This window comes from Neolamprologus brichardi, chromosome 1, assembly GCF_056152115.1.
Source record: "Neolamprologus brichardi isolate AB-2024 chromosome 1, ASM5615211v1, whole genome shotgun sequence".
NCBI lineage: Eukaryota > Metazoa > Chordata > Actinopteri > Cichliformes > Cichlidae > Neolamprologus > Neolamprologus brichardi.
Genome location: NC_142104.1, coordinates 7,669,066 through 7,722,503, shown reverse-complemented (window position 1 = coordinate 7,722,503; position 53,438 = coordinate 7,669,066). Strand labels below are relative to the sequence as shown.

At 39.3% G+C, this 53,438-nt stretch overlaps 2 protein-coding genes across 5 annotated transcripts; both read right to left on the bottom strand.

Annotated features, from left to right (window-relative positions):
* Positions 1–1,364: 1,364 nt before the first annotated feature.
* LOC102791828 (synaptosomal-associated protein 25-B) lies at positions 1,365–40,971 on the bottom strand. Of its 2 annotated transcripts, none has more exons than XM_006779734.2 (8): positions 40,859–40,971; positions 22,580–22,686; positions 20,511–20,552; positions 14,208–14,256; positions 8,028–8,145; positions 4,589–4,708; positions 3,309–3,453; positions 1,365–2,758 (listed from the first exon to the last, which is right to left on the bottom strand). In XM_006779734.2, exons 2-8 carry the CDS (start codon positions 22,649–22,651, stop codon positions 2,690–2,692), a joined length of 615 nt encoding a protein of 204 aa, XP_006779797.1. In that variant the 5' UTR covers positions 22,652–22,686; positions 40,859–40,971; the 3' UTR covers positions 1,365–2,689. The 2 variants fall into 2 exon arrangements, with proteins under 2 accessions (XP_006779797.1, XP_006779796.1); XM_006779733.3 differs by lacking the exon at positions 8,028–8,145 and adding an exon at positions 7,670–7,787 and having other exon boundaries at positions 40,859–40,969.
* A 7,597-nt stretch (positions 40,972–48,568) lies between these two features.
* On the bottom strand, positions 48,569–53,135 carry lrrc28 (leucine rich repeat containing 28). Of its 3 annotated transcripts, none has more exons than XM_087846254.1 (10): positions 53,113–53,135; positions 52,428–52,668; positions 52,291–52,331; positions 52,026–52,063; positions 51,806–51,943; positions 49,866–50,072; positions 49,671–49,773; positions 49,091–49,275; positions 48,827–48,986; positions 48,569–48,741 (listed from the first exon to the last, which is right to left on the bottom strand). In XM_087846254.1, the coding sequence occupies exons 2-10, from the start codon at positions 52,593–52,595 to the stop codon at positions 48,672–48,674; spliced, it is 1,110 nt and encodes a 369-aa protein (XP_087702380.1). In that variant the 5' UTR covers positions 52,596–52,668; positions 53,113–53,135; the 3' UTR covers positions 48,569–48,671. The 3 variants fall into 3 exon arrangements, with proteins under 3 accessions (XP_087702380.1, XP_087702313.1, XP_087702343.1); XM_087846187.1 differs by having other exon boundaries at positions 52,958–53,123; XM_087846217.1 differs by lacking the exon at positions 53,113–53,135 and adding an exon at positions 53,091–53,111.
* Positions 53,136–53,438: the final 303 nt, after the last annotated feature.

Here is a 53,438-nt window from a genome sequence, read left to right as displayed (position 1 = left end):
CTCCATGGTCTTCCTCCTTTCCTCCTGTCTGGCAGTTCCATCTTCGAAATCATTTGTCCGTCCCATAATTACATCAATTAAGCAGAAGTTTGGCTAGCAAACTAGTTTGGCTTCATAAGCTAAATTAGTTTAATAGTTTTATATATTAGACTAGTAAACTAATTTAATAGTGTAGTAGACTAGTAAATTACTAAACTAAAATTCATATTTCAAGTTGGTACAGTGTAACACCACTGGTAATGGCCTATAACACCAGCAGAGGGAGCTGTTGGTTTTAAAATATATTCTTTAGCCCTCTGGTTGTAACAGCACGAGTAATTTTCTAGTGTGGCAGCAGGTGCAGCCCAAGTCAAAGAAGTGGAAGATGTCAATGCAAAACACAACTGATCAAATACTTTAGAGTTTTTAAATACTGATTTATGTGGGGGTTGTCTGTAGTCACATGACAGGCCTTTGCTGTGGATGTAACTAAGGTACAGTGGATTACTCTGTCATGTGTTGATTCAAGTTTGTGTGTGTGTGTGTGTGTGCGTGTGTGTGTGTGTGTTCTTAGTGACTCGGTGAACTGTAATCCCCCCTAAGCCCAGAGCACCACAGTAGATGTCCATTAGTGTAATGTGTTGCTGCACATCTTTCCTTCTCTGTATCTGCCTGTCTCTTTCTATCATTCTCTATCCGAGTCAGGCCTGTTGTCTTCTTTTCTCTGTAAATATCCATGTTGACGTTGTATGTTTAGGCATTTAGCCTCAAGTTCAGAATTCCTTTAAACATGTAATTAGATAAGCTCCCTGACCTCTGACCTCACCATGGAACAGCAGCAGAAAAAACACATTTTCTTCAATTGGATTTACACAGAACATTCATGTTCCCATATGAGCTTGAAATGATATTAGACTCACTTTACAATTTAAGTTACTGTTCTTATGCAAAGTCATCTGGAATAAGAATAGAAATTCAAAAATTCACCATAAAGTGAAAAATGAGATGATACAGATATCATGAAACCTCAAAATGTTTCCAAGAAGCCAAAACTTCTGAGTTCATTTATTCTCTTAAGCCTATCTCTTTAGCCTACCCCAGCTCATAGGGCAAGGGGTGGAATACACTGTTCAACTGTTCCAGATAAAATCCATACATGTTAATTACACCGTGGATCTGATTCCTTGCATAACAATTATTGTACTTTATTCTGAAGAAAGGCATAAAAAATACAGAATCTGAAAATGCTACTACAATTGTGAACCAACTCACACACTTGTGTGTAGTGTAACACTGCAGACATTTAACGCCATTACTCAAACTGTTTTCTCACCACGTCCACTCTGTCCAGCATTGTTCCAAAAAAGGAAGAAAACTCAGTATGATTCTACAGTTATGATAGTTTTATTGGCATTTTCCAAGGTTTTATTTTACAGTGATGGTCACAGTTTGGAAAGGTAAAGAGACATGAAACAAAGAGTGGCACCATTGCAGATAAATACGGGTCCCTCCTCTGTGTGGCCAACATAGTAGCATGCGGTTTCCATGTTAGGGTATATTTGCTTGTTTAACTGAATTAATTTGTGCTTTCTAGCAGCAGATGGACATGCATAATACGTTTAATGCACTACTTTATATTGCTAGGGTTGGATCATGAATAAATTGTAGCATGGTACGTGAATAAGTTGTTGGATTAATTGCTTGACCTCTGACCTCCATCAAAGCCTCACATCCTTGTACATTCACTGTGATTAATGCTAATATTTGTCTAAACTGCATCAATGATGCTATTCAGACCATAAGCAACTGCAGTTGTTCACCTACACACCAAATGGTGGCTTTTATAGATTTCAATGCATTAAACAAACATTTTGCTTTTGTTTTTAAATGGTCAGATTTTGCTCCCTGAGGAAAAATACTTGTTCTATACAGTTTAAATGGCCTTATATTCTTTTAAGACTGCTCTGTTAATTGAGTTGATAAAATACCAGTGTATAGTCTTGACCAGAAAGCCACATCTTCATCCAAATGGCTCAGACACTTGGTCAACTATGGCCATTAAATGTATTTAAACAGTAGCCTTGGTAATAAACAGTAAAGGCTGCGTGTTCATTTGGTAGTTTCAAATCACTGCGGCCTTATTGGTACTGTAGCATCACAACATCTTAACTGTTGAATACACTGTGTGACAACACCAGAATACTGATATGAGTGAAGGACATTTTGAAACGGGGGGTACATACAACTTATCTTACACATATACTTTTTTAAAAAAAGAAAGAATGATGAAGAAAACAGGACACGTGATCTAAATCACTGAAACCATTAAAGAAACACTATGTACAGCATGGAAAGAGTTTGACTGGTGGTTGTGTAACTATTTTTTTTAAACAAAATTAGATGAGCAACATCACAGAACAACACTGACAACAAGGACTGGAAGTGATGCAGGAGTTGGAGGGGCGAGCAGAGCAACGTGTGATATGTGCATGTGTGCAAAACTCTATCAGTATCACAATAAAAGCATAATTTTGCAGTGCCTGCTACTAAGCAAAGGAAGAGGGCGCCAGGTGTCGATGTTAAGGGCAGGGATAGGTTTGGTTGAGGGTTTCTCTTTTTGTTTGTTTGTTTTTTTGGGGGTTTTTTGGGGGGGGGGGGGGGGGTTAGGGTGACAAGGATTAAATAGGGTGAAAGCACTTTTCGCTGTAGTTTAGCCACTGCCCAACATCTTTGTGGCACGCTGGTTGGCCTCATCAATCCTGGTCTTGTTGGAATCAGCCTGAAAGAAAGAAGCACCAACTGTTATAGAGCTCAGGTAGGAAAATGTGGTCAAACCAGTGCTAAAGAGTGGAGAGGGGCAAATTAAATGAAGATACTGAATGGATGGTTAAGTATGCAATGGCACGTGAATCAGGAATTCCCCATTAGTGTGTGAAATTGGGGCTAAATCTGATCAAAGTCAGTTTATATCTGCTGTTATATACCCTGATGCCAAACCTGTAATCCATTAGCCAACTTCTGTTTTTTCTATACAGTTATATTTTGCACATATTTTTGTGTTTTATTTGCATTACATAAAATTCCAGCATTGGAACGGTACAACTACACCTTCTGATTTTAATTCCTTTTTTCGATTTCTGTCTTCTTTTTTTTTATGTTTTGAGAAATTATAACCTAATGCATCAGTCTAGATATATTTCAAAGCGTCATTGACTTGTTTCCATCAAACATCATATATATTTATTATACAGCTATAAAACACCATCCCATATCAAATAAGCTGAATACTGTTCATGGTAGTGGCATAAAAAGCTCTAACTGTACACTACCTTGTCCATGATCCTGTCAATCTGGCGGTTCTGCGTGTCGATCTCCTGACCCATGTCCAGGGCCATGTGACGCAGGTTGCCAATGATGCCGCCCACCTGCTCCAGGTTCTCATCCATCTCATTCTCCCGAGCATCATTTGTTACCCTGAAAAATTCACAAGGTTGAAGGGAGAGTGCTTATTGGCTTAGTGCTTATTGGATTGTGCTGGAGAGCATTTTAATGGAGTTAAATTGCTTCCTAAAAACACATAATATTAATTTTAAAAAGCCCTTATCCAATCCTTATTCCTTACTAAAAGGTCTTATTCATGCAGCCCCTCAGTTTATCCATTGTCTGTGAGTCATTGTAACTCATTTGCCTCTACAGGAGGGTTTCTTTAAGTCTGGTGTGTTCTGTTTGACTGCCTCTTGCAAACCAAAGGTTTAAATAAAAGGCGGTCAGGTTTCTCCCTGTGAGGAATTTCTGCTCTCACTGAAATTATATAGAAAGAAAAGTAGAAAAGCCTGCCCTACTGGCACAAAGGAAATACCTGTACATGTTCTAACTTAAAATATTAGCATTATTGGTGACCATTTTCTACTGTGAAGTACGTGCACAACAGAAAATAGGTTAACACATAACACATCTACTTTAAGATGGAAACACTAACTACTACAGTGTTTTTGTCTCTAGTGAGAATGAAGGGTTAGAAACATCACGTTTAAAAGTACAAATGTTCACCTTTCAGACAGCAAATTACATAACTAGGTATTACTGAGTGACTTTCAACATGAGGGCTGAGATCCCTCTGGAGAGCCAAAGATAAGTTTCAGGTATTTAAGCTGCGATACATAAATAAAAATAAGTTTTTGCTTTAAATGGTTAAACGCTGATATAGGTTCAAAATGTTGTCGTGGGAACTATTATTGTGTTTATATAAATATCAAATTAATGCATAATTAAAGAGATATTGCTGCAGACTGAAATGTCTCCACAGTTCGTCAGTATTTACATCTTTAAACATTAAACTGATATACAATTTGATCTGTTCCTGAGGCGAAACTCAGTTGAGAGATTACCAGTCACATTGTGCATAAGGAAAGAAAACAGTTACTTAAAGAGTCACATGAACAGTCGGCTCCAGGATATGCCTCCAGTCGTTACATAATTACATACATAAACACTACCACATATCTCATTTTGCACAACAACCAAACCTGAGCATTTATGCACAGAGTCAGACACAAACAAGTAAGCTTGGGGCGCACACAAACCAACACCTACACACATGAATGGTTACCTGCGGATGAAGCCCCCACTGATGGCCATCTGTTCGCGTTCGTCCACCACTCGTGCCCCCGGCTGGCTGTTCACCACTCCATCCTGGTTCCCTCCCCAGGCCTGGCCCCCGCCCTTAATCCTACCACACATACAGTTCAGTCAGAGTCAGTGTAGCTTTTTATTCTGTGTGTGTATGTTTATGTGTGTGCATGTATATGCATGTTTGTTAATGACTGAATGGTTGTGTATGTGTGTATTTGTGGGCTGGTTTGTGTATCTGAGTAAACATGTAAGGCAGCCAGTGAGTGTGAATGTGAGTAAGCAGCTTTACCCATGTGGATTTATTTCTTGCTATTTACTATCAAAACATATATATATGAATATATGTTTAGAAGACACTGCAGATGGTTTTAAGACAATTAGCTACCTAAAAGCAACATGCCAGCCACGTATGATAAGGTTACATACATGCATTTGCAGTCTGTTAGCAAATAATTGATCTAACATGCAGATCAATTGAATCCAACACAGTAAGCTTCAATGTGGCTTATGCAAGAAAGGAATTAAAAGTTTAAAAACAAAACTTCTCCCACAAGCACATACAGAAAAGCACAAACACTGAACACAACAAGCAGTCTCCAGACAGAAGACACACAAACACAGAGATGTAAACATGCAGTGAGGAGACATGCAAGGCAGAAACATGATATTTGACATGAAAAAGGGGAAATGTAAAAAAGGCAAAGGATCCGATACATGCTCTAAAAGAAAGCCGTTAGATCCAATGTGATTAAAAAAAAAAAAAAAGCATATTAATTTAAAAAAATAATCCCTAAACATACAATGTGATCATTTTGCATGGAAGACTTGCTAAAACCAGCCCTTCATTTCATCTGGATGGATAGATCAGTAGGAGGATTCACTGCATACAGTCAAATAAGCAAATGTAATTCTTAACATTTGTTTTATAATGCTTGGAATATCTGGTAGGTGAAGATTTCCACTTAGGAAAAAGCTATAAACAATACTTAGGTAACTTAAGAAAAATAATTTTCTTTGGTTTTCAGCCAATTACAGCCCATTTGAGGCAACACAAATTCACCCACCAGGTATTCTAGACATGCTAGAATTCTTTTTCTCATGCTATTTGACCCAGGGTTGCCATACAAACAGTCTCAATCAAATGAAACATATGACGTAACCACAGGATTACATAACTACTGGTTTACAAAAGGGAGGACCAAAGAGCCATAGAATAGACAAGCTCTGAACCCAAAAACCAAATCTTCTGGAAGCAGAATAAAGATGGATTTTTAAATACACCCAAATATTAAATATTCTCCAAATGGGAAAAACAGACTTTACTCATACATAATGACTGATGTGTTGAAGTAAAGGATAGTGCTAATGTCAATGTCACTGTGTTGGACAACAATTATCTGTTGTTCAAATGTAATGTCATTTCCAGATTAGATCTAAAAATTGTTGCTTTACACACTAAAGGCAAACAAAAATGCTAAAAAAAAAAAAAAATACCAGTTAAGTAATACAGGAATAAAATCAGATATAACACAAAAATAATTTGTTTGGTTCTGCGTAATCCTTTCCTCAAAAACAAAAGAGCAAGTTTTACCCAACTCCCCATATTCATGGTTTGTACCTTTGTACATATAATGTGCATATTGTTAATCATTAAGACTTCACTTTATTCACTCCCAGGCAAATATCTGAGAAACACTTTGGGTGTAAACCAAATGAAAATAAAAATACAATTTACTTATATATACTTTTGGTTTGTAAGCCACTTGTATTTTCTATAGCTCTGAAATAGTATAAACATATCCAGCAAATGTATTTGTCCCAGCGTGTAGTATGCTCAGACATGACTCAGCGGCCATAGTTTGGCTGCTAAAAGGGTAGAGAACAGATCACACAGGAGTTTGGCAAAACTGACATTAGCAATCCAACTTAACTTTAAAAAGTAAATATACAGATTTAAGAACTTTAATACTGAAACAGTGGTCAGAAAAAAGAAAACAAGTTTGCCTAACTCATGCATGAGACTGTAATGTGCAGGGCAATGTTGAGGGAAGAGAGGTAGGATACAATCTATAATCAGAGGTAAGGTTATATATTGTCCCAGCTTTCACTTCCTTAAACATATATATGTGTTTATAAGTGATACCATAAGACCTTTAGTTACACTCTACAGAAGCATAGAGTCCTCCCTACTGTCACCAAATTCATAATTTCCTCCAAACAAATTCCTGGATCACTGGGGGTTGCTCTCTAATATTGTAGGATCTTGAACTGACATGGATAGAGTATTTAAAAATGCAGATTTTCACCATTGTCTGCAAAAAGGCAAATAAACACATTTTCAAAAGGCTAAATGTGAAATATAAAACTTTAAACTATGTCTCTGAACTGGAGGACCCATCAGACTGCCTGGCTGTGACTATCAAGTAACTGTGTAATCCAGGATAAGCTTCTTTTTTTTTAACTTGATAACAATAACAACCAGTAAAACAAAGTTACTTTTTTTCTTCATAGAGTCCTATTGTTATAAAAAAAGAAAAAATAGAAAAAAGCTTGGATTCATTTGAATGCACTGAGGCATAACCAATTATATATCTTTATGTAAGGAGACAACTAACTGATTTGTTTCTTGGTTGGACTTTTACACAGCATGATGCATCATGCTGCAGGACGTTAGGGTGGGAGTTTGGGTAGGGTTTGGAGTGTTTCTGTGGCCGAGATCCTTGCAGATGCTGCTCCCTGCTGGAAGAGAATCTCTCATCCAATGTGGAATGAAGGGCTTTTGACAGCTGCTGAGGCTGGACAGAAAATACAGTGGCATCCGTATGTTGTTCATGCATGCACACATTCTCTCCCTGCAGAGTCTTAATTGAAATAATCTGTCTCACACTCGTGCATGCAATGCTGGTGCCTGTTCAGAGAGCGTGCTGTTGTGGCTGTAGGCCTGACTGCTCACACCACAGTTCACCATGCTCTACACACCAGAAGCAGGCAGATGGATAAAGAGGCAGGTAGGCAGGCACTGAAACACATGCAGTCAGGCGACATAGGCAGCACCTACTTGTTACAGGGACATGAACATAGACCACAGAACTGTCCTAGATTGTTCAAATTCTTTTCTGCATCCTTCATGTCCTTATTGATTTGGTCCATCCCCTCCTCGATGCGCTCCAGTTGTTCTGATTACCAACACATTGTCATTTATCCCAGCAAAAGAACGTAAGCACATGAGAAGAGAAGAGAGGAAGAAATTGCAGGGTGGAAGGAAGGGGATGGGAGTAGAGAAGGGGGACAAAGGAGAGAAGACAAAAAAAGACATTGACTGTGACAAGAGAGACATCAGACATCACCATCACCACCACCACCACCATCACCAGCACTGGACAGGCAAGAGCGCACGACTCCTGGCCGGTACCTACTTTTTAATACATGGGCATATCAGACCACAGCATTGTCCTATATCTTTTAAATCTTTCTCGGCCTCCTTCAGGTCTGCGTTCACCTTGTTCATGCCCTCTTCCACACGATCAAGTTGTTCTGGTGAGGACAAAGGCATGAGAGTGTTGAAATAAAGTTGACTGGTTTGTATCGAGGGCTGGCGCTCTACGCTAGATTGCAAGAGGCAGACTGTTTTTTGCTAGATGCAGAAGGCAAAGCGGGCAAAAAGCATTAAAAGTATCAAATGAACTTCTTCATCTGGAGCTTTCCATGTGACTTTTAATTGCATGCATTTCTTGTGATAGCCTTTTTTTCCCTACCTCCATGGGATCATCTTTTCTCAGTAAGTATTTGATCTGAGTGGTGCTGAGAATCAGTAGCAGTATGCTTCATCCAATTCTGCAAGTGTACACAAGGACATTTATTCTGCCACCTTAACTGCTTAAATATTACTGCATGTCAGTGAGAATAGAAATAGATGACAAAGAGAGTGAAAGACAGAAATTCATGGCTTAGGTGGCTGAGAAGCCTGAGATCCAAAAGGAAGGAAAAGAAGAAAAAAGGATCAGAAGAGGCAGAAAGGGCCAAAAATATTTAAAAGGTCTCAAAATATGATAGGTTAAGTACAAATATGGATGGATTATTGTTGAAATGAATAAATAAATCTTCCATAAAGATAGTTCAGATCATGAAAGTTACTTAGTTAGTTAAACTATTACTGTGCCTGTGTAAAGGCACATCGGAGGGTTTAACAACAAAATGCTGCATTCAAAGCATTAAACAGGCTTCAGTATTAATGCCACAGAAAGAGAAGGTAATTCCATCTATAGGTGCCACCATAGTAGTTACTCTGGTCATTCAAACTGATTGAATAATCCAGTCATGGCGCCTGCACATTTTAATAAAATCCACCAGTGAATTATTAAGACAAAAGGAAACAATGTATCGATTTTTCCGTCTCAAGCCTGGCTGTAACTGCGTGATGTAGATAGAAATGAAAGCGGTCTGACACTGCATACCTCAGCCAGGGCTTAGAATTCACTCTACCCCATTCATGAACTGAATCCCTGGATAAGGAGGAATATCTGGATCCAGATTAGTCTTATGATATTTAACTGAGAACACCAAGAAAATGTCTTTTTCTTACATCAGTGTGATACTATTTTTGTAAAGCTACAAAATGTCTACTTAAAAATAATTCTTCAAAGTGTCTTCAGATCCAGATCAATTCCAAGAGTTAATCACGTCAAAGTTAGCCCAAGTTCCACCTCTAGAAAAATTTCCTTGCAAATGAATTCATAACCTTTTAAATAATCCTGCTAATAAAATGACAGACAGAGAGACTTAGACATATTGCTAAGCAGAAACCAATATTAGTTAAGAAAATGGAAAGGATAAACTTCAACTCTTTATTAATAAACTAGTTATTCTGAACATCAATCATGACAAAATCGTTATGCATGTTCAGCCTGCAGGGACCACATTTATAAAACAGACTGACCTTGATTTAAATAGAAAACTACTTCATTATTTATATATAAAACCTTTTGCAAAGTCTAGACTTATGTAAGTGATTTTCTTGCTTATGTATTGCAATTTTCGACACATATCCAAGCCTGTGAAAAGGCTGCTTGCTGAACGCAGCAGTGACACTCCCAAGTTACATGTTTAGCTTTGTTTGCTAACTCAATGTTTAGTAGACTTTATCTTCTCTATTAGTGGCCATCGTCTGTCTTCACAGAAGGTTTAGTCTTGATTTTTTGAACACTTAGCTTCTTTAATGAATTAAAAATAACTAAATTATTTTTGTGATCTTAAAATTAAGTTCATGGATAAACACAAAGACATTTTGTTTTAAATGACAACCCCAGATGGAAGACGTGATCGACAAAGTTTAGTGCTGTTTGCAAAAATGTCACAATTAAAAACTCATCCAATCAGAGTTGTGTATAATCCATCAGCCTTGAGTCTGGTTGAATTTAGGTCACACAGCATGTAACAGCCAAGTAGGGAGGGGCTCATTAGCTGCAGTAAGACCTCCATCACAGGTGAGACATCTCTGCAAGAAATGACAAATCTCCTCCGGTGTGACCTGTGCATGAGTGTGCGTGTAAAGTGCAAAGAGGGATTAGTCACCGCCCAGTTTACACCTCAACAAGAGTGTACTAATTACTACAGGCATGACCAGCCCAGTGATGTTCTTTAACAGAAATATAGGAGGTAATTCTTATATCTATGTGTGAAGGAGACACAAATAAATTACCATCAGTAACCAAGAGAGAAGGATAGACAGAAAAGAGAGAAGAGAAAGGCAGTGCAAGCAAGAGAGATGTAGGGTCAGGTACAGAGGACATTAGCTTAGAGGCAGAGGTAATTTAAATCTCTGCATTGATTGTTGTCCTGTTATTACAGCAGTGAGCTGTGTGCTGTGGCAAGAGTTACTCAGGGGGAAAGTAGATGTGAGGAAAGAGAGAAGAAGAAAATAGGCTATCTGTTCTTTTGACAGGCCAATTACTGTAGGCTGCTCTCTCATGCATAGAACTGCCTGCTTAAGATACAGACATATTTCCTATATGGAGGACCAGAAATAAATAACAAAATGTGATTTCACTATAAATAAAATTGAATGTGCCACGAATAACATAGTAAGATGTGACAGAACATGGTATTTTATAGTTTGCTTTGTAAATGTTTATCTGATGTTTGTCTTCTATGAGATAAATATGGTAAATGTAAAACCATTAAAAAATAATATTCACAAATAAATTCATAATTCATAAATATAAAGGGAGATGAATTAAAATGGGAGCGAAATTAAAGCACAGAAGGATTAATATAAAGCTAAATAAATACATTAGCAAAAATAAAAGTAAAACATAAACCGATGTCACCTTTTATATACAGTGGTGTGAAAAAGTGTTTGCCCCCTTCCTGATTTCCTAATGTTTTGCATATTTGTCACGCTTCAGATCATCAAACAAATTTTAATATTAGATATTTAATATTTATGAAATGATGATTTCATTGATTAAGGGAGAGAAGTTATCCAAATGTACCTGGTCATGTGTGAAAAAGTAATTGCACCTCTTCTTAAATCATGAATTAACTATGATTAACCACATTTTTTGGAAAGCTGAGTTCATTTTCACTAAACACACTTAGGCCTAATTACTGGCAGACCTCTTTAACCAAGAAATCACTGAAATAGAAGATGTCTGACAAAGTGAAGCAGACTAAGAGATATCAAAAAGCAGCACATTATACCACAATCTAAAGAAACACCTGAGAAACAAAGTCACTGACACCTATGAGTCTGTAAACGGTTCAAAGCCATACATAAGGATGTAAGGCTTTGGCACTCCAATGAACCACAGTGTGACACATTGTGCACAAATGGAGAAAACTCAAAACAGTGGTCAACCTTCCCAGGAGTGACCGACCTTCTAAAATTACTCCAAGACCACATCGCTGACTCATCCAGGAGATCACAAAAGAACCCAGAACAAGGTTAAAGAACTGCAGGCTTCACATGTCTCAGTTAAGGTCAGAGTTCATTATTCAACAATAAGAAAGAGAGACCACAAAGGCTTGTCTCACAATTGCCTTAAAATAATACTGATGATCCCCCGAGACTTTTGGGAAAATATTCTGTGGACTGACAAGACAAAAGGTGTAAGTTTGAAATTTTGAAAGTTTGAGTTTCGTTACATCTGCCATGAAACTAACACAGCATTTGAGAAAAGGAACGTCATAACAACTGTCAAACATGGTGGTTGTAGTGTGATGGTCTCGGGCTGTTTTGCTGCCTCACGACTTGGAAGACTGCATTTTGTGTTTACTTGTGTTATTGTTGTGTAATATTTGACCTGAAACATTTAAGTGTGACACATACAAAAAATACGAAATCAGGACGGGGGCAAGCACTTTTTCACACTTTTTCAGCAAATGACTAAATGTTTAGATATATTTACTGGATATTAACTGTATATATTTACTGAGACCTTTCTTTCTTCCTCCTTTGTTTGTTATTATAGCATTTCTGGCTGCCTGTATTTTTACTTATGAGCTATCGCTAAAAACTCTTTTACGCATAATCCATGAGCCTGTGTCTCTCCATGCATCCACGAACCACCAGACTTTGTGGTTATTAAAGGCAGAAAAGTAGTCTTCAAAGATTATTATGAAGGTTGTAAAAACATACAAATTCAGTCAGTTTCAGTATGTTATTAATTTTAACTTCTGTGGGACTCAAACCACTGACCTCTGACTGGTAGTGCTGGTAGTAGCCTTCACTGAACTTCATTTTCTTCACACACTCTAATGCGTGCATCACAGAGTTTGTGCAAAAAACCTTTCCATAGTTCTAGCACACTTTTTAAAAATAGTGAGGACTCTCTGCAAACATGGAGACTTTTTCAGAGACGATAGTGTTCATACACTTTAAAAAAAATTGTGGAAAAAACTCAGAACTAACATAACCATTGATGTTAAACAGTAAGAGGTCTTATTTCTATCTATAAGCAAAGTGTTTCATTCATGCAGCCAAGCTAACATGCTAACTGTGTCCATTTAAAGCTAAAGCCACACACACAATGTTTTGCTGTTGTAACGTTTAGCTCTTTAATTTCAGCTCTACTCAGTTTACACTTTTTTTTTTAAGTGAATCTCAATAAATTGTCACATGGACTGTTTCATTTACTGTATTCTTCATTCTAAACAGGTTTTGCAAAGCTAGTGCTTAGAGCTTCCAGTTAAGCTAGCTAGTTGAGCCACACATGATGGTTACTGGGTGCCTGCACAACTGGCACAACAACATGTATTAAATCATGCATAAAATCTCCAGTTACACTTATAACTAGGTTATGTTTGAGTGTGAAAACAGCTGGAGTTACTACGCTCTGACAGTCCGCATGTGTTAATTAATACTTCAGAGTGATGTACATGTGTGTAGTTTGCGGACAAACGGTGAAGGGATTTATAATCCCTACTTTGAGGGTAAACATCCACGATTTCCATTAATCTAAGTGGTTTTCAAAAGTAATGGTAATCCACCCAGAGTTATGTACCAAGTATTAAGAAATAAAAATACTATACTATATTACACAGAAATACTTTTTTTCCCTCTAAATTTGACTTTGTTGTGAAGTGCGTTCAGCAGTTTTGCTCACTGAAAATCTTAAAATGAAGAATCTCCACAGAAAATCATTATTTGTTTGACTTGCTCCCAAGTTACGTAGACAAAAACAGACCTGAAAAGGCTCTTCTTGAGTCATAGAGTAAATCTCCCAAAAAGGACTTTGGTAAGACACATTATCTGTCACTGACTGACCTCTGAACATTTAGACCTGACAATCAGGTGAACCGCAAACATGTTAGCTTGGTTTAACAGAGCAAAGTAAAACATGTACTTAACATACAGCTAAGAAAGAATCCAAATTTTAATTCATAAGGTGTAGGGCTGCAATGATTGTGAAATGTGGGCTAACATCAATGTGTAGTGTTAAACCGACTAACAGCTGATACCTGTTTATGTTGTTATCAACCACTGCCTTCGACAAATCTCATGATATCTGAAGTGGATGGTGAACAACGAGGGGAATATCAGCCTGCATCAAAGCTCAGCTGATGAATTGGTGCATCCATAAACATGTGACTGAGAAAAGGCCATGAAAGTGTAATACAGGGAGGCAAAGCAGAAGGCAAGCTCAGCAGCACATTCCAGTATATTCCATTAATCAAAGGTAACTTTTTCTTACAATTGTGGCTTCCGCCACTGATAAAAAAGTGTTGTGCTGCAGTCAGTTTTACAGTGATTCTGTTGTTTTGGTTTGTATTTTTAAAAAGTCTTAATCAATGTTTAGTTCAGCCTGAAATTATGGAAAGAGAAAGCCAAGAAGAAGAAGCCAAGGTTGATCTAGAAGAAGTAAAAGTTGCAAAGGGTCTCCGTATATGAACCTGTGGAAACCCCTTCATTTCACTTTTCCCTGTGCAGGTCTGCTGTAAGACCATAAATGTCATTATTTTTCCTTAAACTTGGTCTGAGAATCTAAAGTGTTATACTGGATGTACTGAAGACGGCTCTTTGATTGTACACCGTGAAACTGCAGCAAGAGAGAATCAGGAGCAGAGCAGATAAAAGTGATCTCTCCCTGTCAACTTACCTCCCTGCTCATCCAACATGACGAGAGTCCTGATGCCAGCATCTTTACTCTAACAGACAGACAGAAGGAGAGGTGAGAAGACGACAGCAGAGAAGAGAAGTGAAAGGAAGAAGAGAAATAAAGTTGACAGATGAGTGAAGGTCAGCAGAGCAGAACAGAGCAAAGCTATCAGGGCAGCAGCAAAAGTGGGTCAAATTGCAATCGGAAATCACATTTTTGAAATTGATCCTGTGAGGCACCGCAGAAAACAGCAGGGACATTTGGACAGCTTCTTGCTTTACAAAACTGCTCCTATGTCTGTGTGCTAAATATAAAGATTAAAGCAGAGCTAGTCTGCTCCGTCCAAAGGTGACAAAAAAGCACCTCTGAAAGAAAACCTGATATTTTTATCTTTTAAAATGGGATAAAAGATATTTAAGCAACTTTCAAATGGGTTCGGGGTACAGCTGTCTCACCCAAAAGAGTAGAGCACCCCACTGAACTGCACAAAAAAGGGCAGGGATAGTTCAGTAAGTGGTCGGCCCGTGATTGGAAGGTCAAGGGTTTGAATCCACTGAACAGCTACCCTGAGGTACCCCTGAGCAGGTCCCTACACACTGCTCCCCAGGCACTGGATTGGTGGCTGTACACTGCTTCAATTAGTGAATGGGTTAAATGCAGAGAGTAATTTCCCTACAAGGGATTAATAAAGTATACATTAAAATGTTTTGTGCTTTTTTTAGTTGTAGCTTGAGAAATATGGTAAAGGAACTGATCGGACTTCCAAATGTCCAAAATACAAAACTAATTGTGCCTAACGTTGTGTAAAAAGCAAGAATCATGAAGGATCTGCTACAAACATCCTACTGTCAGGCACCACAGGACGCCCCCAGAGGTCCCACAACAATGTGTGAACAGGCCAGGAAGCAAAACAAAACCCATTACAATGTTTTGGCTGTTTGCTGTGCTGATATGTCTGTACAAAGTATCCATCTTTTGTGTATTTAGTTACATATGTTAAAAAGTTTACACATTTAGAATAAATCAGTCACAAATCAGTCGTATCACTGAAATTGATCCACATCTATATCAATGCCGAAAAAGACTGAGTCTGCATGGGTCTGTATGAGTAAAGTTAAACTGTGGATGAGGAAATTTTTCTCAGTATAAATAACATTAAAAGACAAAAGAAAACTGATAATTCTTAGCATCGCATTCAGCTGTGCCAATGTTTGCAGATACACTTGCATAAACCCTATGGGAGGGCGGCTTGTTTCCCCAAGAGGGCTCATGGGAAATCATGCGAGGGCAGCCATGGCCTCAGAACTACAGGACAGGATATCTGACCTCGCCAACTGGCAGAGTCAAGCGGTGACATCACTTCTTTCTGCACGGCTAGTTAAGGACACACATGCTCACAGACTATCAGGACTTTTTCACACTTCACTGTGAGTCATAAAGTCACAGGATACTGTCCCCCACCCACCCAAAAAATTTCTACCCAATGAACAGATAAGGCGCTTTCTTTCTTTGCACTTTGTTTTGATGTTAACCATTTGTAAATATGTGAAGCAGACCTCTTTTGATATATTTCTAAGCATATAAAGTCAACTCCTGAAGTAGGAAGAATAAAAATAATGATATCTTAAAGGTGAACTGATTTTAAGCTTCTTAGAGGCTCAGTGCTGCATCTGTATCAGTTACAGTCCTTCAGATAAACACAGCTGGTATTGATCTTTCATTCACATTTGCACTTTGCTGTCTGGCTTACCGGTGTGTTTAAATGTGATGCTAAAGGGTCCTTATGTTGGAATCCACACAAAGTAAGGACAGATCCAGGTACAAAGACACGGGAAACACACAGCAACCTGCATGGCATTTTTTTCTAAATTAATTTGGTTACATTAGGCGCTAAAACTACTTGGCTAGAGTTGAGAAAAAACATGATTTGCTTCCAACTCACATGGCACATAAAGGTACCTCGATACTAGTCTGGTCTAATCTAGCCTAACTAACAAAGGTCATAATTAAAAAGCTTCATCAAACTAGCTATGGGATTGTTTTCTGCCCCTCACAAAACCGCTGATGCATTTCAAGTATTTGCCTTATGATTCAATAACGATACCACGATAACAGCTGAAAACATGGGTTGTTAGTTTGTGAGTTGAAGTGAGTGTACCTCATTGGTAAAACTATAAATTATACCTCTATTTAGGCTTAGATTATAATTTACAATAATTTACAATTCATATCACTTCACTAATAAAAACAACTTGTATGAATACAAAATAGCATGTTCATCTTGTGTAGTTTATTTTCCGACTTAAGGCCTGACACCGCTCATCAAATCGGATCTCTTGTGTTATTATCTGCTTCACAGAGACACTGAATTCCAATTTTATGTCCTTCACAGATTTCTTTATATCGTTTATCGTTCACATTTCCCCTTGTCTGATCTACTCGTGTTCATCTCCGTCTTTCATTCTTTTACTTCATTTCCACCGCTCTCATCTGCTTTGTTCACGTATCACAAACCAAGAAGCAGTTTTTCATTTCTCTTCCTACAGGCCTGACATGAAGATAACATCTTTCATAAAGAGTTTAATAATCTGCGGGTCCTCGTTTATGAAACCTTTTCAAGTTGCTGCACGAGTTTATTCTTCTCTCTACATCGCTCTGCTGCTGCTACAGGATTGTTATTGTTGTTATTTAGATGATACATTTACCACTTCGCTGTTAATCAGTGAATTTAAAAATCATAGAAAAGTTAAATTTTAAGAGTTTAGCAGAAAACAAACAGCTTGTTCAGCTTTTTTTAAACCACAAAGTCTAATAGCTTTCAGTTATTTAAAGAGCATTTGCAGATGATTTCCACATCACCTACCAGCGTCATGTTATATCACACTACATGACGTAATGTTTTCCTGTCAGTGACTACCAGGCACAGTGAAATCTTCTACAATGTCCAACATGAGTTGTTCAATACACATTAGAGGTTTCTTACTACACTCTGCTATGACATTGTGTAATGTGATGTGTTTGCACCAAGATAATGGTACAGGTCTGGGTTTATTTCTGTCCTTCACATTAGCAGTGGCCTATTTAAGCTACAAACCGCGCTTCTGTCTGCCTGGCTGGCCCTTCTGAGCCAAGCTCTCCTTACACACTTTCACTCAGTTTGTGGGTTCGCATGGAGGGCCAGCCACATTAAGAGCTCTTTCCAACCAACTAGACTTAATTGAAGTGGCTTAAAACCCCTCCAAGTCTGCACTAATGCAGGTTTACTAACCACACTTTTACATCTGATATGGAGGAAACTGTGCACTTACAAGTATTAATTCAGTTTGGTTATTTACTGTCTCAGCGATAAAAATAGCCTTCATCAAAAGTGGAGTTTTGTTTTTGTGTTTCTAAATGCCAATATTAAAGAAAAAGGAAGACGAAAAATAATGACGCAGGATCGTTTTGAAAATCATGTTAACACCTGAATTCAGAGTAGATGCTGAAAAGCCACATGCTTCAAATGTGGCTGCATAATTATATAACAGCGGTGCAGAGGTTTGTCTTCTGCTTCCCTTTGTACAAACAGTCATTTTATTGTGTCTGTCTCGCTCATTTATCAGCCATTAAAACAAGACAGCGCTCATGTCGCTCATTGCTCCTGTCCAATTTGCACGAGACAACAACATATTACATCACCGACTGTAAGTGGCAGAAAATTAATGGCTCAAGAATAATAATGATGAATTGACAGGAAAATTTTACAACTGGAAATTAAACATCTGAGCATAAAAGGGAAAAAGCAGCCTAAGATTTTATTCTGGGATCTTGAAGATGGATGCAAGTTTAATTTAATTATATACTTTCCTGACTATTAGCTTCTCTCATTTTATATCTTCTCCGCTCTCCTCATCTATCCTGTTTTTGGTCTTTGGTTTGAATATATCATGACTTTCAATATGCATGTGGCTCATACCGAAGATAGAAATAAATTATCTGAGCTAAAACTACACATACGTCAGTGACTGTGACTAATCTGTAGGATGGTGCCAGAAAAAAGTGAATGTTCGGATTTATTATACAAGGTTGTTTTTTAATCTGTCAGTTTCTGTTGTTTTAATACTAAAGAAAATAATTATTTTAATAAGTAGGATTACTTCAATAAATGGGATTATCCTTCAAAATGCATCATTTTTCAAATCATAGCTACCGTACAAACAACACTTAATCTTTACAGAAGAAGCACACACTGTAGACCCAAATTAAAACAGTATCAGCATGCTAACCCTTCAGGGACACATATTTAATTTCTTTAAAGAATGATTTGTTACAGAGTTAGATCTGTTTAAACCAGAACAAGCAGATCTAAGACACGCCCTTGGACAAAGAGTGGTTCGACTCTGACTGCACTTCAACTTATTCCATTGGTGTTAGCTTCACTATAAGCTCTTGGAGTCCAGAGGTCAGCACGTGCTTACAATTTCCTGTAGGTGCACTGTGAGGTCAGAGAGAGAAACCTCACTTTGACCTCCAAATACTGTGAAACATTTAGTGAATTAGTTTGTGTTTCACTAAATGGGGTTCCTTTATAGATAATACTCGGGCCATAAACCCAAATAAAATCAAAGATTATTTAATGATATTTGCTGCATTATCTAAGAAATCTCCAGAGAGCAGTTCTCTGGAGATATGCTAGGTGAGAGTAATAAAGAGTATAGCCAGACAGAAGCGCCACACAGTGTATGCTTGTCTCTATAGTTATTTCCTTTGCTCTCAAGTGGAGACCATAGTCTGGGATGATCGCAAGAAAACACAACCTGTGCTTCAACTCAGAAACAGTTGAAACACGTAAATAGCATTTTTAATTTTTTTTGTTATCTTCAAAAGCCAAAAAAAGGAAAAGAAATTCTTTCGATGTGAATGAAAAGCTTGGTATGTAGAGTAGGTCTCCCAAAGGACTTCCATTTGTCACTCATGGCTTTCTCCCATTAGACATGGTAATTTGTCCAGGGGTTAGTGTGAGGCCATGTCTCCATTTCTGCAGCCAGTGTGAACACACCGATAACTAAAGGACATATGAACAGCTGTTTATTGCTTTCATCTTGGTAGCACTTAAAGCTAGAATATCCTTCTGACATGTAAGCTAACAGTAAAAACAACAATATCTTGGTTTTTTCCTGGCTCGATCGAATGACAAGTACTTTAGGCATCGTAGGTAATTCAAATGATACTGTACCATAAGAGAGAATAATATATATATATATATATATATATATATATATATATATATATATATATATATATATATATATATATATATATATATATATATATATATAATACTTTTTTTTTCAGCAACAAGAAGAACAAGGATTCTTTCAAACTGATCTCAACATCTTGGGGTCAGTCTGGATCACACAAAAGCACAGAAAACACTGGTGCAGCTTAAATTCACTGTGACAAACTGCAGAGTTCTCCAAATATTGACCCCCTGTTTAAGTTAGTGTACTTCAGCAAGTGTCCAGCGCTTGGCATCCTGTTATTTTTAGATCCCTCTGTGGAAAGTCTTGTTCTGACCACTTGTGCATTTGTGAAACTTAATCCATCAAACTCATCTAACTTGTCTGTTGAGGATCATCTGTTATGATAAATGTTGATCCACAGGCTAAGCAGCAGTCGTCATTGAAACAATCAATGGGTTCAAAGCCTCAGAATCAGGTCAGTAGTGCAAACAGGAGCACGGTTATCGTTCTTCCAGACTTACAAGCCTGATGGAGTACATTTATTGCAAGCCATTTTAACTGTGAGGTGTGCCATAGCTATCACACAGCACGTTGAAAACTCACACATTTTCTGGCCACACTAGCACACCTTGTGTTCATCACTGTCCTACTCAAGCAAATCTTTTGTCCTTTGCTCAGAATTGCTTAAGGATTGCTTTTGTGACACAGTGGAGGAGCTCTACCATGCACTGGACATGCACAAGTGCAAGTCCTCAAAAGAAGAAGAGGAGGGCCATCAGGTATTTAAGGACAGGGTCAAAGAATACTACTTTGTGGAAGTTATAGAAAGTTTAGTAAGCCAAGTGTAGATCTTTTGGGACTGACTAACCAAGTAAATTCATGTGAAAACTCAACCTTAGACATTAAGCAGAAGCACAGGGGAGGGGCATGTACAAGAACAAGAAGATCTCACAGTTCTGGTAAATGTCAACAAATGCAAATACCAAGGCATGCCATTCTTCTCAGCACACGTTTTTCTCTCTCTCTCTCATGTCTTTTGTATCTGTTAATGTGATGTGTGTCATTGAATCACTGGACTCACCTCCTCCACAAGAGCCAGCATGCGCCGAGTACTCTCCAGAGACTGCAGGGGGAGAGAGAAAGATTAGCAAAGGATTAACTTAGAGTCCAAAGGAGAGCAAACACAGACACACGGTGTGGCACCTGTAACAAATTTCTCAACAACATCTCAGTGTGTTAACGTAGAAAATGTGTTAAAAACATAAGTCAGCAGGTGGAAAGGGAGAACGGAGGACCACTAATATGGTAAGACGAATGAGCGTCACTCAGTAATATAGTTACACCTAAATGTTCCTCTCCTCTTGTCTGATTCCATGATTCCTACTGTTATTTGCTTTGCCTCCTGTCGCTCTATCAATCTAACGTTCCACCCATTTCTCCTCTTTTCCTTTCCTCTATTCCCATCACTGGCCCTACATTATCTCTTCATGAATGTTTAATAATGCCATTTGAGCTGATCCATTATTCTGCAGCATGGAATTATCTGCTCTTCCTGAGCTCCTCTCATCTCATTAAAAAAGGGCAGAGTTCTTCCTTATCCAAAAAAAGCACTTTCTCGATGAAAGATTGTTAGAGCTCCAAATGCTGAAACGAGCTGAGGTCACTTTAGAGCAGCTGTATCTGTCAGCTTGCAGGCTTTGGAGATACATTTGTGTCCTTGTGAGAACGGTCCATGTTCAAATGTCAAATTATAATTGGAAAGTCACAGAAAAATCAGTTTTTACTGGAGATTTCAGTTTTTATGCTTGTTCCCTGTTTATGTGGCAACTTTGCCAGTGAGCTACATTATCATTAGTTAAAACTTGGCGCTATTGCCTGAAAGATTCTCTGCATGTTTGTAGCTGATGTAAGTGATTAATTACAAAGTAAATTTTTAAACAACAGCTGATAGATTTCATAAATAGCAGAATGATTTGGAATCGCAGTTTTTACTTTGTATTTAAAGATGCAGAGGGCACAGGCTTGTTCTCGTAAATAAATCATTCATGATAAAATTTACAGTTATTGTAAATAATATTCATCATCCTGTGAATGGACTACAGATCCACCATCTTAGATACAGTTGGCAACAGTAGTCCTTATTCCTCGATTAGCTTCAACATAGCAGCACATGAAATACACTAGGTTCATAATTTATCGGACAAAGACACAGGTTTTATGGTTTTTCCTGAATACCAGGTGAGTTTAAATCAAATGACCATGGTGTGATTAAAGTGCAGTCTTTGAGTCTGCACAACAAAAAGAAAAAGAACGACGTCTTTCAGTCTGCACTGTTTGATTTAAAATCCAACTGTGTCTTTGTTCTACAAATTATGGACCTAACTGCATAAAAGAGGCAGTGCTACTGTTGCCAGTTGTTGTCTGGACGGTGGAGTTGGAGTCTGACCACTAACAGTTCAATCTATCTGGACCACAGAGAAACACTAGATAGAAAGTGACAGCGTCAGCCAATAATGGGCTAAATTGAATGGATCTTCATTTCACACTGACAGAAAAATAGAAAATAGATTGTAATAAATATTCAGGCAGCTGTCAATATTGCAGGAAAGCGGTAATTTATATCTATGAGAAATATTACAGTGTAACTGTCACATATTGTAAATTAAAGATAAAAAAAATATACTCTATTATACTACTACTATATATTTTCAACCTTATAGGAAATATTTTTTCTGTAAACCCCATCTCTTTAAAGTGGATTTATTCTGCTCATTTCCACTTATGTAGTTTTATTCTTTTAGAGTAGCTTTGGATTTGATTCTCAATTGCATCTAATCCTCAGTTTTAGCTCCAGTCTCTTCAAAGCCATGCTCCAGCTTTCTTCTGATTGGCTATCCTGTGTTTATAAATGGTTTAAACAGCAGGTGGGTGGGGCTTATGCAGAGGAGAGGAGAACACCTAATATATACATATTAAGGATATTGCTTTTCACTGGCATGATACGGAGCCACAAATATGAAAAAAACTGTCTGATCATGAGCTTTTAGAGGAGTCTTAATAAAAAACAATTTGTAGAACAGAAATGAAAAACACTTTAACAACAACAACAACAACAAAAAACCTCTAAAAAACATGTTTCTCTTACTGTACCTCATCAGCTATCTGGTCTGCACGTGTCTGCAGATCGGCCAGCTCATTGCGCATGTCCGATTCGTCTGCCATGACGACTGTTGTACTTTGACGTCAAAGAAGAAAAACTAGAAAAATAGAGAGAAGAAGAAGGGGAGAAGCAGGGTTAGTGCACCAACAACACAACAAAATCTATTGGACAAAAGATGCTTCGAACAGCAGACAAATCACAGGGAAGAATCTGATTTCTGAAAGTAAGCTGTTGTTCAAATTAAAAAACAAACCAAAACAAAGAGACACATGATGCTGTCATTAGTGGGAGTGTTTTTGCTTCAGGAGTCAGCCCAAGTTTGAGTGACCCCTGAGTTGGAAGGATTATCTAACATAGGATTTAACGTTTGAGTAAAAGTATGACTGCAAACTAAAATCCAGCACCATGTTACAAGGCTTTTACCACAATCACCTTCAACCTGCTGAATACAATTCTTACTGCCAATCAAATACAATAAAAATTACTTAGCACTTAGCTCTCTATCCAAAAAGCAGTTCTGGAGAACCATCCTGGCAGTGCCAAGGCAGACTTAAATTCATTTGATCCAATTCAAATTAAAGCAAGATATCCCATTTACATTTAGTGTTACCATGCAACATATAAAGAGAAAACCCATCTGCACTGAGAAAACAGCTGAATTCACGATTTAAATATACCGAGATGACGCACGTGGAGGTGTACATGTTAGAACTGAGTGTGAATCTCAGCCACACACACAGACTGACCACGCTTTGTAAAAAAAAAAAGTGTCTCACAAGCTGAAAGGTCACCTAATTCTGCTTCTGTCTCCAAACTAAAGTAAGCCAGACAAAGGCACAGGTGCTAGCAGTAATCTTTAATCTCTGCATTGAAAAAAAGAATACAGCCAGCAGCACTGCTTCCCTTGTCCTCGGATGTACCTAGATCCGATCAAACTATGTGCACAATCAAGATGAGTGGAAACTTTTTAATTCCAGAGATCCAAGGATTATATTTCAGTGTCCACATAGGAATCATGAGAGAACAAAACCTTGGTCTCTCTCTGATACAGGTGCTTTTTACTGACTTTCAGAATTCTGAAGTTAAAGCTTGGCAAAATTAACATTCACCACCTGCACTATAATCCAATTTTAGGGGCAGAAAACAACATATGTGACCTGCTATAACCAGAAAAGTATCATGGAAACACTGCTGTGACGGATGCCGTGAGTTCAAGCCACTACCCTGCTAACCCCGATCTTCTTCCTCTGGAACCAGTGATCATTTAAGATGAACGAGGGAGGAGTGCCATTATGATTCTAGTTAGAAGAAAGAGTCAGGACAGGAGACAGGGGTCTATTTTTGTTGCTCTGATGCACTGCCAGGCAGTTTTTCATACAGCCACACACAGTAGAGCCGGAAGTATGGTTCATGAAAAATATATGTGGCTGTTACTCCGCAGTCTGACAGAGTAAGTCTGCTGCTGGTTGGGACGGCACTGATGAGGGGCTGAGGAGACAAAAGAAACCAGCTCAGACTCTTTTGTTTCCTTCACTCAATTATGCTGCAATGAGGCAAATAATCAGGTCTGAGCAGATGTCATTTATAAGTGTAATGAATTTTTGTTTCTACTGCACAAATCACATTGAAGAGATTTTGCTGTGATGAGGCTTGTTGCTGATATATATTTAACCACCCAGCAGCTTTCAATTCAGGATCATTAAAGCTTTATGTAAGCTAATCTACTGCAGCGTAAAGTATAGCAAAGGGACCAACAGACCATTGTTTTCTGCACTCTATAAAGCTTTGTGGTGGAGGATTTTTATTAGAATACCACCGCAAAATAGCATGTATGTTCATGATTAAAAGTGGAAGTTTCTACATTAATTGTAAGTCACCATCATTTTCATGTAAAACTCTGAATTTCTCATAAATTACACAAACGACCAGTTTTCGAGACATTCAAATGAGGTTTTCTGCCATCCATCAAGCATGGTCAGCTAGTGCCACAGCTGGATGTTTGATAAAATATTGCCTATTTTTGCCCCTCCTTCTGTCTGTCTGCCTCTGACTCCATCCCAATGGAGTCGTCACAGCCGTTAATAATTGAACATGTGCCGGGAAAAAACGATGGAACGGAAAGAGAAAAATGAGTCCTTTTCCTCGTTCGTGCTCTGTGCGCGCGCACATGTGTGTGTTGTGTCTGCTCAGCCTTCTATGTAATTTTGCTTTAAAATATTTATGTTGACATTTTACATTTTAGCCATGTGACTAATGCTATCATGGAGAGCTGCTGACACTGAGTGCAACAGCAGAATGAGTTAGTTTACAGATCAACAGCATTACGGGTTATATACATCTTTCAGATTATGAAAAAACCTTGTTGAAGGACTTGTAAGTCACCTTTTATGTGTATTTTTTCTAACAGAAATTAGAAAGCCTGCAGTTCTTCTAGGTGCCATTTGAGGCCAAGTCTGAGAGAAACTTTATTGCATTAAAAATCATATTAACAGGCTGGTGACAAACAAATAGTTTACCCCGTATTGTTAATTTCCCCTTCATAACAGCTGTGAGTGGGGTGGCAGCTGTCCCAGTCAGTATCTGCTGGGTGTCATCCATTACACTGAGCCAATAAACTGGGCTTCTTTGCTGTTCGTGTACTATCGATGTCTTTTTTAATTGATTATCTGACTAAAATTAGGTCTTGCTGTGCATCCCAATGTGTGTGTTTGTTTTTTTAATGTTCCTCGACACAAATTTCCCAGTTTTATTCATATCCCTCAAGACATTTTTCATCACTCTGTGCTCACATGTAGCCTACTGATTTGGATTTGGAGTGGTGGGGGAATAAGTTCTCTTGACATTCATGCCAAATACAATGATACAGGGGCTGCCACTTCTTTCAAAACGTTATATTCCTGGCTGCCATGGTGACATCTCCCCACTGTCACTACCAATGACTGTAGAAAACTGTTGTCTACAGTCATTGGTCACTACAAAAACATATTAAGTCTATCTATAAAATCTATTTCCTACTGAAATGCATTACTTATAAATTCCTGTTCACTAACAATAAAAAAAACTGACACTGTAAAAAACATTATAATGTCACAGTCCTGGCTCTTTGACTAGAGTTTTGACTTTAACTTTGAATGTTGTATATGTGTACATCACATATTATATGAGAAGTGTCATATAAATAAAGCCTTTTGTCTTGGCTCCCGTTTTGGCCCTTCCCATTATCTAATACAACACCATTAATCGTCATACTCTGAAGTGAAACATGTCTGAGTGTATTCACAAACCCTTTGACCAGCAGCAGTACCTGAATTAAACAGTATTATAAGTCGTGTCAGGCCTGTACTCTCACATGTACTCTCAAACATGCTCTATGTTTTCTGTTCCTACTACTCTTCAACACATCTACCCCAGTGTAATGTCCACTGTGTTATTGATCAGCCGTTGATTGCTTATCTCTTTGCAGTGGCAGAGCTTCCTGTTTACTCACACATTGTACAGCCTCTTCTACTTCTTTCCTATGCTGACTGAGGCTTTTCTCACCCTCCTTCTCAAGCCATTGAAACTTTATAAATTTAAAAACACCTTGTTAATAAATTTTTAATGTTAAAGCACATTTTTATTTAAATACAGTTCAATCATATCGTATTTTTGATACTGAAGTGAATAAACAGTGTACTGCATGTCCAGCATACTATTCATTTTCTAAATCAAAAGGCCGCTGGTAAGCTGGACTTTCTTTTTCTTTTTTTCAACCTTGCTTTTTTCTATTTCCTATGATGGGTGAAGATGACCTGCTCCCATAAAATCTTATTGTGAGTTATTACTCATTTATATATATCAAATAAAATATGAAAAATAATAAACCAACTTGTATTTTTACTGCTGACTCAAAAGGACAGCAACACTCAATCGTTTAGTTCATTCTAGTTCACACAATAGCGACGTTTTTAAAAATGGCAAACCTAGCCAGCTACTTTTGAAGTTTCTTAAACATCATCATTATCACCCCTGTGTATGTGCTCAATACAAAAACAAGTCGCCATTCACAGACTAGCGTTAGATATGAATTTGTAGAATCACATCACCAGCATCTATTGAGACTTGCAGCCAGTCACTTCAGCATCAACAGCGTGAAAACATTCACCCAGTCAACAGAGATGTACACACCGACTCCAAAGAGTAACAGACGCTCAGCACTTATGTGTACATTGCACAGTGCTGTGGCTACAGAATAGGGACACAGTCAGTGTTTAGACTAAAAGGGGAAATTGTTGTTTAGCGGTGGCAGGCCATTGACATTCGTAGGCAGCTACGGGCTACCCATAAACCTGCAGAGAACCTCTGTTGTCAGATGGGGCCGTGATCAACAATCAAACGACCAACCACGAGCAAGCATCCAGCCATCTGCTGCGACAAGTCAGAGATCATCGGCAGCCTGCAAAAATTATGCAAAATTCTTTAGGTCCTTTTGTTTTTATTTTGGAATTTTTAGAAATGTGGAACTGAGATTGTTTTGAATTCACTGCTTGAGCTGTTCATGCTGTTGATAAATACGGTTTCATAATCATTTCAAGAAAGTAAGGAGCAGCACTCAACTGTAAAAAAAAAAAAAAGAAAAGAAAAATCAATAATGGATGTTGGTGAAACAGCTTCAAGAACATGTTTGGAAAGCATGAAATAGTAATAATGTGCTTGGGAATATGCTAAGATTAAACAATAGCAGCTTTCTTTCTCTTTTTTGCCAGAACACTAAAATAATTTGCATTAAAACTTTTTAAGCGTCTATTATCATGCCAGATGACAGGATAAACGCCCAATTACATAACAAGTATGACTTAAAGTATATAAGCCTGTGGTGGCAGATACATTGAGACAAAGGTCCAGTGTTTCTGACCAGTTTTACTGGGACAAGGGGGACCAGAATTAGCCAGGTGATTTTAATTTTGTACAGAACTAATGCAAGTACATAGCATGGATAGGAGAATAAACCAGCCTTCACGGAGTAGGCATGATTCTTCTGAAACAAAATCCAGTGTCAAGGAGCAAAAACTAATCGGACATATACAGTAAGCAGTGCTAGCTTGGCAAGCTCAGCTAAATGTTTTGTTTATTTGACAGTAACCCACATTTAGAAAGAATTGTTTAATTGTAGCATGAAAAATGACCCTCCCACTATGACAGTCGCTTGCTCTTTAACAGCGGTCCCCAACCCCCGGGCCTCGGACCGGTACCGGTCCATGAGTCGTTTGATACCGGGCCACGAGAGTTGAGGCTCAGGTCTGAAATGTATAGTTTTCAGGGTTTTTATCGGTTTTCAGCGTTATTTTGTTATCGTTTTTATCGTTTACTCGGCTTTCCTTGGTCTTTTCACGTGTGTTATGAATAAATTTTATTTTTTTCGGTACCGGTACTAGTTTTATTTTGTTATATTTATCCACGACACCTTAACGGCCGGTCCATGAAAATATTGTCGGGCATAAACCGGTCCGTGGCGCAAAAAAGGTTGGAGGCTGCTCTTTAACATGCCTACTGTATTTCAAAGACACACACACACACCTACAGTTGTCATGACACACGTTCCGGTCATTCCCATCCCCCCTCCCAACCTACGGCCTTGCTGCCTGTCACTCGTCTTGACTGACAGCTGCTGTAAGGCCTGAACTGCCAGGCTCAGCCCATGGAGAGATTACAGTCAGGGGGGAAAGAGGATTTAGTCTCCACTGTTTTCTCTGCTCTCTCTCTCACACACACACACTCGCCTCTCAGTTTGCCGGTAGCTTTCTTTGTTTTGCTTCCTCTTCTTTCAACGCCCTCTGGATGTTTACAGTGTTTGTCCAGGAAAGAGGAAGCATATTTTATAAAAACTTTATAGTATTTACCGTCGTATCTGTAGCTGAATGATGTAATACCTGAACATTTGGTATAATTTACTACACAGGAAAAAGGACGGGATCTTTAGCAGAATGAGCATCAAAACTAAATGTAATGGGTGAACATAAAGTTCACTGAAGACACTGAAAGGTCACCGATGAATAATTGATTGATAATATTAATAGCATTAATCCTGAAAGCTGTTGAAGGTGGATGTGGAAACAGGATGAGAGAAGGTTTGAAAAGAACAAGGACATGACCTCGATGAGAGAGAGTGTTGATGTTGTGTTTCAGAACCAGACATTTCACAATTTTTCATTATAAATATGCAGATGGTCCAAAGAAAAGAGCAGCAACAAAGCTCCAGAAGGAGAATGGATTAGGACTGTCACGATTAACACGCCACTGTGGAGCTCCAGTTGTGGAAGAATCTAGCGACAAATTATTTTAATCAAAAACAAAGAAAAACAGTTAAAGGACACAAACACAAATCCCACTTTGAAAACCCGGCTTTAAAAGCATCTACCTCTATGAAAAATAAAATGTATTTACTTTGGAAAAATAAACATTTTCGTCTAATAAAAACTAGATATGACTAGCAAACTGAAGTCCATTCACATGATGAATCATATATTTTCAGTGAGTTATTGTTTTAATATAATGTGTTTCTCACACGGTGTACGTGAATCACCTTCAAATCATCTCCTCGGGAGTAAAGTGGAGCACATTTTCATATCTTGCTGATATTAAAACACAAAATGTTGCTGGAGCAAATTACAAACAGGCACCTAAGACACACACCAGTGATTATTTATATATTTGCTGAGGTGTGCGCAGGTGAGGCAGAGCAAATGAGTGTTCGTTCATGTGAGAGCTTACGAAATATGAAATCATTTGTGATCATTTTGTTTTTAAACATCCGTATCTGCAATCAGATGAAGGTCGGGTCAACCTTTACACGGACAAGCAATCGGTGATAACATAGACGACTAAATGATCAGTAGGCACAAAACCACTTATATATTTTAATGGTGCACTTTCAATTATGATTATTGAGTGGCCTTCAGTAACTACTAAAGAGGGCTGAATTTTTGTTTTGTCACTTTTACTATCACTCCGCTTAAGGAGAGCAAAATAAAAACCTCTGGCTTCAGCTCGGCAAAAAGATTAGCCAGCTTCCTGCTGTGTAGGTGTCAAGTAATGCAGCACTGAATCTGAGAGCCAGGGACAATGAGCTGTAACACTCGGATTTAAGGCTGTTCTCTCAGTTGCTGTACAATATGCATGATATACAGAACACACTGGCGTGCACAGAGGTGCAGGAACGTTTTGTGTTTCCTTTCACTGATGCTAGCGTGCTTGAGCATTTGTTGTGTTCTAACTATAAACAGTATAAATGTTGGATGTAGGCAGCGTCACATCAACCGTTGCTTTGACACCGTTATAAAGCCTAAATTAGTATTTTCATTCTCACCAATGTTGTGCTTTGAAATTCCTTCTTTGTGACAAATGATGTGTGGGTCTAACTTTAAAGCCACAGGCTTAAAGGAGGATAATCCTCCTTTCTGACTCTTAGAATGACCAAAATTGACTTTATACTTCTTTGTATCACTTGAAATAAGCAACTGAGTCCAGAAACTCATGAGAAAATGTTTTCAGAGGTTAAAGCTGAGGGCCATTCCACTTAAACCTCTATAGAATGAGAAGTCTTTTTGAACATCAGAGAGAAGGAAAGTTCTCATTTGGCTTCACTTTTCAGACTCAGAAGCTACGTCCATGTTTTATACTCTCTGAGGATCATACATGGGTGACAGCAGTTCCCCAATCACACATGAGTAACATCCATCCATCCATCCATCCATCTTCATCCGCTTTATCCGGGACCGGGTCGCGGGGGCAGCAGCCTAAGCAAAGAGGCCCAGACCTCCCTCTCCCCAGCCACCTCCTCCAGCTCATCCGGGGGAACACCAAGGCGTTCCCAGGCCAGCCGAGAGATATAATCTCTCCAGCGTGTCCTGGGTCTGCCCCGGGGCCTCCTCCCGGTGGGACATGCCTGGAACACCTCACCCAGGAGGCGCCCAGGGGGCATCCTTGTCAGATGCCCAAACCACCTCAGCTGGCTCCTTTCGATGTGGAGCAGCAGCGGCTCTACTCTGAGCCCCTCCCCGATGGCCGAACTTCTCACCCTATCTCTAAGGGAGAGGCCAGCCACCCTTCTGAGGAAGCTCATTTCCGCCGCTTGTATCCGCGATCTCGTCCTTTCGGTCACTACCCACAGCTCGTGGCCATAGGTAAGGGTAGGGACGTAGATCGACCGGTAAATTGAGAGCTTCGCTTTTACACTCAGCTCCCTCTTCACCACGACGGACCGGTGCAGCGTCTGCATTACTGCAGCCGCAGCCCCAATCCGTCTGTCGATCTCCGGCTCCCTTCTCCCATCACTCGCGAACAAGACCCCGAGATACTTGAACTCCTCCATTTGGGGCAGGACCTCATCCCCGACCCGGAGTGGGCACTCCACCCTTTTCCGGCTGAGAACCATGGCCTCAGATTTGGAGGTGCTGATCCTCATTCCCGCTGCTTCACACTCGGCTGCGAACCGCTCCAGTGCGAGCTGGAGGCCCTCACCCGATGGGACACATGAGTAACATATAAAATAAAAATAATGAACTCAATCAACCCTGATAGCTAACGTATCTGTCTAAATTGTTGCTACAAAAAAAAAAAAACCTCACACAGTGACCAAGCACAGTTAGCATCCCCCAAGTTGCACCCAAGTTTGCTGACATGATCCACTGGCATGTGAGTCGGGGATCCTGTCAACATGTCACTGGAGGAGATGAAAAATGCTGAGGTCAGCTTAACACTGATTCGTCACTCACCATGCTCATCACACAGCAAGAAAAATCATCATGTGCTGGCTTGTTTCATATCATATCGTAGCTTCACATCAAAGGCTTCCAAACAAACAATGACTGAGTCACATCTAACAAACACCAACATATAACCGCAAAGAATTTTTTTAGAAGATGTTAGCACTAGTCTGCAGTAAAGGAACACATTTGGACAGTGCCGTTCATCCAGCCTGTCTGAAGGATAAATTGTACAGTGTACAGTTACACTCTATGCAACATTAACACAGGACAGAATCAGGATTTAAAAAGTGAAGAGGCTCATGTTTAGCATCCAGCAGACTGTCAGTCTGTTGTGACAAACGGCCTCCGTTAGACCGAGTAGACCGCCATCAATCAAGTGCCGTGTTCATTGGAGATAAACAATGTTTGTGAAGAAAATAGGACATCAGGACGCCGTGGCAGCACTGAATCTGAGAGTTAAGAGAAACGAGGTCAGCCTGTCAGTTTGTTGGCTGTATGTTTCTCACAGGCTTATAGAAGCACTAACCTAAACCTGAGATTTAATGTTTATTTATTGTATTTTTTTAGGATAGCTGCTGCACTTTTCCTTCTCTTTCATATGGGGGATTTTTCAGGTTACTTAGGTTGCTAGTGAGAATTAGCACTTCTGTTCCTATAATCTTCCTTTCTTTGCATAATTGCAATAAAATCTGGATGTGCAGAACTTAATGGCACTGAAATGAAGACTGTGGAGTCACTGGGTTTGTGGAAAGGTTGCAGTTCCGCTCAGCAAGAAAAGATTTCTCACACCTTTTGTTCTCATTACTGCAGAAATCACTGGTAGTGCACCAGAAGCGCTGAGGGTACCAGAGGTGATATTAGTAATTATGAATAAAGGCAGAAAAAAATCTCTACTGGGATGACATTTAACATCCTCCTGTTCACTCACTCCCTCCTCTATTTGAACCAAACCTGACTTTTTGTATTGTTTCACTTCAGTGCCTCTGGAGCTTCTGCACAGCAGTAGATAAATGAGATTGCAACAAAAAGCTTCATAACATAACATATTATGACAAATGTCAGTTTTTACAAAACAGGCATGCGACCAGTTTTTCCTTGTCATTTTCTGTCCAAATAATAATTTGCAGAAACACATCACACAAAAGAAAATGTGTGGGAGAAGGTTAACATTTCTCTAGACCGAGAACCCAAGAAACTGAAAAAAAAAACCCCACATGTGATGAACAGGACCAAGGACAAGAAGGCGAGCAGCAGTGGAGCAGATACTGCTGCGTTTGTGTGTTAAGGGTGGGACGAAGCAACATCCACCACTTCAAAGCATAACTATGTTTCATTATTTATTGGATGGAGCCAGGTCAATAATGCAACAGCAGTGTGGTACACACAGATACTGTGTGTTTACAGGTGCTTTTGCTCTCTTTTCCAATCCTAGCCTGCTGACACATCATATGTGCTACCCCCATGTAAACATCTGGATAAGAAACAAAAGCTGCAGAAACACTCGTGTAAATACTACTTTTGATTTTAAGCCAAACAAACCTAACGAAGGAGGGACTGAAAAGTTCATCTCCTGATTGCCACTTTGCTGGTTTACACCTCTTACCTGCTGAAACTCAAATGCAGGTATGTCTTTGCAGCAAACAACATTATAATGTATATGCTTTAATGATAGGCATTGGCAGTTAATGTGTTATATCATTTAATTTTTATAATGTGTGAAATTCTTTGACTACATTATGCCAAGTCATCCCTGACTTGAAAGATCCTGGAGGTAAAGTAAATAAATACTGTTTACATATGCAGGTGAGCTATTTTTTAGTCAATAAAATATTAGTTAATAACGTTTTTATTGTTGTGCATTGCAAAGCCGTGACATCAGAACCATGCAGTGGAGGTTTCTCTCCCTCTTCATATAGCTGACTTATTTTTTGTGCATTCCTGAGATGTGACTTCTCTCCAGTTCCTGCCAGTTCCTTTGTTCACATACCTGACATCATCAACTGATCACCAACGGGCAGTATATGAACCCCAGCTCTTCAACCCTGGACAGTGTTTAGGGAATAAGCTCCTCTCTAGGCTTGCAGTTCTTGTTGTGACCTCTGATGCCCTCAACTCTGTTCTCCAGATTTTCCACCTGCACCTTTCGTGTCTGTTATAGATCCCAGAGGCAAACTACTTGCCCCGCTTCCTCTCTAGTTCAATAAATCAGTGGTTTTTAAAGTTTTTTTTTCTCACATGCCCAATATAAAAATCCCAAAAAGCTTGTCTCATTTAAAAAAATACATTTTTAACAAAGATCTAGTTTTACATCTCGTCTGCTGTTGCTCAGCGCAACACTGCAGTACAACGTTTAACCTTGACTCCATGTTTCCTGTTTTGCGGGTTTCAGTGTTCGGACTCAAGAATAATAAAACTGTAGAGGTTCTAAATCATGTGCAGGCCTATTTGTTTTTAGATTTTTTTTCAAGAAAAAGGAAAGAGAAATCAATAAACTAATCACTAAATATAAAATCTCAATGTCTATCAATATCAACATCCATCCTACACACGGAAAGCTGCGTAACCCTGCAAGGATACTTTTCCATCTTGCGTCAGACAGACTGCTGTTAAGATGAAAAGGCTGATACCTTTCCATTTCACACACACATTCACAAACACACTCATGCTCAGATACACTTGCATTCATCCCCCGTATGTACTAATGGCTTTTCAAGTTGATTTTCTCTTGGCTGGGCAAAGCTAAAAGTAACTGCAGTGATTCAGGAGCTAAAGTGGCCACTGACACTTGATTTATTACATTATCCATTCTCAGACAATCTTCGTATTACATCAGATAAATCCACACGATAGTGAAGGATCAGGATTTCTACAGTATCACCTGACCCGAACTGATCTGTTGGATAATTTGAAGCTTATGCAGAAACAATGTGTCTGTTATATCGGTACAGACAACAACAAAAGAAATTGCAGAGTTCCAGTCATAAAAACCACTCCTGCATAAACACTGTACCACCATGTTGACCTATAAACAATAAATACACGTGCCAAGATGTGACCTGGACAGAGAGCATGATGAGAGCCTGAGGGCTAAACCATTCAGACAGTTCACCCGCCCATTTACGCCTGACTGCTGCTGCTGCATACATGGGCCAACATCAAAACATGCACAAATGCACAGACCGAGCAGCAGCGGCAGCAGCAACCTCTGGGGCTGAAAAACAAAGCCAGAGTCAAAGAGTTCCTCTGCTGGTTGCTCGAGGCTGTCTCCAAATGTGAGTAAAACCATAGAATCCTTTGGTAAAATATGCAACCTTCCTGCAGAAATAAGCACATTTACAACCTGCTACAAAAAGAGTTTGGGTCTCTATAGCTAATTTCTGCACAGGGGAGAATTTTTATACAAGTCCCTTGACTATTCGAGTGTGAGTGTGGATGTAGATATTAGTCAAAGTCCTTAGGCATAAACAAAAGCGCTGTAGTACTACTTATAGTAGAAAGTGCTTTAGTGCTCAAATTGAGTAGAAATGACACTGCATAAGTACCAGTCCAATGGTCTGCTGGCCAGATAACTGCAGAATTATTGAATTCATAGTGGTGTAAAGCACACCCACTCTGGAGCAGTGGAAACACATTCTGCATAGTGATAAATAACACCCCTCTACGTGGCAGTTTGATGGATGAGTCTGGGTTTGACAAAAGCTAGAAACATTACCTTCATGACTTCACTGTGGCAGCTGTGAAGTTTGGTGGAGGAGGGATAATGGTTTGGGGTTGCATTTGGGGGGCTCGCCTTGGCTCCTTAGTTCCAGTGAATAGAAATCTTAATGTTTCAGCTTAACAAGATATTTTTGAACAGTTCTGTGCTTCTAACTTTGTGGGAAAAGTTAGGAGACGCTGGAAAATTCACTGGAAATTCCTCCAAGAAATGTGGATTTAAGATCGGGGCTTACAAAAGCTCCTGTAGATGTAATGTCAAGGTGGCCCAAAGCAAAGCTTCTAAAAATTAAAGAAATGATGACTTTTAAATTTAAAGGACTCAAAAAAAGCAGGATGAATGTCAGTTACTGAGAGAACAGCTTTATAATCAAGCCTCCTGACAACCATCCAGGTTGACCATAGTGGTGGAGTGTGAATGGAACAAGCTGGTGTCCTGCCCAAAGCAACGCCCGCAGTGACAATATGGCTATAACGAATTAACACATTCCCTGTGGAGAGGCAGGATAGACACACAGAGAGAAATCTGCCGTGGAAAATCATTGAGGAAAAGCATAGGAAAATATTAAGACTTGTTATTTTTTTAAAAAGCCACCAAAATGGCTTCATTTCTTATATTTTCCATTTATGCTTCAAAATCAAAGGGATTTATATATTTCTAGATAAACTGTACTGTAACGTGATGACTTCCCAGCCAAACATCAATGACATAAGAGGCAAATGGTCGACCACCTGGCAACAAGCATACAAAAATGCACCTTTTAAGATGCCAGGCTCTGATTTTGACACCTTTAGGGAAGCCAAAACATATGGAGGGGGCAGGTTCCCAGCATTCAGCCATTTTTGTCTCAGCTGAGCAGGGATGATGGAGCAGATTGCAATTCTGATATTTCCTCGTTATATAATCCAAAGTAGAGACAGACAGGCAGAAAGCTGCGGTTCAGATTAACAGAGAAACAGACTTATGGAAAGACAGACATGAGGAGGCGGAGTAGCTGGTCAGAAAGAAAGTACACATTAAACTCTACATTAACACAGCCTGTTAAACTACTTTGCACAATTAAAGACACATTATTCCAGTAAAACCTTCTACATATTAAGAATAATATATAAAGCATCTACCACCAATTTTATGGCCTTTTAACTTTTACGGAGCGTCACAGTATTGCCAATAAAGTCGGCAGACAGAACAATGCGCGGGCAGGCAAACGTGGCAGTGTCGGACATGCAAGAAATTCAAAGCAATCATCTGTGGCCTCCAGGGATAATCACTGCAAAGCCCCACTGTCCCATTCACTGAGGATAAAACCCACTGGATTAATCTGCAGGCCTACAGAACACACACACACTTACATAACACACAGACCACTCTTCCTCTCTTTTGCATGCTTTTCTTTCACTTTGGCATTCACAGCCTCTCTCTCACTTCTGCTCTCACAAACACACACAAAACCTAGAGCACTCACACGCACACACACATGCGCACACAATCTCCTCTCCTCCATTTCTTCTCTACATGTATACATTCAAATGGACACCTGTCAGTATGTGTCTCTGTGCGCACTCATTTGGACATGCAGATTGTTGACAGGCACATATAGAGCTGTATATATTAGGTAAAAACACACTCTTCTGTTCATACGTGTGACAAATGGGGGGAAAGGATGTAAAAACAACATGGTTCTCCTCCTGCGTGGACAACAGGATTAGAGTTATCACATGCTTGTGCTAACAACAAAAACATAAACGTCCTTAAAAGGTAATCGCGGCTTCCTTGCAAAAGGATTTGTACTTTTGGTGTGGCACCGACTTTAACCTTGCTGTAAGGGTAAAACTGAAGCCATCAAAGGAATCGAGTTACTGCAACTCGATAACGCCATTGTGATCGATAAGAAGGATCGTATCACCATTTTGAATGTTTTAGAAATGATAATTTGATGAAGCACCAGGATCAAAATACAGAACAAACAACATTAAGTATTTCTTTGTCTATCCTTGATGTCTAACACATGCATAAACTGCATCTCCTATGTAGACATTTGCAAAAATGTAAGAGTTTTAATATGTATTCGAACATTTTTACATCCATATTTACTTGTGAAAAGACATGTTTTTTTTTACTGAAACAGATCCACCCATTTCATCGAACATACTGTGATTGGGGGTGAAAGACAAAGGTGCCTTTAAGTTACATTAAGTTGGCCAGACATGAAACAAAGCATTAAAGAAATGTGCAAAAATCTTTAGATATGAAATCTCGTGTTCCGCATTTAGCATTTCAAGTTCTAAACCATAAATTGCTCTTTGTTGGTGCTACTGCTGCTGGATTCTTTAAAATTAGAAGTGCACAGATTTTGAAATTCTGCATTTACATTTGCCAAGACCAATTTTTGTTTGTTTGCTTTGTGTTTGTTGTTTCTTTTCCCTCTTTGTATAAACCAAGAAAACATAGTCCTCATTTCATAAATGGTCTTTCACCTATTCATCAAACTGTTTTACATCTTTTAGCTAGAACAGAATTAATTTGAAATGAGAAATGAACATTGGCCACCATCATGATGAAATAGTCCAATAACGTATCCTAACAGCTGATATATGACACTTTGTTAATTACACATTGATAATGCTGGGTTGGACCCATGTGTTGATTCAACAAGATGTTGGAAACATTACTAAGACATTTTAGTCCATATTAACAATACTCTCATGGGCTGTGGTGTTTAAACCGTGCTCAGCTGGTATGAAAGGACCCAAACACATCATTACACCAGCAGCAGCAGCAGCTTGAACTGTTGATCCATGGCAGGATGGACCCATGCTTTTCATGTTTCCACGAATCAATATTTTTATGCCAAATTCTGAAACTGCCAACTGAATATTTCAGCAAGAATCAAGACTCATCCATTATGTTGTCTAGTTTAGGTAAGCTTTATGAATTGTATTCCTGTTCGTAGCTGACAACAGTGGCACCCGGTGTGGTCTTCTGCAGCAGCAGCCCATCTGCTTCAAGGTTCTATCTGTTGTGTGTCTGTGTGTCCGTAGATGCGCCTACCTTGGTTATAATGAGTGGATATTTGCGTTACAGTTGTCTTCCTGTCATCTCAAAATAATCTTCCTATTCTCCTTTGAGCACTGGGATTTTCACCCAGTAAAGTGTGATGATCTGATTTGATAAGGGCAGTTGAACAGATGTCCCCAACAAACTGGTGAGTGTATATCAGTCTATTTCTCCTGTATATTGTTTTGTATGGTGAAAAGAGCAAACTGAACACTTAAACTGATAAAAACTCACCCTGTTACAGCTAAACTCTGTAAGCAGCACTCATTCTGACTGACTCGGCTTTAAAAATTAACTCTGTGGGTGCAACCAAAATATACTGGAGGGCTTCTTAAAACATCTGCCCCTCTCAGCCCTAGATTGACAAATGATGTGCCGCCCAAACTAGTTTAAAGAGTGCATGTGTTTATAAAAACCTCACTGGGTAAAATAAAAAAGGGCAGTCGTTGCCAGAAGAAGATCCCCGCACTCATTTTATTGCTCAAACTTAATAAGTGAGCAACAGAAGATTGTGATCTGGGCGCATAATCACCTGGGTTTGTCTATCATGTGGCAATTTAACAGACGATTACACTGAAATTTAACAGGAAGGCGTAAAGAGCAAAATGAATAAATAACAAGGGGAGTACATTTAAGTATCGAATGAAGAGGAAGGAGAGGAAAAGTTTGCTACGCTGTTTGTGTGCGTGTTTGACTGATGTAGCGGGAGACTGGTGGTAATTTCTCACCTCTTTGTGGGCAGGGTGACAGAGTGGTGAGTGATAGGTGCTGTGGGGGAGGATGGGGGATTGATCATGGTGGGGGGCAGGTATGTGCTAATGAAAGCAGGAAGCACTTTCTCACCAGGAAGCAGATTATTTGAGCACCCTGGGTTCATGTTAATCATAACATTTCGGCTCCAGAAAAACAGAGAAAATGTCCAAGCAAACAGCTGCAGTTAACATTTCATCAACCAAACCAGTTACACTCACTGTACACCAGCGTTCAGCAAAATCAGGACACAACTGTAGGAGAAATGTAAGATTTCTTAAGGTGAAAAAAAAACCAAAAGGAAGTTTAATAAACTGAAGAAGAGCAGAATAAGTCCAACAATAATCCAGTACAAGGAAAAACCAAAACTCAGTGGAATAACTCCAGAAAATAAACCAGGAATCCTACAGGAGCAGACCATACAGAGAGAAAGACATAAAAAAAAGGCAAAGCAAGTGAAGCAAAGCAACCAGAGACACAAGAAAACATATTATCAAAGTAAAACAGGAAGTGAGGGAGGAAAAAATAGACAAGAAAACACAGGAAGTTCTAGGAAAACATTATTAATTAAATTTAACAAATTGTTAGAAGTAAAGTTCACCTGTTGCAGCTGAGATTGATATTTTTTTACATGCTGGATGCATTTGCACTCCATAATTTAAAGCAGCAGCAAAACCAAAATACAACATAGGACATAGAATTGACTGGAAGTTGGATATGTTTCAATTAGTCCATGTTGGGTGTGCTGCAGTCATTTCCTGCCCTAATTGAAATATCCACCTGTTTACATCGAGTTACAAACAACACCAGGCTGCCGAAAAAAGACAACACACACACACACACACACACACACACACACACACACACACATACACGTGTTGATCTGCTTAAGAGTCGGCCTGAGCTCTTTGTCCTCTCTGACATTAACACAGGTGCACATGCAGGAAAGGGAGAAAGACTGGAGCAGTTTCTACTTTACCTTGAGTTTAAATTCATAAACAAAATTCATAACTGAATTCAACCTTAATGTCGCAACTGCGCAGCTTCAGTCATAGGAGTGACTATTGTACACGTTTTCTCAGACAGGGCCTTAAAAACTAGCATCTTAAAAGAATTATATACTTATGTGCTGACCTCTGATCTTTTTTTTCTGCTTCTGTTTTTCTTGCACCTGACGCTCCTAACCGAACATCTTTCCCTCATAAAAAATGATCTGTTACCATTAACGGCTCCCTGTTCACTGTGTCTCTACGGTCCTCTGGAAAAAGGAAGTGAAGGAAAGGTGAAAAGTCAGACCTCTGGATTAAAACAGATCTGAACCACAAACAGCCTGGTCATTTTATAAAAACAATAAGTGTGATAACGAATGCTGTCTCACTTGTTTCCAGAGCGCAGAAACTAGATTCAGGTATTTTTCAGGAATTACTGCTTCAGTTCGCCTCGTTTCACGAATAGATTAACTTCAGATTTTCATTTTTGGGGGAACACTTTGAGAACAAACGTTTCGCTTCGTGCGTAAAGTATTTTTCAGCGTGTTTCAGACTCGGGAGCTGTCCAAGGTCCTGAACCTGCACACGGCTTTTCTGTTCAATTGCCAGCTACACCTACAAGCTTTCAGAAACATGAAAAAAAAGATTACACCGTCTGTGTTATCCTGTTGTTTAATCCTTACATAAAACAACCACTCTTCCCCTGTGACAGAAAACAGCCAAAAGTTCAAACATTTCAGCACATGCGTCGACACAGAGTCGCTACAAACACAACAGAAACGCCTCAGCAACGTGGTCCTCGTTTCCCCTCAGATATCATTACCTCACAAACAAAAAATAACCAAGCAAATATGACGCGTTCTTACAGCTGAGAACTCTGTCACGTCCTGGGACGTATAAACTGCTAAAACCTGAAATCTGGAGAATCATTCAAACTTTAATTATCGCTCTTCTTTTGATTATTCTGTGGGTCAAAATGAGAAGATTAAAAAAAAATCGAAATAAACCGACCTGGTTAAGTTTCTTCAGCTCTTTCTCTTCTTTTTCTTTTGCTGTATGTTTGTACAGGGTGAAGATGTCTGTCCGTCCAGCCGCTCCGTTCAACGGGACTGTCCCCGCCCCCCAACCCCCACGCCCTCCGCTGGATCAGTACCGCCCTCCCGCTTAACCGCCACAGAAAGCGTAAATCTCCGCAGGTCTACTCATCAAACACTTCCTGTTAATGATTCACAAAATAAAACCTGTGAAGGAACCGTGTAGTTACATTAAGTGAAAACTGTGTATAACGTGACTGGTGTTTGGTCATTAGGAGGTGCATACACAGGAAGTGGTGCTGAAAAAACTTCCGACATCCCAAGAAATCCAGGACTATTTTTAAAGGTGGCAAAGCAACAACACTACAAGTCGGAAATGTCGAAATATATATGTCATATATAGATTATAGCACAGGGGGGCCTTGGTAAAGACACGAAATGCTTTACTCCTGTTATTGGAAGCAAAAATAAATGAATAAAACTGCTTTTGGTTAATTTTATGCCTGTTTTATTTTCTCTTTTTAAATATTTTTATGACTTGTAATCTTATGTGCAGCACTTTGTGATTCTGTCTTGAAAGGTGCTATATAAATAAAAAATTATTTATTTATTTATTTATTAATACACATTTCCCTAACATTTGTGAAAGATCCCCGGTTTGATTACACAAATTCCTTGAGAGTTGCATTAAGAAGGACGTAAGGCATTAGGCACAAGTCAACCAGGCAGTGCTACCTGCTCTCCTATTAGATATAATATAAGATATATAGCAACACAGCTACTTCTGACAACGATAATAATAAAACTAGGTTTGGTTTTAATTTGACAGTCATGCCACCTGATTTCCTGTCTCATTGACGCCTCTCACAAAATGGCCGCGCCCTCTGACGTCAGCGGTAACGGATAAAAAGGTAGGCCAGCTGCGCGCAGATCAAAGCCATGTTGGCTGCAGGATGCTGTCTTTCTGCATTGATATCAGCCAGAGCTGCGGGCTGATCTGCGCAAACCGCAGATTATTGTCTGTGATCTAAATTCACGGTGCTTTGGTCCGACTGTTTACTACTTAGAAAGCAGAGCAACTGACAAAGAAAACTTTTTACTGAAGGAAATCAAATGAAAACAATAATAAATGTGAGAAAAAAAATCTGACAAATCTGACTTTTTTTCAGTGCAGGTGATTAATGCGATTTGAGGGATAGATAAGAGGGCATTTTATTTATTTATAGAATATTTCTGACATAAATCCAAAAACGTGTAGTTCAAGTTCTTTTCTATTCTTTTTTTTAAATTGGTATACAGAAAGATTTTCATGGTTACAAGTATGATGATTTTCTTTCCTTCCCTAAATATTTTTTTAATAACCTTACATCCCCTTACATGCTTACATTTCCCATCTCCACTGACCATACTTCCTGTCACAAGCATCTCTAATATCTATCCATGTGTGTTTATGTGCACACAGAGCCCAAAAAGCCTCTTGAGATTGTCCTCTATGTGCTCAGCTGTTTGCCCCTGGAGTCCTTGACTTTACATAATCACACAAAATGCTAAAATGCTTGAAAAGACACGGTGCAAGGGCAACACGTCCTCTTTACTGAAAAGGTCTTTTTAGCTGGAGAAATTGCAGAAATTAGAAGCTGTTGTTCCTTTTTTAAGATGAAAATTTGCTTGTGTGCACTCTCTTTTTTACAGCTTTTATTTAACGGATATGTGGCCTTAGATGACTCACATCTGCAGAAGCAAACAGCATACATGCAAGACAAACATTAAGCAGGTAAAAGGTGAGAGCCATGGTGCCTTGATTATTTCTGCGACTGTGGAGAGATAACACAAGAGAGGTCCTGATGAGCTGGGGACAGGAGTGTAAGGTAAAGGCTTAGCAGTGATCAGATCACATCATCTTTCTCCTTGTCAATTCCCACACTGTCAAAAAAAACGCATTAAAAAAAATTATGTCACTACACTTTTCCAAGTGTCCTTTGAGCCAATCAGCCCTTAGTTCTTGTTCTTTAAATTTGTTGTCTTGTCAAGCAAGTGCTTACTGTGCTCCACCAGCAGCACGTGGTGATCCTACACTAGTCCTTGTCATCTCTCCCAGTTTAATGGATTAATGTCCTTATCGCCCTACTGTCTTCTTCCTCATTATTTACTATTAAACCACTAAAACATCCTCCAGAAATCCAGTTGACCCTCGGGGCCTGAAAGCAGCTGATTAGCAGCAGACCTGATCTATGCAGGTGATGGATTGGCTTTCCTCATGTGTTCTTACAAGCCCATTTAAAAAAAGCCATTAAGACCTCCCTCCCAGTTGATGATCCAATAGCAATAAAGTCAAGAACCCAATAACACTGTGACACCGTGTTGCCACTGATTGAAGCCGTCCTCCTCGAGTGTTTGAAAATGGCTCAGAGTGCAAATTTATGCATAGCACAGAACATCCAGCAAAGAGACATTTCCAAGTGATTACTCTGACGTGTGACAGTTGGGAACTGGCAATGGATGTGTCAATTGAATACATATAATTTGATAAGTATTAAGCTATCATTTACAAAACAGTGACAGGATTCATGCTGCATAATGTGTAAAGTACTACACGTGTCGTATTGGGACATTTGAATACTGCACTGCACTATTGTTAATCATAAAACCCATGCAGCTACAAAGATATCAACTCATGTTCAGGGTGTATAGTAACCTACACGTGTACCTGAAACTGACCGGCTGAATTTAATGAAACTCAGAGGTGGAGGAGGTGGAGGAGAGGCAAAGGGACAGGTCATTAACTTTTGGATCAGGTCTGAATCCCTTTGTTTATGTGCTATTGTTATGTTTTTTTGTTGTCTTTTCTACCTTTTCGCTTTGAACTACAAACATACTATACTGTGTTGCAACAGTGAACCATGAATTATGCCTAATAGACCTAGAACAAGATTCCAAGTTATCCTCAGGCACATGCTGTTTGACAGCTGAGCAACCACAGCAAACAAGCCGGCTGTGGACAAACATTCTGCTATCAGTGATATTTAGACAATGTTTGTCGCTGACTTATCAAATACTACAGTCCTGGTACTGATCTCTGTGCAGAAGAACAGATGTTATCTTTGGGAGGAAAGTGCAGTTTTTATTTCACCAAAATCAGCTTCAAATGGAAGTTGGGAACAACTGTAGTTCAGGAGGTAGAGCAGGTAGTCTACTGAGGCTAACCCTAACACCCCACCAACCACCACCTTGGACATAAAAGATTGAAATCCTCAGTATCTGTCATTGATAAAGGAAATTGTACAAGTATGACAACCAGATACATTAAAAATGCCAGTATATAATATAATGTGGGTTAAGAAAGTAGATAGTAGGTTTTTTCTTACTTCATGTGAACGTACCACATCAGGCTCTAAAAACACCATCTGAGAAATCTTGACTTCTCACCAGTCCATCTGCACAAGGATTCGCAATCTTTTTTGGGGAGTTTAATCCTCCTTTTAAATGTAGGTTTCCTTCAGATTCATCTGAGCTCACATGTTCAATTTGCACTGATGACTTTCTTGTCATGTGTTCTTGCAGTGCTGTGTTTATGTACAAATTCATGAGGCTTTGCTTTGCCTGTGTCTTTATGTGAGCATAAAGTATGGACGAGTGATATTTCATATGTGCAGGCAGCTGAGATGGAATAGTCCCAGAGGGAGGGCAGAAAGCTGAAGCACCAATCAGAGAGGATCATGGTATCACATCTGTCTGAACATGTCATCGATCCAGGTAATGGAGCCGCTCCGCTTTCCTCTCAACAACCCTCTGTTATTATGCAGCAGCTACAGATGGACTCATTGCAAAAAATGCAAACGATAAAGAAAATACGAAGTGTGAAAGGCGGGGTATGCTGCTAGCATGTTCAGCGGGGGATAGTTGGTATATCAGAGGAATAAATAAGGAAAATAAAAGTCTGACTCAGGAGTTAAGCAAAGCAAAGCTCCCCTGGCGTGCTTGGCTCGAGGCTAACTGGCACAAGACCTTCCTGTTGGCCGGATGTTTTTTATATCCCACATAATGGGGAGCCAAAGAGCTCAACTCTCCTGACCTACTGACACAAACAACTGTTATAGCCAAGCAGCTGAACTTTAAGTCTAACAAAAAAAGAAAAAAAAACATGCACTCTTAGTTGTGAAATGCAAAGAGAGGGAAAACAGAAGATTTGAACGTGTTCATGATTGAAAACTTTCAAGTGGAAAGTGTTTTGGGTGATCTGGGCAGCAATTTCAATCATCTGTAAGGCATCAGTCACAAGAAAGAGAACAAAAAATATCGTTTTATAGACTGAAGTCTTCCACTACAAACTAAACTAAGAAACAAACTAAGTGAGGTGCTTTATTACAAACAACAATTCTCATTCTCGGATCTTCTCCTAGAGTGTGTTTTTCACTTTTACTTGTTAGCTTAGTTCAAATTACATAATTAGTTTAGGGAGGGAGGTTCTGGGTTCTGGCCCATTGTGTGGCTGACCCAAGGCTACTTCTTTCTATTTCTTGTTCCCAGATCTCCAGACCTTTGAGTTGTTGTTGTAAAGGAGAACGGCATGGTGGTGCAGAGGTTGGTGCTTACATGGGTACAGTCAAAAGGCGACTACGGCATGTTTTCTTTTGTGGCTTTAACAACATATTGTAAGACTGACATGATTCTCACAGGCTTCAGACCTGAGTCACATTAAAAGCTGTGTTTTCTCAGACATTTCAGAATATTATGTAATAGATCTGATAATAGATGCTTCTGTCCTCTCTGCAGTTTTTTTTTTATTGACGAGTGTTATGATGAATCTCTTTTGTAAGAAAAACACAAATTCAAAGTCAAACATCAGTCAATATTTACTGCCAAACAAAACAAATGATAAATTAGAACTGTACAATATGGTAATAAACATTACACACACACACACACACACACACACACATATCAGTTCAACAAGAGAAACACACAGCGCTGCTTGTGTTTAAATCTCTCTTTTTCTTCAGGCAGACAGTCTGTGTCCTTTAAACCCTAAAAAGTGTGAAAATCTGACTTTTTGGTTTGTGTATTTTTTTTTAAACACAGAGTGTGTTATTATAATTCTTGTTATGACAAAAAGACATTGCTGTTAACATATAAAAGGGTCAAATCTTAAAAGCTGACATAGAATATAACAAACTGTGATTTCTCATAACCCGTCAAATAAATGCGAGTTAGAGGTGTCACGATAACATGTATTGAAAATCCTGATATTTAAAAATGAAATGTAAATATTGTATCAATGCACAATATGAAAAAACTTTGTTTTGTATGCTTTTGTAGGGTTAAGCATCATAGCATCTCTCGCCATGTCTATGAATTGCATTTTGAGTTTAATTAACTGGCCAATAAACAAAGTTTATTGAAAGCAAACTGAAAGCATAAGTACAGAAGTTTCTTTTTCAACCACTCATATTACAATATTATAATGATGAAGTTTAAGTCTGATATCGTGACAGCCCTAACAGGGCTCGCAAAATCGCTAGCCCGACGTCCCGGGGCTAGCGATTTTTCCAGTTGGGCTACCAAAATCTATCTCTGCCCTGCCCGTCGGGCTATCATAGGAAGGAAAAATGTATGTCAATGCTTTTGCATTCTTTCGGAAATGTAGCTGGGTAATTATGTCATTGGCATCAGTGAGCCACTGTCAATATGTGACATATTGAAATCGCGTTTGAATTTGCGCTTGTTTTTTGCTTTTTACTTTGCAATCGCGCGAGAGAGCGACAGCACTGATTGGTAAGTGATGATAATTTGCGCACCAATTCCTCTGACATCATCTTATCAATCGTTAGCTTACTATGCAAACATGACAAGTGAAATCTCCCGCAGCAAGCTTGAACATGTGAGAGGTTGATCGCGCAGAGAATCGCTGAGTGTTATGTGAGTGCGTGTGTAAAAGCAGCAGGATATATATTTTAGTTCTGCTGAGCCAAATAAGACAGGTCAGGGTGAAGAAGTGACAGCCAAAGAAAAGCTTACCACAAAACGGAAAAGTTATGACAAATCAGACTATAAGGCAAAAAGAAAGTGCAGCTTTATGGTTTCATGGACAAAAGAATTTCTGTGGCTGCAATATGACGAGCTAAATAACCAGGGCTGCACATAAGTGGTCCGCAGGTGCGCATTCGCTGTCAAAATACAAAACGCACACAAGATAATAAGTTGCAACCCGTGTTTGCGTACATAGGATTTTCTGGAGGAAGACAGACATTTGTTTAGAACTCTTAAAGATGTTGAAGAAGCAAAATCCTTTAAGCAATTACTGTGATGTCAGAAGGAGTCCGAACCACAAAAGAAGCGCGTATTCTCGGAAAAGTGGTTGCAGGAGGTGAGCTGGCTTCAAACAAATGGTGAACGCACAGAGATGTGGTGCGGAATGTGCCGTGAAAATCCCACTCTAGCGGACAAAAACAGCGCCTTTTATATGGACGCAAACGTGCATTGCAACTTCTTATCTGGTGCGCGTCTTTTATTTCGACAGCGAATGCGCACATGCGGACCACTTATGTGCACCCATGTAAATAACATAATGTTCTGCCGGGTGTGTTGTTGGTTTTGCCTCGATTTCTGAGTCGACAAGCGCCTTTGTTACTGGGACCAGTCATTTTAAGAAAGGCCCCCATTAGAACCCATGAGAAATGCAAGAAATGCATTATTGCTCAGTCTGCAATATCTTTCCCAGAACAAACACCAATTGCAAATAACATACTAAAAATAAACCTGAAAAATCTGTTTAGAACAGCGTACTATGTTGCAAAGAGTGAACTACCACTGGCACAATTTAGCAGTCTTTGCAAACTTCAAAAACCCGTGACTTCAGTGGAAAATTCAAATTCAGGATCTGACACAAACTGATTCATGTTCTACACAGTTCTTACAAGTTCATAGAAATTTCTGTTTAATTAGAACCAAGTATTTGAGTTGATGATTGTAATTTTTATACAATGTTGTAATTTGTGTTTCAACAATTCTTTGATTAATGTTTTGTTTCCGTTACAATATTATACTTTAATGTATAATATTGTAACGGAAACAAAACAGGAAACAAAACATCAATCAAAAAAATTGCTCTCTTTTTTTATTCGGGCTACCTAAATTTATTTTGGGCTACCAAAAACTGAAGAGTCCCTGCCCGAAGGGCTACCAGGGATTTTGAAATTTTGCGAGCCCTGCCTAACATGAATCCTTGGCTCACTGTCTTTAGTAGGTCTTAGACTTCACAAAAACTGTGACTAAGAACATGACTTCATGCAGTATGTTGCCTCAAATGTAGATTTTCTATCTTAGACATTCACTTTAATTTCTGCTGAAATTAACACACATCAAACTGATAAACATTCTTTGAACTCACAAACCTTCAAATATTCTTCGGTTATCATAAAAACAAAAGCATGCTACAAATGTTAACACCTCAAAGATCACTCTGCAATCGATGAGTCTGCTGCAAAAAGCTTCAGTGGAAAAAAACATCTTATTCCACAAAGATTAAAGTGTTTGTTCTTAAAAGTGCCCAGTTATGAGTGGGTAGTTACCATTTAATGAGCACTACTGTGCACTGCTGCTGACCTCCCCCACACAAACAGGAATGCAAAGCTCTGAAATGTTGAGCTTTGTGTCCATCATCTGACCTACCAAACATCTGCATACGCTGCTTCTGCCAGGTCCTTTATTAAGTAGCGAGCCACAGACATTCAAGATCCACATTATTATATGTCAGTGCGTGAGTGGGGGAGGGGAGAGAGAAGGAAATGAGATCACCCCTGGAGGTCAAAGGTTCGGAGGCAGTGACTGGAGCAGCAGTAGGCTACAAAACTCACAGTGGTCCTGAACAGGAAAGGAGAAGGACGTAAGTATGCATGTTAAATCCTTCTTCAGGGGGAAACTAAAAAAGACGGCGTGTTTGGCTGACCTGCGGTGTACTCCTGCCAGGGCGGTGTCACGGAGGGGGAAGAGTTTGGGGTAGATAATCGTGAACATGGCTTGGCTGCATCGGTGACAGTGACCGAGGGGGAACTGCAACAGATCCCGCAGGCTCTTTGGGAGGGTGATGGGAGGCAGCAAGCTGAGCTCTAAAAACAGCAGTAAACAAAAAAAGGTGCCGTTAAAGTTTGAAGTTATTTGATTAATAACCAGCAGGTGTTTTCTAACGTAAGAGTGAACACTGTCTCCTCACCTGTCGGGCGGCGGTGGTAGATGCGGTGTAGCGTCCTCATAGCCAGCTCCTCCAGGGGAACAACATGTTCTGTCTCTGAGCCCACCACCTTCACTTCAGCTGGCAGGCCAACCAAGGCTTGACTCAATTCCTCACCCAGCATTTCACCAAGTCCACCCTCCAGCGCTTGAGCAGATAAGCCACATCTGCAGGAGAACAACACACACAAACACAAGTATGCAGCCCATTAGGTCTGCAGTTGTATTTAGTAAAGATGCTACAAACCACCTTTATTTTATACAAGACGTATATCAGTATCCTCTCCTCACATGTGCAGATTTTAAGATGATATGTTAAGACAGCTTCACCACTATGCAGAGAATATTACTTACCACCTCGCTCTTGTCCCAACTAGCCACATTCTCTATACATTTAGTATTTACACTTTTCCAACAGTCTGTGGGCTAAATACCAGTTAGTTTTCTGGCTAACTTATATCCAACATCATGGAATTGCATTTTGTTTTCACTCTGCTTATCAGCAATGACCTTTATCAGTTGTCTTAAACAGTATCTGTTGAGCTGTTAGGATGGTGTATTACCCGCTGCAGCCGATAACTTTGTTGTACAAGTAGGACGGGAGTCCTTTCAGGTCCACATTGTTGTCAACAAACACAAACTGCATCTCCCGTGATCTGCCCAGATCTGAAACACACAAAGATTTCAACACCACCTCGCTCATTTTATTGTCACCACTAGAGCAAATAACGGAGGGACAGAGAAGAGGATTCACCGACCCAGTGGTAGGAAAGTCAGCCGGTTAGCTGCCATAGAGAGCTGGTTAAGGCGGTGGAGCCAGCAGAGCTGCCGGGGAACGTGGCTCAGCAGGTTGTGGTCCGCTGTCAGATTCTGTAGTGAGAGACAGCGATGCAGTCGGTCCGGCAGAGACATCAGCTGATTCATCGACACGTCAAGCGTCTCCAAGTCCTGCAGATCACCAATCTCTGCAGGTGTCACAAATATGTGAGAGATGTAAATCTCAGATAAAGCTGCAAAACTTTATTATTTGAAAGAAAGAAAGAAAAAAGAAAATCCCAGTTTTGTCAAACTTTTATCAGAAATTTGATTCTGATTTGTTTGTTGTTCCTCGCTGGATGCCGTAAAACCAAAGGGTTTCCAAACATCTCAACTAGACATAACATCTTTGTTGACAGGTCTTTTTTTTCATCATCTTGGCTAAAGCTGATGTAAGCCCATTATACCCTCCTCTTAGAAAGAGGCAGGAGCCTGTGGGATTTCTAGAACAAAATGAGAGCATCGCTGCAAAAAGAACAGCAGCACAGTCAAATGATTATATTATTTTCGAACCACAGCTGTAACTGAATATACTCTCTGGTTTTGGTTAAGTATACTTTGATATAGGGCTGGAAGCACTGTTTCTCATCACTACTATTTTTATTTTGCACACACTGTCTCACAGTTAGGATGAAATTCAGTCAACAGAAATTGTGACACTTGAAAAAGAAATTGTTGGCGTTGTCACTAAGTTCAGGAAACATTTCTGGTAAATCAAGAACCATGGCAAAAAGAAAACAGGCAAACAAATACGTTACTGAGAATTTGACTATGGGCACAACAAATAATAATCTAATGGTTTCAAGTTATTGACAAAATCCACGGAGGGTAACTATTTTTATTTATTTTAAAGTATATGAAATTGCACAACCTCCCTTCAGCTACACTACTTATATGTGCCTTGATAATCTGTGTTTAAAAAAAAACGAAAACAACTTTTCTCTCAGGTGGAGCTCTGCTGCTCTCTGCTGGCAAGTAAAATATTTACAAGTGGGGAAACCAAACACGCTGGGAAAAAAAGCAACAGTTCAAAGTGATTTTATGCCAAACGTGAAATATAAGTCTCACTCTTACAGAGAAATTGCTGAAGCAGGTAAAAGCATTACCAATACACGTATGTTGTACATGTTTTGCTCTTTTTTTGTAATATTTCAGAGTAAACGATTTTATTCCACTAGTGTTTTGTTTTGAAGCTTTTATGTAAGACAAGTGCCAATCAATAGTTCAAACATGAATACATTAGCCAATCGTGTTGTTGCACTGACACGAGTACAGAGTAGAATTTTATGACAGTTTCCAGCGGACATCCTCCTTCTCTGTGCTCATAAAGACACAGGTAAGCACAGTTTTTTTAAGCTTTTCTTGGTTTTCTATAATGTGAATAAGCACATTTTGTTCAATGATCTCATTTAATTAGGTCATAATGATGTAAAAATGTTGCCAATGCATAGTGTAAGTATAAGGTTTTGTTGTGGGGGAGGGGCAGGGGGTTAAATTCTTGTTTGTATCAGATTTTGCAAACATTAAGCATTCAGCTTAAATTCAGCTTTCATGTCTCTGTGACCATTGTAATTAAATGAGACTCTCTTTATCACTATAAACTATACAGTGCTAACCCTTGTTGCACAGGGATCAGCAATGTTAAATTTCATTCACTGTGGTTTGTGCTGCTGCAGTGTATGGTTGGCACAAAATCAGAAGGAACATCTGGCCTTGCTCCAAGACAAACCACTGGTCTAGGTAGCTGTACTTAAACCGATGCCCCTGAATAAAGGACTCAGGCTACTAGCTGAAAAGGTACCAAAGAATGTAAGATAATGTAAAATAATTTAAGCCTCTAAAAGGAAATCTAAAAACAAGACAGACAACTGTTGTGTCTTACCTGGAGGAAGGCATTTGAGCTGGTTATTGGACAGTCTCAGGTGCCGCAAAGACCTCAGTCTGCCGATCTCTGGACAGAGAACCTGCAGGGCATTATTGCTCAGGTCTAACGACTGCAGTCTGGCCAAGTTTCCAATAGCTGGGAATGAAACCAATCTTAATATTCAAACAAGTGAATTAAACACTGTTATTAATAGTATTGTACTGGACAATGTGCTTACCCTCAGGAATAATGACCAAGTTGTTTGAGTGCAAATACCTAAAATGTACAAGCAGACAGTAAGACAATTACAGCTCTGGTGTTTGCTGCTAAAAACACCTAAATGTGAGAGACAGTTAACCAAATTTAGTGATGCAACATCTGGTGGTTAACTTCACTAGAAACCTCTTGATAAACACAAAACACACCATCAATCTCCGACAGCATGTGTCAACTATCTGTTGTCATAATTTATAAAACAAAACTTAGTTTAGCAAAATACTTACAGTTCAATGAGATTCGGGAGCTTTTGAGCAAGATTGTCAGGCTGATGAAGACAGAGCAAAAGCAGAAGTAGTTAGAAATTTTCTTTGGGTTTCATAAGTGTCTCATATGGTAAAATGAAAATGCACTGTGTGGATACCAGTGTAGTGAGTGAGTTTCTCTTCATGTAAAGTCTCTCCAGAAACTGCAGGCCTTCATCTTTCAGCAGCTCCACGGGGAAAATGTTCAGGTTTTTGTAGTTAAGAAACAGGTTTTTGTGGCGCTCCTGCTTGGCCATGAATATGGTCTCATGAAGTTCGGTTGCCATTGCTAAGGAGACCTCTCGTCCTCCGGTGGAGGAGCCCTGGCAGTGCCTCCTACCTCTATGGCATCACTGGATCCTGACAGACAAACACATGAGCAGACGTCCTGACAGATATTCAAGCTGCAATGGCGACATGAGGTGGACCCAGACCACATTAACAAGGGGTTTTCGTGTGATGTGCAACTACAGTTAATGTCTCACGGTTGCATAAAATAGGAACCTGTTAGTTCATTTAATATTAGACAAAATTAGACGCCAAATGACACACAAGAAAACATAATAAGCAGTAATATCTGTTGTTTTAAACTATTAGCATGACAGCTAACAGGCTGCTACTCTCCAATAACACGAAAACTGTAGTTTACCTCAGCTTTGCAGGGCCATTTTAATCCCCTTTAAACCTCACATATACTCGAAAACAGCTTAATGCGCCATATACGATGTCAAAGGTAAACTACCCGTTAACTAGCAAATGGTTGCTAAACAACAACAACCAACCACGGCCAGACGTCACGGCTACCTTCTTCTTCGTCGTCTTCTTCCTGTGGGGAAGTTTTCGGCGGAGCAAAGGGGCGTTACTGCCCTCTTCAGGTCATTCGTGTATTTCTATTTCCGCTTTCTCGCGAGATGACGCAAAAAGAATGGGCTCTATGGAACTGTAGTCCAAACATGTAAATCTTTCAGGATAAACATTTTTGTTCTCAAGTTATTAGTACATTGAAGATATAATAGATATAATATATATGAATTGTAGCTTATACCGACTTGTATATGAGGCTGAACACTAAGGAAGGAGAAAAAGACTTTTGAGACTGAAGTATAGAGAAGGTTGTACTGCGTCTTTGT

What these genes read in the sequence shown, in the direction of transcription:
- LOC102791828 (XM_006779734.2), bottom strand. Translation starts at nt 22,651, where the DNA reads ATGGCAGACGAATCGGACATGCGCAATGAGCTGGCCGATCTGCAGACA. An exon ending in TGCTGGCTCTTGTGGAGGAG is followed by an intron (nt 14,257 to 20,510) that starts GTGAGTCCAGTG and finishes TCTGTCTGTTAG; the next exon opens with AGTAAAGATGCTGGCATCAG. An exon ending in TTGACAGGATCATGGACAAG is followed by an intron (nt 2,759 to 3,308) that starts GTAGTGTACAGT and finishes TCTTTCTTTCAG; the next exon opens with GCTGATTCCAACAAGACCAG.
- lrrc28 (XM_087846254.1), bottom strand. Translation starts at nt 52,595, where the DNA reads ATGGCAACCGAACTTCATGAGACCATATTCATGGCCAAGCAGGAGCGC. An exon ending in GCTGACTTTCCTACCACTGG is followed by an intron (nt 49,774 to 49,865) that starts GTCGGTGAATCC and finishes TGTGTGTTTCAG; the next exon opens with ATCTGGGCAGATCACGGGAG. An exon ending in CTACCACCGCCGCCCGACAG is followed by an intron (nt 48,987 to 49,090) that starts GTGAGGAGACAG and finishes TGCTGTTTTTAG; the next exon opens with AGCTCAGCTTGCTGCCTCCC.